The sequence below is a fragment of the Schistocerca gregaria genome, chromosome 2 (assembly GCF_023897955.1).
Source record: "Schistocerca gregaria isolate iqSchGreg1 chromosome 2, iqSchGreg1.2, whole genome shotgun sequence".
Classification (NCBI taxonomy): domain Eukaryota; kingdom Metazoa; phylum Arthropoda; class Insecta; order Orthoptera; family Acrididae; genus Schistocerca; species Schistocerca gregaria.
The window spans coordinates 621826078-621885167 of NC_064921.1; the positions used below are offsets into that span (position 1 = coordinate 621826078).

General features: G+C 48.4%; 1 protein-coding gene across 1 annotated transcript; it reads right to left on the minus strand.

Annotated features, from left to right (window-relative positions):
* Positions 1-5857: 5857 nt before the first annotated feature.
* Positions 5858-40938, minus strand: LOC126335902 (mucin-2-like). The gene is made up of 4 exons (XM_049999374.1): positions 40458-40938; positions 13054-14862; positions 11483-12983; positions 5858-11390 (listed from the first exon to the last, which is right to left on the minus strand). The coding sequence occupies exons 1-4, from the start codon at positions 40936-40938 to the stop codon at positions 5858-5860; spliced, it is 9324 nt and encodes a 3107-aa protein (XP_049855331.1).
* Between the last annotated feature and the right edge of the window lie 18152 nt (positions 40939-59090).

Below are 59090 nucleotides of genomic sequence, written 5' to 3' on the forward strand. Positions count from 1 at the left end.
TACTCAGAGTAACAACACCTCATCAGTCACAAGTACCTCAAAATTGTAGCCGTAAACTGGTCACAGTCTACACATAGTGAATGTTACGGAAGAATCCCACAGCGGACAGACCCACACGGAAAATTAAAAGTGACCAATCCTTGCCTTCCAAGGCTGGTCACAGAGAATGAAGGAGCTGATGATGGAAACCAAGTACTAATGTTACCACATAATGAGAGAATGAAATTACAGGATGAATTTACCAAAGAACCCAAAACGTGTAAATTAGGGAAAGATAATATGGTACAAGCTATGATTAAGACAACGGTCAATGATGTAGCTGCAGATATAATTAGATACCAGAGCTACTATTTCTGTGATGAGCTATTATTTGTACAAGCAGCTAAAATTAAAAGTAAGATTCTGGTTTTCCCAATTCAGAAATAAAATGTTATTGGAGATTTTTTTTTTTTTTGGGGGGGGGGGGGGGGGGGGTGGCAGTCACAGACTGTAAAGCTTCAAATAAATGTCGTTATTGTCATTCAGAAGGAAATACTGAAATTATCAGTCTCTTGAATTTGGCATCAGGACTTCCTGTGTGAGAGGAAAACTAATAATGCTCCTCGAGGCAGGACTATTAGTTTTACAAAGTAAAGTTAGACCTTGTGAAAAAGCTGGAATCTCATAGTAAAGACTACCAGCAATTTGACATAAAATGCATCAGTCCAGTGGTACTGAACATTGAACCTGGATATAATTTGTATGACACCCATAATCACAAGGAGGTAGAGATTTCAGAACTTTACACAGTATTAAAGTGACTGAATCCCCGTATCTGAAAGAGGAACAACAAAAAGAACATGGTAATCTGTTGAATATTTATATTAAGGAATTTGACGATAAACCTGGAATTATAAAAGGTTCTGTGTGTATCATATGGAAGTTTATCCCAACATAACTTTCTGTCTATCCTCTTACTCCATACCTTGGTCCAAAAAAGTAGCAGTGACTAGAGGGATTCGTAAAATGTTACATTGGCAGATCATTGAGTCATCAAATTCTTCATACAGCAAACTGTTACTCACCAAGACCAAGTCAGCGTGTAATATTCACTTGGTTTTGGACGCACTGGACATTAACAAAATAATTGTACCTGTCCAGACATGATTGGAAAACTTAGATAATCAGTGGCAGAAATTCTAAGAGTAAAATACTTAATCTCCATGGACTTAAAATTTTCATACTGGCAGGTCAAAATAGATAAAGGATCTAGAAGTAGACAGCCTTCTTCTCTGGTAGGAGCTATCAGTTTCAAGTAATACTGTTTGGTCTAAATGTGAGAGTGAAGGCGTTTTTATCACAGAATTGGATACTGCATTGGGACCAGAGCTGCTTCATAAAGTTACTCTCTATGTAGATGATCTGTTAATCATCACAGATATGTGGGAAGAACGCCTTGAATTACTAAAAAGAATATTTGAAAACTTCATGGAATATGGGGCTACTGTGAACCTGATGAAATCTAAATTTCATAAGAATCTGATTTAGTTTTTAGGCCATATTGTAACACCATTAGGAATAAAATCAGATCCTTATAAGTTAGATGGTAACAGGAATTTCCGACATCCCACTAACACGGAACAACTAATATAATTCCAGGGCCTCACTTCGTTCTTCCATAAATTTGTGCCCAATCAGTTGTTGAACAGTGATCATTAATTGAGTTTATTATGGGAGATTAAGCCACGGTATTGATCACTACAATGTGCAGACGCTTATAAACAAGTAATATTATGCAGCACCCAAATACGAATGCTTGGCTGCTGATGCGTCACTAACAGGATTATGTGCTTGCTTATTTCAAGTAACTAAGAATGACGATCAACAGGAAATCAGAATGATAGGTTTTGCCAGCCAAATTTTTGTCCGATTGCAAGAGAGGTTATACTGTAACAGATTTGAAAAAATTGAACTGTTTCATGTATGGCAAACTAATCAAAGTATCCTGTGACCACTAATCAGTAAGCTTTTTATTATTGTGTTGCCTACTCCATTCAAGGCTTACCAGATGGGCACTGGTATTGCATAGTTACAACTTAGTAATAATCTGTGTAAAAGAAAAGGGCAATATTATGGCAGATGCTCTTTCAAGGCTACCACAAGGTTTGACTAAACTACATGAAATGATAGTGCAGTCATCCAGTTTCGGAGGCTTACTAGTTAAAAATTCCCCATTTTGGCACCAATACCTAAACATGAGTAGGAACATAGCAAATTTACATGCTGACCCTCAGTGAAGTAAAATCAAGAAAACTTTACTTCAAGACAGTGATCCAGTTGTTGCAAGCAAATTAAAACTTATGCTAGTCTAGTGTTCTACAGGAGCACTCTCTGTTAATATTTACTCATTGTGTGTGGCAACATTTCGGGTGTGAAAACTGTACAGGCAAAATGCTTTGGCACTGTTAATATTCAGACGTGAAGAGAACTTGCATAACATGTCAAAACGGCTAAACCTAGCAATAAATGTAGTAGAATGCAGCTTAATCCTATCGTTCTTATAAAACCATAACAGCTGGTATCCTGTGATGTTGCTGGTACAATGTCATCGGCCAGAGGTGGCATTAAATATATTGTAGCACTGTGCTACATACGTTATGTTGTATCCAATAGGAGTTCCAACAGCTATGGCCATTAGGAAGAGGATCACTCAAGGTTATATCCCACTGGGAAGAAGCAAAATAAATTTACCTGATAATGTGTATATTTTACTGCACATAAATGGAAAGCCTGTATGCAAGAAAATAATATTAAGCATATTTGATACCCAGATTCAGTTGAATGGATCTTTAGAGAATTGAATAGGTTTATAAGAACTTATGCTTCAAAACAACAGTCTAAGTGGATCGATTACAAAATAGTACTTGAAAGTGTTTTTAACTATTTACCTCATTCATCCACAAAACATACGCTGTTTGAGGTAATGTTTGATAAGCTGGAAAAGAATGAGTGATCAAACCCACTACCTTGAGTACCATAGCTAGCTGGCAACAAGGATGAACAAATACGCTGTGTTTTATAAGAACTGTGACACAGTGCCAGTAAGGGAAAATTGTAATATAGTAAAGAAACTAGGTTGCACCATACAGTGCTGTATAGGGGAGAAAATTCTTCTGAAAACCCATTCTAAAGCATCACTCTCAAAAAAAAAAGTTAAGTAAAAAATTGCAAGCTCTCTATTCTGGACCATATTTCATTCTAGATATTTCTCATGAAGGAAGCTATCTGCTCACTTACCAAGAAATGAGGGAGATAAAATGCCTCTTTCCCCATAAAGACAATAAAAGATTTTGTGAATAAAGTTAGCTGTGTCATGTCCTGTACGAAGTGTAAATAGTAATGTTGTAGTTTTAAGTAGAAAGGTTTTTTGTGACAGTTATTGTTAGATTGCATATCTGTTCCTTGAAAAAGATTTTATAATGTATAGTAGTTTTAAGTAATTAATTGGTTTTGATGTTTAAGAGCTCTATAAACTGTAGAGAAACTGAGTTTCATATGAAATTTTGAGAAGATTCCTTAATTAATGTTTTGATGCTTATGAAGTGCTATCTCACAGATGGAATATTTAGGTGCTATTACTTAAGTGAATTTGCAGCTGTGATCAAGGTGCTTGCAATGATGACTAAATGTTCAATTAAGTGACATTTTCATTTTGAAATAATAGTGATAGAATTTTAATGAGCCTTCAGCTTGATAATTCAACATAACAATAAAATTGTTTTAATGATTATAGGAAACTGATAAACACGGATTATAATAGCTTTGATCTCTTTTTTTTTTATCAAATGTTAATTAATGTTCCTCCAAATCATGTGAGACTAATTATTTACTATGTCCAATTTGCACAATGTGTTCTTCAAACAAAGGTAGGTGTGTGTGATTTATGTCCATTTTTGAGTTAATGTAAACTGCCTATTTACTTATCAAGAGTGAAGTTCAATTTAAAGTTAAAAAAGATCATTTGGACCAAATGTGTAAATGAAATTAATATTTTCACTCAGTTATATTGAGATTAGCTGCTTTGCTTGCGGTACACGTTTGTATAAAGGCTAACTGCGAATAACTGCTAAGCTCTCAATTAAACATGTTAACCTGTCACTGCTGATGTGTACTTGACTTTTTGTATACAGGACCTTGTAACTTCAATTGAGTGTAATTAACTGTGACTAATTCTGCTGTGAAACTATGAGAGGACTCGTTGATACACACCAAAGCATAAATTGTGAAAGAAACTGTTCTTATGGTCATCACAGCAAGGCACAAGTTTTTTAACTCGCAGTTGTACATGACACAAACACAATAAATCTCGGTGACATAAAGTGAAAGAACTATAATCAGTGATCACGAAAAAAGTAGAAGACATATGTTTATAAAAAAATGCGAGATACTGTGTAAATCATGGAGTGCACATCTGGAATAACAGAAGCTAATACATCACTTTGTGTGCTTCCAGGTGATATTAGTATTAACAATAGTCTCATAATGTGTACAAATATTTCATGTTCACATTGCTGGAGTGCTGAAAGCTGCCCAGGGTCAACTGCCAACAACTGTTTGCTGCCTGTGGGAAGAAGACCTCAGAAAATCCTGTTTGTTTCAGTTCTTGAGCAGCTAGCCACAGTCCCAATGGGTTCATACATCTACTCCCTGAATGTTCTAGATCGTCAGTCTCTAGCCAATCAGAAGGAAGATCAAGAAAGAACCAATATAGAAAATTATAAACCAATACATTAAAATAAAACTTGTAGAATGACTTGAAATATTTAAGGAGCATTTGTTAAGCTGATATAGTATTAGAATTGATATTCAATGAGCATTTTTTAAGCTCATATAGTATTAGAAGGGAATATTTAAGACCTAATTATAACTGGAATGTTATAGTGAGTGATTACCGGTAGTCTCAAGTATTTGTTAAACGAGATATTTGTGTAGGAATAAGAAACTGACCTTTGAAAATATGATGATGTCATGGCACCTTCAGGACTGAGGCCAGTGATGGAGTCATTCACTACCCCCAGTCTGGGGACCAATGTAGCCACGTGTTGATGATCTTAAGCCATAATTTTAATAATAAATAAACTTTAATAAGTTTAACTGATATATTTAAGTATTAGTTATAAAAAGGAATACAATTTAATATTAAGAGAGTAAAGTAGTAAGAATACTCAAGATTAGAATCCGTTCATTTGTGTTAATCCATAAGTAACAGAGACAATAGTGCTCGCTCTCACTATGTTCAGATCTTTTCTGTAAGCCCATTCACACTAACTGCTTCAATATGATGTGTAATTGTGGATTGGAAATTGAAATAACATATCAGCATTGTTAAAACTGGGTTTTACCCAACTATTCCAAAAGTGAATTCACTGTGAGGGTGGCTTGATTCCAAAGATCACTAGTTTTTCCTAAGTGTGATAAATCACTTAAGGAAGTAGAAAGCCTTATTTTCGGAGATAGTGGAAGAGACTGAAATTATTAACAGATATAGAAAATGGACAGCAAACACCATTGAAGTAACAGTACTTGATTTTCATTGATCTGAACTTTTAACATAACAAACATCACACTAAATGACAGTCCATTGTTCAATAATCGGCCAATATTAACTGTCAGCCTAGCATCCCTGGTTGCTGTAGAGAGCAAACTTTGAAATCATTTTTGCTACGAAAAAGTAGTTTTAAATTATAACCAAAATGCATCTCATTTCGCTAGTACCAATAATGTAAAACCAGATAATGAAAGATATTTTTTATCTGTAATTAATTTCTATCTGTGAAGTAAATCAATGACGTTTAGTTCACGATAAAGTAAACTGTATTTAATTTGGATCCTGGATAATTTTGTCTTCTTCGACATCCCTGTGGGTGGCAGAGGGTGGTGGGGGGCAGAGTGTGGTGGGGGGCAGAGGGTGGTGCGGGGCAGAGGGTGGTGGGGGGCAGAGTGTGGCGGGGGGCAGAGTGTGGTGGTGGGGCAGAGGGTGGTGGGGGGCAGAGTGTGGCGGGGGGCAGAGTGTGGTGGTGGGGCAGAGGGTGGTGGGGGGCAGAGGGTGGTGGGGGGCAGAGGGTCGTGGGGGGCAGAGGGTCGTGGGGGGCAGAGTGTGGCGGGGGGCAGAGGGTCGTGGGGGGCAGAGGGTCGTGGGGGGCAGAGTGTGGCGGTGGGGCAGAGTGTGGCGGTGGGGCAGAGTGTGGCGGTAGGGCAGAGTGTGGCGGGGGGGCAGAGGGTGGCGGGGGGGCAGAGGGTGGTGGGGGGCAGAGGGTGGTGGGGGGCAGAGGGTGGTGGGGGGCAGAGGGTGGTGGGGGGCAGAGTGTGGTGGGGGGCAGAGGGTGGTGGGGGGCAGAGGGTGGTGGGGGGCAGAGGGTGGTGGGGGGCAGAGGGTGGTGGGGGGCAGAGGGTGGTGGGGGGCAGAGTGTGGCGGGGGGCAGAGGGTCGTGGGGGGCAGAGGGTCGTGGGGACAGAGGGTCGTGGGGGGCAGAGTGTGGCGGTGGGGCAGAGTGTGGCGGTGGGGCAGAGTGTGGCGGTGGGGCAGAGTGTGGCGGTGGGGCAGAGTGTGGCGGTGGGGCAGAGGGTGGCGGGGGGGCAGAGGGTGGCGGGGGGGCAGAGGGTGGTGGGGGGCAGAGGGTGGTGGGGGGCAGAGGGTGGTGGGGGGCAGAGTGTGGTGGGGGGCAGAGTGTGGTGGGGGGCAGAGGGTGGTGGGGGGCAGAGGGTGGTGGGGGGCAGAGGGTGGTGGGGGGCAGAGGGTGGTGCGGGGCAGAGGGTGGTGGGGGGCAGAGGGTGGTGGGGGGCAGAGGGTGGTGGGGGGCAGAGTGTGGCGGGGGGCAGAGTGTGGCGGGGGGCAGAGTGTGGCGGGGGGCAGAGTGTGGTGGGGGGCAGAGGGTGGTGGGGGGCAGAGGGTGGTGGGGGGCAGAGGGTGGTGGGGGGCAGAGGGTGGTGGGGGGCAGAGGGTGGTGGGGGGCAGAGGGTGGTGGGGGGCAGAGTGTGGCGGGGGGCAGAGGGTCGTGGGGGGCAGAGGGTCGTGGGGGGCAGAGGGTCGTGGGGACAGAGGGTCGTGGGGGGCAGAGTGTGGCGGTGGGGCAGAGTGTGGCGGTGGGGCAGAGTGTGGCGGTGGGGCAGAGGGTGGCGGGGGGGCAGAGGGTGGCGGGGGGGCAGAGGGTGGCGGGGGGGCAGAGGGTGGTGGGGGGCAGAGGGTGGTGGGGGGCAGAGGGTGGTGGGGGGCAGAGGGTGGTGGGGGGCAGAGGGTGGTGGGGGGCAGAGGGTGGTGGGGGGCAGAGGGTGGTGCGGCGCAGAGGGTGGTGGGGGGCAGAGGGTGGTGGGGGGCAGAGGGTGGCGGGGGGCAGAGTGTGGCAGGGGGCAGAGTGTGGTGGTAGGGCAGAGTGTGGTGGTGGGGCAGAGTGTGGTGGTGGGGCAGAGGGTGGTGGGGGGCAGAGGGTGGTGGGGGGCAGAGTGTGGTGGCGGGGCAGAGTGTGGTGGCGGGGCAGAGTGTGGTGGCGGGGCAGAGTGTGGTGGCGGGGCAGAGTGTGGTGGCGGGGCAGAGTGTGGTGGCGGGGCAGAGTGTGGTGGCGGGGCAGAGTGTGGTGGCGGGGCAGAGTGTGGTGGCGGGGCAGAGTGTGGTGGGGGGCAGAGTGTGGTGGGGGGCAGAGTGTGGTGGTGGGGCAGAGGGTCGTGGGGGGCAGAGGGTGGTGGGGGGCAGAGTGTGGCGGGGGGGCAGAGGGTGGTGGGGGGCAGAGGGTGGTGGGGGGCAGAGGGTGGTGGGGGGCAGAGTGTGGTGGGGGGCAGAGTGTGGTGGGGGGCAGAGGGTGGTGGGGGGCAGAGGGTGGTGGGGGGCAGAGGGTGGCGGGGGGCAGAGGGTCGTGGGGGGCAGAGGGTCGTGGGGGGCAGAGGGTCGTGGGGGGCAGAGGGTCGTGGGGGGCAGAGTGTGGCGGTGGGGCAGAGTGTGGCGGTGGGGCAGAGTGTGGCGGTGGGGCAGAGTGTGGCGGTAGGGCAGAGTGTGGCGGTGGGGCAGAGGGTGGCGGGGGGGCAGAGGGTGGTGGGGGGCAGAGTGTGGTGGGGGGCAGAGTGTGGTGGCGGGGCAGAGTGTGGTGGCGGGGCAGAGTGTGGTGGCGGGGCAGAGTGTGGTGGCGGGGCAGAGTGTGGTGGCGGGGCAGAGTGTGGTGGGGGGCAGAGTGTGGTGGTGGGGCAGAGGGTCGTGGGGGGCAGAGGGTGGTGGGGGGCAGAGTGTGGCGGGGGGGCAGAGGGTGGTGGGGGGCAGAGGGTGGTGGGGGGCAGAGGGTGGTGGGGGGCAGAGTGTGGCGGGGGGCAGAGGGTCGTGGGGGGCAGAGGGTCGTGGGGGGCAGAGGGTCGTGGGGACAGAGGGTCGTGGGGGGCAGAGTGTGGCGGTGGGGCAGAGTGTGGCGGTGGGGCAGAGTGTGGCGGTAGGGCAGAGTGTGGCGGTGGGGCAGAGGGTGGCGGGGGGGCAGAGGGTGGTGGGGGGCAGAGGGTGGTGGGGGGCAGAGGGTGGTGGGGGGCAGAGGGTGGTGGGGGGCAGAGTGTGGTGGGGGGCAGAGTGTGGTGGGGGGCAGAGGGTGGTGGGGGGCAGAGGGTGGTGGGGGGCAGAGGGTGGTGCGGGGCAGAGGGTGGTGCGGGGCAGAGTGTGGCAGGGGGCAGAGTGTGGTGGTAGGGCAGAGTGTGGTGGTGGGGCAGAGGGTGGTGGGGGGCAGAGGGTGGTGGGGGGCAGAGGGTGGTGGGGGGCAGAGTGTGGTGGTGGGGCAGAGTGTGGTGGCGGGGCAGAGTGTGGTGGCGGGGCAGAGTGTGGTGGCGGGGCAGAGTGTGGTGGGGGGGCAGAGGGTGGTGGGGGGCAGAGGGTGGTGGGGGGCAGAGGGTGGTGGGGGGCAGAGGGTGGTGGGGGGCAGAGGGTGGTGCGGGGCAGAGGGTGGTGCGGGGCAGAGGGTGGTGGGGGGCAGAGGGTGGTGCGGGGCAGAGGGTGGCGGGGGGCAGAGGGTGGTGGGGGGCAGAGGGTGGTGGGGGGCAGAGTGTGGCAGGGGGCAGAGTGTGGTGGTAGGGCAGAGTGTGGTGGTGGGGCAGAGGGTGGTGGGGGGCAGAGTGTGGTGCGGGGCAGAGGGTGGTGGGGGGCAGAGGGTGGTGGGGGGCAGAGGGTGGTGGGGGGCAGAGTGTGGCAGGGGGCAGAGTGTGGTGGTAGGGCAGAGTGTGGTGGTGGGGCAGAGGGTGGTGGGGGGCAGAGGGTGGTGGGGGGCAGAGGGTGGTGGGGGGCAGAGTGTGGTGGTGGGGCAGAGTGTGGTGGCGGGGCAGAGTGTGGTGGCGGGGCAGAGTGTGGTGGCGGGGCAGAGTGTGGTGGCGGGGCAGAGTGTGGTGGGGGGCAGAGTGTGGTGGGGGGCAGAGTGTGGTGGTGGGCAGAGGGTGGTGGGGGGGCAGAGGGTGGCGGGGGGCACAGGGTGGTGGGGGGCAGAGTGTGGCAGGGGGCAGAGTGTGGTGGCGGGGCAGAGTGTGGTGGCGGGGCAGAGTGTGGTGGCGGGGCAGAGTGTGGTGGCGGGGCAGAGGGTGGTGGGGGGCAGAGGGTGGTGGGGGGCAGAGGGTGGTGGGGGGCAGAGGGTGGTGGGGGGCAGAGGGTGGTGGGGGGCAGAGGGTCGTGGGGACAGAGGGTCGTGGGGGGCAGAGTGTGGCGGTGGGGCAGAGTGTGGTGGCGGGGCAGAGTGTGGTGGCGGGGCAGAGTGTGGTGGGGGGTCAGATTGTGGTGGGGGGTCAGATTGTGGTGGGGGGTCAGATTGTGGTGGGGGGGCAGAGGGGGGTGGGGGCAGAGGCTGGTGGTGGTGCGGTGGGATGGGGGGCAGAGGCTGGTGGTGTGGGGGGCAGAGGCTGTTGGTGGTGCGGTGGGGTGGAGGGACAGAGGCTGGTGGTGGTGCGGTGGGGTGGGGTGGGGGAGGACTGAGGCTGGTGGTGGTGCGGTGGGGTGGGGTGGGGGAGGACTGAGGCTGGTGGTGGTGCGGTGGGTGGCAGAGGGTGGTGGGGGGCAGAGGGTGGTGGGGGGCAGAGTGTGGTGGGGGGCAGAGTGTGGTGTGGGGCAGAGTGTGGTGTGGGGCAGAGGGTCGTGGGGGGCAGAGGGTCGTGGGGGGCAGAGGGTCGTGGGGGGCAGAGGGTCGTGGGGGGCAGAGGGTCGTGGGGGGCAGAGGGTCGTGGGGGGCAGAGTGTGGCAGGGGGCAGAGTGTGGCAGGGGGCAGAGTGTGGCAGGGGGCAGAGTGTGGCAGGGGGCAGAGTGTGGCAGGGGGCAGAGTGTGGCAGGGGGCAGAGTGTGGCAGGGGGCAGAGTGTGGCGGCGGGGCAGAGTGTGGCGGCGGGGCAGAGTGTGGTGGCGGGGCAGAGTGTGGTGGCGGGGCAGAGTGTGGTGGCGGGGCAGAGTGTGGTGGCGGGGCAGAGTGTGGTGGCGGGGCAGAGTGTGGTGGCGGGGCAGAGTGTGGTGGCGGGGCAGAGTGTGGTGGCGGGGCAGAGTGTGGTGGCGGGGCAGAGTGTGGTGGGGGGCAGAGGGTGGTGGGGGGCAGAGGGTGGTGGGGGGCAGAGTGTGGTGGCGGGGCAGAGTGTGGTGGCGGGGCAGAGTGTGGTGGCGGGGCAGAGTGTGGTGGCGGGGCAGAGTGTGGTGGCGGGGCAGAGTGTGGTGGCGGGGCAGAGTGTGGTGGCGGGGCAGAGTGTGGTGGCGGGGCAGAGTGTGGTGGCGGGGCAGAGTGTGGTGGCGGGGCAGAGTGTGGTGGCGGGGCAGAGTGTGGTGGCGGGGCAGAGTGTGGTGGCGGGGCAGATTGTGGTGGGGGGTCAGATTGTGGTGGGGGGTCAGATTGTGGTGGGGGGTCAGAGGGGGGTGGGGGCAGAGGCTGGTGATGGTGCGGTGGGATGGGGGGCAGAGGCTGGTGGTGTGGGGGGCAGAGGCTGGTGGTGGTGCGGTGGGGTGGGGTGGGGGAGGACTGAGGCTGGTGGTGGTGCGGTGGGGTGGGGTGGGGGAGGACTGAGGCTGGTGGTGGTGCGGTGGTGTGGTGGGTGGCAGAGGGTGGTGGGGGGCAGAGTGTGGTGGGGGGCAGAGGGTGGTGGGGGACAGAGGGTCGTGGGGACAGAGGGTCGTGGGGGGCAGAGTGTGGTGGCGGGGCAGAGTGTGGTGGCGGGGCAGAGTGTGGTGGCGGGGCAGAGTGTGGTGGCGGGGCAGAGTGTGGTGGCGGGGCAGAGTGTGGTGGCGGGGCAGAGTGTGGTGGCGGGGCAGAGTGTGGTGGGGGGCAGAGGGTGTTGGGGGTCAGATTGTGGTGGGGGGTCAGATTGTGGTGGGGGGGCAGAGGGGGGTGGGGGCAGAGGCTGGTGGTGGTGCGGTGGGATGGGGGGCAGAGGCTGGTGGTGTGGGGGGCAGAGGCTGTTGGTGGTGCGGTGGGGTGGGGGGACAGAGGCTGGTGGTGGTGCGGTGGGGTGGGGTGGGGGAGGACTGAGGCTGGTGGTGGTGCGGTGGGGTGGGGTGGGGGAGGACTGAGGCTGGTGGTGGTGCGGTGGTGTGGTGGGTGGCAGAGGGTGGTGGGGGGCAGAGTGTGGTGTGGGGCAGAGGGTCGTGTGGGGCAGAGGGTCGTGTGGGGCAGAGGGTCGTGGGGGGCAGAGTGTGGCAGGGGGCAGAGTGTGGCAGGGGGCAGAGTGTGGCAGGGGGCAGAGTGTGGCAGGGGGCAGAGTGTGGCAGGGGGCAGAGTGTGGCAGGGGGCAGAGTGTGGTGGCGGGGCAGAGTGTGGTGGGGGGCAGAGGGTGGTGGGGGGCAGAGGGTGGTGGGGGGCAGAGTGTGGCGGGGGGCAGAGTGTGGCAGGGGGCAGAGTGTGGTGGCGGGGCAGAGTGTGGTGGCGGGGCAGAGTGTGGTGGCGGGGCAGAGTGTGGTGGGGGGCAGAGTGTGGTGGGGGGCAGAGGGTGGTGGGGGGCAGAGGGTCGTGGGGACAGAGGGTCGTGGGGACAGAGGGTCGTGGGGGGCAGAGTGTGGTGGCGGGGCAGAGTGTGGTGGCGGGGCAGAGTGTGGTGGCGGGGCAGAGTGTGGTGGCGGGGCAGAGTGTGGTGGCGGGGCAGAGGGTGGTGGCGGGGCAGAGGGTGGTGGGGGGCAGAGGGTGGTGGGGGGCAGAGGGTGGTGGGGGGCAGAGGGTGGTGGGGGGCAGAGGGTGGTGGGGGGCAGAGGGTGGTGGGGGACAGAGGGTCGTGGGGGGCAGAGTGTGGTGGCGGGGCAGAGTGTGGTGGCGGGGCAGAGTGTGGTGGCGGGGCAGAGTGTGGTGGCGGGGCAGAGTGTGGTGGCGGGGCAGAGTGTGGTGGCGGGGCAGAGTGTGGTGGCGGGGCAGAGTGTGGTGGCGGGGCAGAGTGTGGTGGCGGGGCAGAGTGTGGTGGCGGGGCAGAGTGTGGTGGCGGGGCAGAGTGTGGTGGCGGGGCAGAGTGTGGTGGCGGGGCAGAGTGTGGTGGCGGGGCAGAGTGTGGTGGCGGGGCAGAGTGTGGTGGCGGGGCAGAGTGTGGTGGCGGGGCAGAGTGTGGTGGCGGGGCAGAGTGTGGTGGCGGGGCAGAGTGTGGTGGCGGGGCAGAGTGTGGTGGCGGGGCAGAGTGTGGTGGGGGGCAGAGGGTGGTGGGGGGCAGAGGGTCGTGGGGGGCAGAGGGTCGTGGGGGGCAGAGGGTCGTGGGGGGCAGAGTGTGGCAGGGGGCAGAGTGTGGTGGCGGGGCAGAGTGTGGTGGCGGGGCAGAGTGTGGTGGCGGGGCAGAGTGTGGCGGCGGGGCAGAGTGTGGCGGCGGGGCAGAGTGTGGTGGCGGGGCAGAGTGTGGTGGCGGGGCAGAGTGTGGTGGGGGGCAGAGGGTGTTGGGGGTCAGATTGTGGTGGGGGTGTCAGATTGTGGTGGGGGGGCAGAGGGGGGTGGGGGCAGAGGCTGGTGGTGGTGCGGTGGGATGGGGGGCAGAGGCTGGTGGTGTGGGGGGCAGAGGCTGTTGGTGGTGCGGTGGGGTGGGGGGACAGAGGCTGGTGGTGGTGCGGTGGGGTGGGGTGGGGGAGGACTGAGGCTGGTGGTGGTGCGGTGGGGTGGGGTGGGGGAGGACTGAGGCTGGTGGTGGTGTGGTGGGTGGCAGAGGGTGGTGGGGGGCAGAGGGTGGTGGGGGGCAGAGTGTGGTGGGGGGCAGAGTGTGGTGTGGGGCAGAGGGTGGTGGGGGGCAGAGGGTGGCGGGGGGCAGAGGGTGGCGGGGGGCAGAGGGTGGCGGGGGGCAGAGGGTGGCGGGGGGCAGAGTGTGGCGGGGGGCAGAGTGTGGCGGGGGGCAGAGTGTGGCGGGGGGCAGAGTGTGGCAGGGGGCAGAGTGTGGCAGGGGGCAGAGTGTGGCAGGGGGCAGAGTGTGGCAGGGGGCAGAGTGTGGCAGGGGGCAGAGTGTGGCAGGGGGCAGAGTGTGGCAGGGGGCAGAGTGTGACAGGGGGCAGAGTGTGGCAGGGGGCAGAGTGTGACAGGGGGCAGAGTGTGACAGGGGGCAGAGTGTGGTGGCGGGGCAGAGTGTGGTGGCGGGGCAGAGTGTGGTGGCGGGGCAGAGTGTGGTGGCGGGGCAGAGTGTGGTGGCGGGGCAGAGTGTGGTGGCGGGGCAGAGTGTGGTGGCGGGGCAGAGTGTGGTGGGGGGCAGAGGGTGTTGGGGGTCAGATTGTGGTGGGGGGTCAGATTGTTGGGGGGGCAGAGGGGGGTGGGGGGGCAGAGAGGGGTGGGGGCAGAGGCTGGTGGTGGTGGTGTGGGGGACAGAGGCTGGTGGAGGTGCGGTGGGATGGGGGGGCAGAGGCTGGTGGTGGTGGGGTTTGGGGGGGAGAGGCTGGTGGTGGTGGGGCCGAGGCTGGTGGTGGTGGGGCCGAGGCTGGTGGTGGTGGGGCCGAGGCTGGTGGTGGTGGGGCCGAGGCTGGTGGTGGTGGGGCCGAGGCTGGTGGTGGTGGGGCCGAGGCTGGTGGTGGTGGGGCCGAGGCTGGTGGTGGTGGGGCCGAGGCTGGTGGTGGTGGTGGGGCCGAGGCTGGTGGTGGTGGGGCCGAGGCTGGTGGTGGTGGGGTAGTGGGGCAGAGGCTGGTGGTGGTGGGGTAGTGGGGCAGAGGCTGGTGGTGGTGGGGTAGTGGGGCAGAGGCTGGTGGTGGTGGGGTGAGGGGGCAGAGGCTGGTGGTGGTGGGGTGAGGGGGCAGAGGCTGGTGGTGGTGGGTGAGGGGGCAGAGGCTGTTGGTGGTGGGGTTTGGGGGGGCAGAGGGTGGTGTTGGTGGGGTTTGGGGGGCAGAGGGTGGTGTTGGTGGGGTTTGGGGGGCAGAGGGTGGTGTTGGTGGGGTTTGGGGGGCAGAGGGTGGTGTTGGTGGGGTTTGGGGGGCAGAGGGTGGTGTTGGTGGGGTTTGGGGGGCAGAGGGTGGTGTTGGTGGGGTTTGGGGGGCAGAGGGTGGTGTTGGTGGGGTTTGGGGGGCAGAGGGTGGTGTTGGTGGGGTTTGGGGGGCAGAGGGTGGTGTTGGTGGGGTTTGGGGGGCAGAGGCTGGTGTTGGTGGGGTTTGGGGGGCAGAGGCTGGTGTTGGTGGGGTTTGGGGGGCAGAGGCTGGTGTTGGTGGGGTGGGGAGGCAGAGGCTGGTGGTGGTGGGGTGGGGAGGCAGAGGCTGGTGATGGTGGGTGGGGAGGCAGAGGCTGGTGATGGTGGTTGGGGAGGCAGAGGCTGGTGATGGTGGGTGGGGGGCAGAGGCTGGTGATGGTGGGTGGGGGGCAGAGGCTGGTGATGGTGGGTGGGGGGCAGAGGCTGGTGATGGTGGGTGGGGGGCAGAGGCTGGTGATGGTGGGTGGGGGGCAGAGGCTGGTGGTGTTGGGGGGTGGGGCAGAGGCTGGTGGTGTTGGGGGGTGGGGCAGATGCCGGTGGTGGTGGGGGGGGGGCAGATGCCGGTGGTGGTGGGGGGGGGCAGATGCCGGTGGTGGTGGGGGGGGCAGATGCCGGTGGTGGTGGGGGGGGGCAGATGCCGGTGGTGGTGGGGGGGGCAGATGCCGGTGGTGGTGGGGGGGGCAGATGCCGGTGGTGGTGGGGGGGGCAGATGCCGATGGTGGTGGGGGGGGCAGGTGCCGATGGTGGTGGGGGGGTGCAGATGCCGGTGGTGGTGGTGGGGGGGCAGATGCCGGTGGTGGTGGTGGGGGGGGGCAGATGCCGGTGGTGGTGGTGGGGGGGCAGATGCCGGTGGTGGTGGTGGGGGGGCAGATGCCGGTGGTGGTGGGGGGGGGGCAGATGCCGGTGGTGGTGGGGGGGGCAGATGCCGGTGGTGGTGGGGGGGGGGCAGATGCCGGTGGTGGTGGTGGGGGGGCAGATGCCGGTGGTGGTGGTGGGGGGGGGGCAGATGCCGGTGGTGGTGGGGGGGCAGAGGCCGGTGGTGGTGGGGGGGCAGAGGCCGGTGGTGGTGGGGGGGCAGAGGCCGGTGGTGGTGGGGGGGCAGAGGCCGGTGGTGGTGGGGGGGCAGAGGCCGGTGGTGGTGGGGGGGGCAGAGGCCGGTGGTGGTGGTGGGGGGGCAGAGGCCGGTGGTGGTGGTGGGGGGGCAGAGGCCGGTGGTGGTGGTGGGGGGGCAGAGGCCGGTGGTGGTGGTGGGGGGGCAGAGGCCGGTGGTGGTGGGGGGGGCAGAGGCCGGTGGTGGTGGGGGGGGGGGCAGAGGCCGGTGGTGGTGGGGGGGGGGCAGAGGCCGGTGGTGGTGGGGGGGCAGAGGCCGGTGGTGGGGGGGGGCAGAGGCCGGTGGTGGGGGGGGCAGAGGCCGGTGGTGGGGGGGGCAGAGGCCGGTGGTGGGGGGCAGAGGCTGGTAGTGGGGGGGGCAGAGGGGGGAGACCGTTCAAAAATATGTAATTTATTGCACACTGTAATTAATCTAATTTGTCCTCGTATGGGGTTGTAATATATTTCTAGACTCATCATTTAAAGCTGGTTCTCGGAACTTTGTAAGCAGTCTGTCTCTGGATGCTTTGTGTGTATCTTCAATTGTCTAACATTTCAGTCTCTTCAACACCACTGTAACTCTCAGAAGTGGTTAATAAATGTAAACATTGTCCATAGTAGGCTGTAATGTAACTCTTATTTAGTTGTGTGATTAGCTAATTTCCCTTAAGTGTCATTGTCAAACACCCTTAAAACCAACATGGAGAAGTACTACATTGTCTGCATACATCACCATTCATAAATAACACATTACACACCTCACCTTAAGATAAGGCATTGCTGCACAAATTTCCTGCAACTACATGGTAACTGAAAGCAGCTGTTACTTTGTTATCACAGATTCACATCCGTTCAAATTATGTATAAAAATTGTCAGTAACCAAATAATACATTAACGGCAAGCAAATTTACACAAAATTATATACAGCACATTGCATGTCACACACAGTCTCTGGCAGCTGGAGCCAGCCAGAGGGTGAGCAGCAGAGCATTATAGGTGAAGCAACTGGGTGTCGTAAAGAAGAGGCTGTGGGTGGGGGTGGGTGAGTGAGAGAGATGGCAAGGTAGGGATGGGGGATGGTATAGTGCTGCTGGGAGCATGTAGGGATGAGGTAGAGAGTGTGGCAGCTGGTGCAGTTGGGAAGTTAGACAGAGTTAGACGGAGGGTGGAGGAGATAGTGGTTGGGTTAGTGGAAAGGAAGGACAGAAGTAAAAAGACTGTATGCATGGGTAGAACAGATGGCTGTGTAGTGCTGGAATGGGACCAGGGACGGGGCTAGATGGGTAAGGACAATGAATAACAAAGGTTGAGACCAGGAGGGTTATGGGAATATATTACAGGGAGAGTTCCCATCTGTGCAATTCAGAAAATCTGGTGTTGGTGGGAAGAACCCTGATCGTACAGGCTGTGAAGCAGTCACTGAAATGAAGGATGTCATGTCGTGCTTAGCAACAGGGTGGTCCACTTGTTTCTTGGCCACAGCTTATTGCTGGCCATTCATGCGGACAGACAGCTTTACGGTCGTCATGTCCACGTGTAATGCAGTACAGCAGTTGCAGTTTAATAATAGATCACGACTGGTTTCACAGGTAGCCCTGCCTTTGATGGGATAGGTGATAGTTGTGGCAGGACTGGAGTATGCAGTGGTGGGAGGATGTATGGGACAGGTCTTGCATCTATGTCTATTACAGGGATATGAGCCATGAGGCAAGGGGTTAGGAACAGATGTTGTGTAGAGATGGACGAGAATATTGTGTAGGTTCTATTGGTGGAGGAATACCACTGTGGGAGGAGCAGGAACAATAGTGAGCGGAAGATTTTTCATTTTAGGGCACGATGAGAGGTAGTCTAAACCCTAGCGGCAAATGTAATTCAGTTGCTCCAGTCCTGGGTGGTACTGAGTCACAAGGGGAATGCTCCTCTGTGGCTGGATGGTGGGGTTTTGGGAGGTGTTGAATGACTGTTTATGTGCAACTTTGAGAGGGTAATTACAATCTGTAAAGGCCTCAGTAAGACCCTCGGTATATTTCGAGAGGGACTGCTCATCACTGCAGATGCTATGGCCACATGTGGCTAGGCTATATGGAAGGGACTTCTTGATATGGAATGGGTGACAGCTGTTTAAGTGAAGGTATTGCTGGTTGTTGTTAGGTTTGATATGGACAGAGGTACTGATATAGTCATCTTTGAGATGGAAACCAACATCAAGGAAGGTTGCTTGATGAGTTGAGTAGAACCAGGTGAAGCGAATGGGAGAGATGTCGAGGTTCTGGAGGAATGCAGGTAGGGTGCCCTTACCCTCAATCTGGATCATGAAGATACCATAAATGAATCTGAACAAGATGATGGGTTTCGGATTCTGGGTGTTGAGGAAGGATTCCTCTACATGACCCATGAATAGGTTGGCATAGGATGGTGCCATGCGGGTGCCCATAGCCACACCTCAGATTTGTTTGTAGGTAATGCCTTCAAAGGAGAAATAATTGTGGGTGAGGATATAGTTGGTCATGGCGACTAGGAAAGAGATTGTTGGTTTGGGATCTGTTGGGCATTTCAAAAGGTAGTGTTCAATAGCAGTAAGGCCATGGGTATTAGGAATGTTAGTGTAAAGAGAGGTGGCATCAATAGTGATGGACAGGGTATGGTGTGGTGTGGTGTGGTAAAGGGACAGGAACTGTGAGGAGTCTGTGTGGACAAGGAGCCATAATGATGCGTCTTGGGTTGTTGGGTTTATGGACTTTAGGAAGCACGTAGAAGACAAGAGTGCAGGGAATGGTAAAGGTGACTAGAGAGATGGACTCAGAGGAGAGGTTCTGGGATGGGCCTAAGGATTTGAGTAGATACTGGAGATCCTGCTGGATTTCTGAAATGGGGTCACTGTGGCAGGGTTTGTAGGTGGATGATTCTGACAGCTGGTGGAGCCCTTCAGCCAGGTAATCCTTGTGGTTCAAAACAACAGTGGTGGACATTTTATCAGCAGGTAGAACTGTAAGGTTAGAAAAAGTTTTCAGTAGGTGGACTGCGGATATCTCTGCATATGTAAGGTTGGTTTGCATTTTGAGGAATTTGGGGAATGATGGTGTGGCAAGGTTTGAGGTTAAGAAGTTTTGGAAAGTTAACAAGTGAGGTTTTCAGGGCAGTGGAGACGGATCACGGTTGGCTGAAGGAGTGAACTGAGTTAGACAGGGTTCAACATTGGTATTTGATTGAGTCTCATTGGTAGGATTGGTGGAGGAAAAAATATTTCCACTGTAGGGACCAGGAGAAAGCCTTTAACGAGTCCTGCATGACTGGATTTGGGTGTGGGGCAAAAGGTGAGGCATTTGGAAAGGACTGATACTTCTGCAGGGCTTAGGCTTTTGGATGAAAGGTTCATAACTGTTTAGGTTGTAGATCCTGTATGGTGGTGGGAGGAAGTTTTGGAATGTGGGGTAAATGTAGAACATCTGAGAGACAGTGTTTATGAGCTATAAGTGGACGTGAGGGAGGTTTGGAGGTGGTTGTAGAGGTTATGGAGAGTGGTAGTCCAAGGTGGGAGTAGGAAGTGAGTAGTTTTGTCAGGTGGCATTAATCATTGTCCTTACCCATCTAGCCACTTCCTATCCCTATTTCAGCACTACACAGCACCAATGCACCCAGTCTTTTTACTTCCCTCCTTTTCCACGACCCCCCCCTACCAACTGTAACTAAGTGCCACACTCTCTCGTCCCTGCATACTCCCAGCGACACTTTACTGCCCCCATCCCTACCCTGCTATCACTCCCCCTCCCCACCCCAGCCCCACTCAGATGCCTCTCTCATAATGCCCTGTTGCACACTCTTGCTCCAGATTTTTGAAATTTTAAAATCTTTATTTTATTTTATTTTGTAAAGTTTGGGGCTAATTACACAATGACGGAAAAACTTTTTTGCTGAAAATACCTTATTCTTATGTTTTTTAGGGTGGGACATCCAAATATGATAGTTAAAAAACTGTATCATCCACCATTTTTTCATATTTTACAGTTAAATTTATTAAATTAAGCGATTTTTTAAAAACTTTAACAGCTTTTATATAGTTAAAACAATTTAAAAAGGAGGTGTAATGAATGTAGATGACATTGGTAGCACTGCTGAAAAACATTTGCTGGCATATAAAGGTAAATTCTATTTTTGTGTTAACATATGGTGTTTTGTTTACTGTCAACCTAACATCACTTTCCCGTTTCCTGTACATGTGCTCAGTACCATGTCTATTTATGGTTGTAAAAACTCTGTTGACAGTTTTTGTTATGTTTGTGGTGAAATTGTGATTAAGAACACCAAAGAAACATTACAGACTCTGCAAAAAAGGTTTATTTATCCTACTTTGGATCTAAACTTGGTGATCAAGATAAATCTTGGGCACCACCCCAAAAAGGTACGTTATGTGCATGCTGAAGATCTGAGAAAATGGTCCAAAAAGGAAAAAAAAAGCCTTTAGATTTGCTGTTCCTATGATATGGAGGGAGCCAAGAAATCATTCTGATGATTGCTACTTTTGCATTGTTGATATTACTGATCACAATTCGAAAAACAAGAAGGTAATAAGCTACCCTAACCTTCCGTCCCCAGTAGGGCATGGTGTAGAGTTGCCGGTCCCTGAACCACCAGATTATTTAAATTATATTCCAACAGAAGTATTTTCTGATGTGCAATATGATTTACATGAACCAGATGATGATTAATTCCATTATAATACAAAAAGTCTAGAGCCCAAACTGTTTACTCACACTGAGCTTAATGATTTGTTTAGGGATCTGGGTTTAATGAAAGAGAAAGCTGAATTGCTTGGCTCTAGATTAAAAGAAAAGAGCTCATTGGCAGTTGGAACCAGCATATACTTGTATAGAAAGAAAGAGAGAGAGAGAGAGAGAGAGAGAGAGAGAGAGAGAGAGAGAGAGAGAGAGAGAGAGAGAGAGCAGCAGCAATTTTCCAAGTTTTTTCAACAAGAAGGTGATTTAGTGCACTGCTCAGACATTCCCGGTCTGATGAATGAGTTTGGTATCGAATGCAAGAAGAAAGACTGGAGGCTGTTTATTGATTCATCCAAAACTAGTTTAAAGGCTTTTTTATTACACAATGGTAACATGTATGCATCTATATCTGTTGGACATTTTGGATATATGAAAGAAAGCTATGAAAACGTAGAAATAGTGCTAAATAAAATAGGCTATTCTGCTCGTGCTTGGATGATATGTGACGATCTAAAAGCAACATGCATGCTTCTTGGTCAGCAAGGTGGCTTTACCAAATTTCCATGCTTCTTGTGTGAATGGACAGTAGGGCTAGGGATCAACATTGGTACAGAAATAACTGGCCTGTGAGGGAGTCTTTAAAACTTGGTTAGAAGAACATTCTATGCAAAAACCTTGTAGATCCAAATCACGGACTCCTACCACCTCTACATTTAATGTTAGGCCTAATAAAACAGTTTGTAAAGGCTTTGCCTAAATATGGACCATGTTTTAAGTAACTCTGCCTAAAGTTACCACACCTTTCTGAAGCTAAACTAAAATAAGGCGTCATTGTCAGACCTGACATTAGAAAATTGATGTTCGAAGTTAACTTTGAATCAACAATTACCTTAAATGAGAAAGAAGTGTTGGTATCATTCAAGCAAGTTGTTACGAAGTTCTTAGGGCATGAAAAAGACCCATAATATGTTTTTATTATAACTACAATGTTAAAGAAGTTTAAAACTTTAGTATATTTAACGAGCCTGGAAGTTCACTTTTTGAACAGTCACCTTGATTACTTCCTGGACAATATGGGAGATGTTAGTGGGGAGCAAGGGGAGTGTTTTCACTAGGACATTAAAGTGATGGAAAACACTACCAAGGCCACTGGAACACCAACATGATGGTAGACTACTGTTGCTCACTTCACTGAGAAGTTCAGCAGGAGACTCATCATAGAAAAAGCTACACAAGAAGCTTGAAAGAAAAAAAAGAGAAAGAAAATAGAAACCAATTCTAGCTGACAAGTGAAACTTTTACTAACACATGTCATTGTTTTAAGTAGTTTCCTGTAAATACAAGCTATGCTTATGTAGTAACAAAGCATTTCATTAATTTCCCCATTTACTGTATAGCATAAAATTTTTATACTATATAATAAAAAACATATTGCTCAAAAACTATGGGTGATACAAAAAAACTAAGGGTAGATTTGGATTCAGCCCATAGAAATCTATAAATATCAACTATCAAAATAAAAAAAAGCATTTTTTTTTTAAATTTCTTTGGCCTGTGTTGTGTGTGGTGATACTGAGTGTAAAATTTGATTTTTGCACATTTTGTGCATCAATATAAAGCAAGGTACTGTAAAAATTTCAACATTGGTAACTGATTGAACAAAGATATGAATTTTTGAAAATGGGTAAATAATTCACATTACAATAAAACTGATCTCATAGCTGTTGCCTAATTCATGTGTGGTATTTGCCAGATGTAACCAATTATTACAGAAGTTAAGGTGTTGAATGATACACAGAAACCAAGGAGGGAAAAAAAAAGGCTGAACTGAACATTTATCTCGATAAATTTAAAATAAACATTTTGAGTTAACATTATTTCAAGATGCGGTGCTCCCTAAGCCTAGTGATGATTGTTAAGAACACCTATTTCTTCAGACAGCTTTCATTATATAGAGTAAGAACTCCCAGTTGCTGTGTAAGTTCAGGCACTGAAAGCTTCCTTAATACGATTTTCATTGGTGTCCAACCTTTTTCACAATTAGATTTCTTGAATGACGTTCTTTGGCCAACAGGGTGGTAAAAATGCACAAAAACATCATTGTCTTCCAAACTTGGTTTCAACCTGTGCAAACCACCATTGTTCATCACACACACATGCCACTACGTCAATCAGTGTTAAAGGCAGAGATGTAGTTATACAGACACAGTGATAATTGTAAATTTTGGTTTCTGATGTCATGTAGCATCGAACTGAGTTTTCTGCAATAGCAAGGAATTTGTGGAATTGCCTTATCCTATTATTGCTATACTGTTTTCAAATCTGGTTTGAAGTGTTGTTTGATATGACAAGGGGTACAAGCTGTTGGTGTGATTATATATCTGTAAATGGGGTCACAATCTCTTGTAAGCTCGGGGGTTATAGTGAACTGTAGCAACAGCCCAACATTCAAACTCAACAAAATGCTCTTCAAAATTCTCAAAGAAGCACACACATTTAATAATGAGACAACACTTAAAAACACAACAGAATTCACACGACATGTCAAAAACATAGAAGTACCTGACGGAGCCACACTTGCCTCATTTGACATACAAAAACCTTTATTCCTCTATGCCTATAGATCCCACACTACAGATGGTCAATGACAACCTACAAAAGCACAAAAGAATCCCTTCAACTCACATTACTGAACTAATGGACCTGCTTGAGTTAACACTTTCAAACAACTATTTTAAATTTAACCATAAAATCAACAAACAAACAAATGATCTGGCAGTGGGCTTGGCGGACTGCTAGCTGAAATATTTATAAGTAATTTTGAGGAAAAAATCCTGAATTCCAATCACCACCACCTCAAAAATATCGTCTACTACTATAGATGTGTAGATGATACCATCATTTTAATCAAAGACACCAAAGATGACATCAGTGAGTTGAACCAGTTATTCAACAACCCCTACCACAACACATAATACAGTCCACAACCCCTCTTGTCACCCCACAGCCCACAAAATGACAGCATTCCAGTATGTGATCAATAGAGCTATCCAACTACCACTCTCTGAAGACACAAAATCCCCTTTCTAGGTAACATTTCACATCAGATTGCCAATGTCTTTGAACGAAAAGGCATAATCATATCCTTTAACATAGACAACAAGATCGGGCAGAAGTTACCCCACAACATCAGCACATGAAACCCACTTTATCACCCAAGTGTGTACGAAATTGAATGTTTGGGCTGACTGCTTCTACATAGGCCAGACAGGCAGATTATTTGAGATTAGATTCACAAAACACATGACAGCACTAAAAAACAAAAAATATCACATCAGCAATAGCCACCCACCTGCACGACACAAAACACCATGTTAACAACAAAAGTATCAACATCCTACATATCCAACCAAAAAACAGAAAACTAGAATCCTTTAAACGCACCGATTATACAAACACCAAACGAAACCTGAATCCATCTTAAATGACAAAAATGACAATATTTACAATAGTATCTCTGTTTTCAGCAACTGCCTACGTCATTAAAAATTGAAAAGCACAGGGACGCGCCACTCCCCCCCCTCTCCCCCCCCACACAACTAGATACTTATGGTAAATATTAGTATGTTAACCAAGACTGCCCCCGAGTTTGCAAGAGATTGACCTCATTTACTGATATATCATCATACCAGCAGCTTGTACCCCATGTCAGCTTTAAACTATATGTACATCAACTACTGGCACAAATTGCCCATCCATATTTTCAAGCATTAATCAATGTACTACCATAACCTTTATGCAGTTATTACATGTAACAGATACCTTAAGACCCCTTGCCTTGTAAAGTTTGCTCTCACACAATCACTCTTTTCACCCTCTCCCTCTCTAGCCTAAATTGTTATTTGTGTATAATTTTACCACTGTAGCCAATACGATTCTTGTTCATAAATTTTGTAACGCTTCACCTGATTGTACAAATGAGAATGAAGTTTAAGCTATTTTAACTTGTCAACCACCTGAAGTGTTTATTTCAATGACTGTATTCAACACCTCCAAATCCCTTAAAACATTTATTCTGTAATAATGTTGTTAGGGTGTATATTCTTTTACTTTGTGATAATGTTTTCTCTTCTGCTAAACAAAACATGCACCCAATAATCCGACAGCATATTTGTTTACAAAATATGACAGTGTACATGTGACATGTTACAACAGTGAAAGGAACTTGTAACCATTGGAGGTACTTATTTTTATGTTTACCGTTAGATACATATATTTAATTTTTTGTCAAAAGAAACCCAAAACCATGTTCTGAAATAGTGTTTTGTTTCTCCACTAGACAGTGCCACAAGTTCCTACAACACAACACAACACAACACAACACAACACAACACAACACAACAACACACACCACTGTTATTTCAGCCCTGTCAGCTGCGAACCACTATTTGAAGGTAACATTGTCAGGCATTTGCTCTTGAGATTTGTTAAACAATTCAAGAGCAGTTTCTTTACCGGGGCATTTAGCGCACAAACTCATCATGCAGACATAATTGTTAGTGTCACAGGACATTAAATCTAGTAACCCTTTGTAATTAACGTCATTGAGTTTTGCACCCAAATCATCAGTTTGATATTTTGATGATATAAACAAACATATGTACAGAGAGTGTTCCTGAGGAGGTGGCCAAAATACACCAATTAGGGCAAAGGACACAAAATTTTGAGCTTCCAATTTTGCATTCAGGATGGCATTTTTGAAAGCCACATAAAGTTCATTTAAAATTGACAGTGCTAGTTGTTTCTGCTTTGTTCTTTACCTCCACTTATAAGAACTCTTTTGCTATCTTGGCACATTCTGTTTTCGTCGTCTTCAAAAAAACTGCTGGATTTTTTTCAGTTTTTCATCACTTATATCTGCTCCTTTATTGTTTCCTAAAACTGGTAGAATGCCTTCCCCTTTCAGTAATTTTCAGGTTAGTTTAACCAAACAATCAGAAATGTTGGATTTGTGAACTATTTTTCTCTTTAGGTGTCACTGAACACGTACTTCTTAATTTCTCGATTAAGCTCAAATATATTCAGTTTCAGATGATTCTGGAATATACACTCCTGGAAATTGAAATAGGAACACAGTGAATTCATTGTCCCGGGAAGGGGAAACTTTATTGACACATTCCTGGGGTCAGATACATCACACGATCACATTGACAGAACCACAGGCACATAGACACAGGCAACAGAGCATGCACAATGTCGGCATTAGTACAGTGTATATCCACCTTTCGCAGCAATGCAGGCTGCTATTCTCCCATGGAGATGGTCGTAGAGATGCTGGATGTAGTCCTGTGGAACGGCTTGCCATGCCATTTCCACCTGGCACCTCAGTTGGACCAGCGTTCGTACTGGATGTGCAGACCGCATGAGATGACGCTTCATCCAGTCCCAAACATGCTCAATGGGGGACAGATCCGGAGATCTTGCTGGCCAGGGTAGTTGACTTACACCTTCTAGAGTACGTTGGGTGGCACGGGATACATGTGGACGTGCACTGTCCTGTTGGAACAGCAAGTTCCCTTGCCAGTCTAGGAATGGTAGAACGATGGGTTCGATGACGGTTTGGATGTACCGTGCACTATTCAGTGTCCCCTCGACGATCACCAGAGGTGTACGGCCAGTGTAGGAGATCGCTCCCCACACCATGATGCCGGGTGTTGGCCACGTGTGCCTCGGTCGTATGCAGTCCTGATTGTGGCGCTCACCTGCACAGCGTCAAACACGCATACGACCATCATTGGCACCAAGGCAGAAGCGACTCTCATCGCTGAAGATGACACGTCTCCATTCATCCCTCCATTCACGCCTGTCGCGACACCACTGGAGGCGGGCTGCACGATGTTGGGGCGTCAGCGGAAGACGGCCTAACGGTGTGCGGGACCGTAGCCCAGCTTCATGGAGACGGTTGCGAATGGTCCTCGCCGATACCCCAGGAGCAACAGGTGAGGTATGAGCGGCGGCTACTTGAAATTAGCGGAGGTTGAGGCCTGGTGGGTAACAGGAAGAGAGGATATATTGAAGGGCAAGTTCCCATCTCCAGAGTTCTGATAGGTTGGTGTTAGTGGGAAGTATCCAGATAACCCGGACGGTGTAACTCTGTGCCAAGATGTGCTGGCCATGAACCAAGGCATGTTTAGCCACAGGGTAATCCTCATTACCAACAAACACTGTCTGCCTGTGTCCATTCATGCGAATGGACAGTTTGTTGCTGGTCATTCCCACATAGAAAGCTTGACAGTGTAGGCAGGTCAGATGGTAAATCACGTGGGTGCTTTCACACGTGGCTCTGCCTTTGATAGTGTACACCTTCTGGGTTACAGGACTGGAGTAGGTGGTGGTGGGAGGATGCATGGGACAGGTTTTACACTGGGGGGCGGTTACAAGGGTAGGAGCCAGAGGGTAGGGAAGGTGGTTTGGGGATTTCATGGGAATGAACCAAGCTCTCTTCCCATTACCCACCAGGCCTAAACCTCTGCTAATTTCAAGGTGCCGCCGCTCATACCTCACCTGTCATTGCCTCTGTACTTCTGCCTTGACTGTGCCTGTGCCTGTGCGTGTGTGTGTGTGTGTGTGTGTGTGTGTGTGTGTGTGTGTGTGTGTGTGTGTGTGTGTGTGTGTGTGTATAACATACCAACACTTTCGTTTGGCAAGTTATATCATCTTTGTTTTTAGATATATTTTTCCCACTTGGAATGTTTCCCTTGCAGTTGGCATCTACAGTATTAATGCACGATTTCAAATTTTGTCTGAAATTTGTTGTACCTTGCTTTCAATAGCTGCTTTTCTTTTCCGCTACTCAATTTTTTATTTATTTTTGCAGCAGTAGGTACCTCTAACTTAGAACACACAAAACCCAATTTGCTAATTGCTTCCTCATTAGGAATACAAATATCATTAACAAGATTCATGACAAAAAATTTTGAGTAACTATTTGGGCACAGGGAATTTCCAGGAATCACATTAAGTTTCACTCGGTATGCTGTTTTATTCGCACTTAACAAGGACAAATGTTCAGGTTTTATTTGCCTCAAACCTTTAATAACTGGCTTCATATGAACATCAGGATGAAACAGCATTTTTTTCCCAAAAAATGTGATTGTACTTCAAAAAATATTTTTTCTTGTGAGATTCCCAAACTGATGATACAGAAGAACTTACTCATAATTTAAACAAAGTTTGTCCATCTTCATCAAAGTCATTAACATTTTTAAGTTTTTGAAACTTATACATAAACTGTTTTGTGACACACTTCACTTATGGTCTGTTCAATAATGCAATGTTCATCCATTTTACTGCATTCCAATTAATATTTCATATTTATTTATTACTAAATTTTAAAATTATTTTAGTTGATTAAAAACTGCAGTCACAACAAAAGCAAATAAAATATTCTATACCCTCAATGAAGTATGTACATCCACTCTGGCACAGGTTTCTGAACAGCCTGACTAGAACAATGTCACACCCAGCAAATGTGGTGGGAGTACACAGTTCACGTACAGACTTGTCACCCTATTTATTGAGTTCCTGTACACACTTATCTTGAGGAGTAAACTGGTGCACAAAACTGTAGCCTATTCAACAATGGAGAAATTTCACATGTTTATTACTCTACTTTTATCATTTTCAACTTGTAATAATGTGCTACTTAACTGAGAGTAAACCTAGATGTAAATGGACAAACTTTTTAACATAGAACTAAAGCAAAAGCTACTATGTTAAAATATTTTATTATTGAAATAAATAATATTAACTGAATATAGGGTGATAGTGTTAACTACAAACATGTTACAACTAAATTTTATTATGATGAAGCAAACTATTTAAATAGGCAACAACCATAAGATCAATTTGAGTGTAATGTGAATTATTTCCTCATTTTCAAAAACTCATTGTTCACAGTCGAATATAAATGTTGAAATTTTTACACTACTTTACTATCTTATAGGTGTACAAAATGTGCAAAAATAACATTTATATATTCAGCTTCACTAGAGATAACTAGTCCAAAACTTGACAAAAGATTTTTGAATTTCAAAAATTTATAAAAAATTAATGTAATATTTGTCAGTTTTCTTGCTCTAAATAAGGACAGTAGTTTATGATATCTAACCAGGGGAAAAAAATGCCCTATGATAAATCACTCCTTGGCTGTTATGTTTGGGTCTAAAAAACAGATTTGGTAAATTTTCAGTACCAACCTTTGGAGGTCATTTTTACTGTTTTTTTTGTTTTTTTTGTGTACCTTGGGTAATAAACAGTGTTGTAGATAAGACTTTTCTAAAAACAATCATATCAGATGCAATATTGTAGCTTAACCCATTGCAGACATATTCAAATTAATACTAGTGCAGCCAAAGTGAAAAACAGTCATGCGCTTACAAATAAAAATGGCTGCCATTCAGTAAAGGTGCAAGGTAATTAAAAAAAAAAACTGATTCAAACATCTCAATAATACGAAAATCACATATAAAAATCAAAAGATTTAAAAATGGTCAAGCAACCCTCTTGGATCACTTCGTATGGCATTCTTTACCATCTCTATCGCATTTTCAGATTTTTAGTCACTAGCAACCAGTTTCAGCTCTTTTCTCAGACCATCTTCAGGCTTTTCCCTGCCATTATTGCTGCTGGTGGTAGCAGACGAAGTGAGAGTCTTACTTCTACAGATCTCGCTCCATCTGCCACTACAACCAGCAGCCATAACGACAGAAGAGCCTGAAGATGGTCTGAGTAAAGGACTGAAACCGGTTGCTGGTTGGTTGGGTGTGGGATTGAAGAGACCAGACTGCTAAGGTCATCGGTCCCTTGTTCCACGATAAAATCACACGAAATAAAAACTGTCAGTCGTTAAAAACGGAGAACTGAGACAAGGGACGACAAAATACAAGAAAGACAGACAAAGACCAGACAAACGGAACTAAAATCACCCCGAGTGTGAAGGTGGTTGGCCGACCATGAAAATAAGGAAAAGCCAACCACCAAATGACATTAAAACCCACAGTTTAAAACCACAGGCCAAAGGCCCAAGTCAATACAGGAAATAAAAGGACAAACACTCAAATCATACGATAAAAACCCCCTGCCCGAATAAAACTCAACACGAGGTCCGCCATAGCAACGTCATCACATAAAAGGGCAGGGAGGGTAGCAGGCAGCGCAAACGTCTGCCTGAGTCCTGTTAAAAGCGGGCAGTCCACCAAAATGTGGACCACCGTCAGAGCTGCCCCGCAGCGACATAGCGGTGGGTCCTCCCGGCGCAACAGATGGCCGTGCGTCAGCCACGTGTGGCCAACGCGCAGCCGGCAGAGGACGACAGAGTCCTTCCGAGAGGCCCGCATGGAGGAGCGCCACACACCTGTCGTCTCCTTCACCGCCCGAAGTTTGTTGGGCGTGGGCAGGGTGCGCCACTCGTCACCCCAGGCACCAAGCACTTTCTGGCGCAAAAGCGACAGGAGATCACACTCCATAAGGCCGAGTTCCAGAGCCGGTGAACTCACTGCCTGTTTAGCCAGCGTGTCAACCCGCTCATTGCCCGGGATGCCGACATGACCTGGGGTCCAAACAAAGACCACGGAGCGGCCGCAAAGGGCAAGAGCATGGAGCGACTCGTGGATGGCCATCACCAGACGGGAACGAGGAAAGCACTGGTCAAGAGTTCGTAAACCACTCAGGGAGTCACTACAGATGGCAAAGGACTCACCTGAGCGGGAGCGGATATACTCTAGGGCGCGATAGATGGCAACCAACTCGGCAGTGTATACACCGTTCCCGGGTGCCAGCGACCGTTGCTCACAATGATCCTCTAGAGTAAGAGCGTAACCAGTGCGACCAGAGACCATCGAACCGTCGGTATAGGCCACGGCAGATCCGGGAAACTCGGCAAGGAGAGAAACAAAGCGGCGGCGGAGGGCCGGAGGAGGGACCGAGTCTTTCGGACCCTGTGCCAAATCCAGCCGAATGCATGGTCGGCGCACACACCAAGGGGGCAGACGGAGATTGGCCCGGAAAACAGGCGGGAGAGGAAAAAACTCAATCCCACACAGTAGAGCCCGGATGCGAACCGCGATCGTACACCCTGACCGGGGCCGCCTGTCTGGAAGATGGACGATCGAGTGCGGGAACAGGAGACGGTAGTTGGGATGCCCTGGCAAGCTACAAACGTGGGCAGCATAAGCGGCCAGAAGTCGGTCGCGACGGATCCCGCAATGGAAGAACACCAGAATCCACAAGTAAGCTGTCAACAGGGCTTGTCCGAAATGCTCCTGTGGCGAGTCAGATCCCGCAGTGATGGATGGGATCCAGCAATTGCAACGCTGATGGCGATGCCGAACCATAAGCCACACACCCATAATCAAGGCGGGACTGGATCAGCGCTTGATACAGCCGGAGAAGGGTGGACCGATCGGCACCCCATCCGGTGTGGCTAAGGCAACGGAGAGAGTTTAAATGCCGCCAGCATGTTTGTTTAAGCTGCCTAATATGAGGCAGCCAAGTCAACCAGGCATCAAATACCAGTCCCAAGAACCGATGCATCTCTACCACAGCAAGAGGTTCACCGTCAAGGTAAAGGCGTGGCTCAGGGTGAACCGTGCGACGCCGGCAGAAATGCATAATGCAGGTCTTAGCGGCCGAAAACTGGAAGCCGTGCGCTACAGCCCATGACTGCGCCTTGCGGATAGTGCCCTGCAGCTGGCGCTCAGCAACTGCAATGCCAGCGGAGCTGTAGTAGAGGCAGAAGTCGTCTGCATACAACGAAGCTGCGACGGACGATCCCACCGCCTCAGCGAGCCCATTGATCGCAATTAAAAACAGGGAGACACTGAGGACAGACCCCTGTGGGACCCCGTTCTCCTGGACCCGGGAGGAACTACGGGACACAGCAACTTGCACGCGGAAGGAACGAGACGACAGAAAATTCTGAATAAAAATCGGGAGCGGGCCCCTAAGACCCCACCCATGAAGTGTGGCCAGGATGTGATATCGCCAAGTCGTATCGTACGCCTTCCGCATGTCGAAGAAGACGGCAACCAGATGTTGGCGGCGTGCAAAGGCTGTACGGACGGCAGACTCTAGGGAGACCAGATTATCGACGGCAGAGCGGCCTTTACGGAACCCACCCTGAGATGGAGCCAAAAGGCCTCGAGACTCGAGGAGCCAACTCAACCTCCGGCTCACCATACGTTCTAGCAACTTGCAAAGAATGTTGGTGAGGCTTATGGGGCGGTAGCTGTCCACCTCCAGCGGGTTCTTGCCAGGTTTCAACACAGGGAGGACGATGCTTTCTCGCCATTGACACGGGAACACACCCTCAACCCAGATGTGGTTGAAAACATCTAGGAGGCGTCGCTGGCAATTCACTGAGAGGTGTTTCAGCATCTGGCTGTGGATGCGGTCTGGCTAAGGAGCCGTATCAGGGCAAGCAGATAGGGCACTCTGGAATTCCCAGTCACTGAAAGGAGCATTGTACGACTCCGCGTGGCGCGTGTGAAAGGAAAGCCTCCAACTTTCCAACCGCTCTTTCCGGGAGCGGAAGGCCAGTGGGTAATTCGTAGATGCGGAACACTGAGTAAAATGCGCTGCTAACCGGTCCGCAATCGTGTCGGAGTCAGTACACACCACTCCATTCAGCGAAAGCCCAGGGACAGAGACAGGCGGCCGATAGCCATGGAGTCGCCTAATCTTAGCCCAAACCTGCGATGCAGAGGTACGGACGCCAATGGTGGAAACATACCGTTCCCAGCACTCCTGCTTCCGTTGGCGAATAAGGTGTCGGGCACGGGCACAGAGCTGTTTAAAAACGATGAGGTTCTCCAAGGACGGGTGCCGCTTATGGCGTTGAAGAGCCCGCCGGCGATCTCTAATCGCCTCTGCGATCTCGGGCGCCCACCAAGGCACAGTCCTCCGCCGAGGGGACCCGGATGAACAGGGAATCGCAGATGCCGCCGCAGAAACGATGCCGGTGGTGACCGACTGAACCACCGCATCAATGGTGTCGGGGGAAGGAGGTGCGATAGTGGCGAGAGAGGAGAACAAGCCCCAATCAGCCTTATTCAGAGCCCATCTGGAGGGGCGTTCAGAAGAGTGATGCTGTGGTAGCGACAGAAAGATGGGGAAATGGTCACTACCACATAAGTCGTCATGGACACTCCAGTGGATGGCTGGTGAAAGTCCAGGGCTGCAGATAGAAAGGTCGATGGCCGAAAATGTGCCATGGACGACGCTGAAATGTGTCGGCTCTCCCGTGTTTAAGAGGCAGAGGTCAAGCTGCGAGAGAAGAGTCTCGACATCTCTACCCCGGCCAGTAACCGCGGCACTACCCCACAGGGGGTTATGGGCGTTAAAGTCGCCCAGTAACACAAAAGGAGAAGGCAGTCTGCTATCAATGCAGCCAACACATGACGCGAGACATCACCATCTGGCGGAAGATACAAACTGCAGACAGTAATAGGCTGAGGCGTCCACATCCTTACAGCGACAGCCTCTAAAGGTGTATGAAGAGGTACACATTCGCTGTAGACAGAGTTAAGGATGTAGACGCAGACTCCACCAGATACCCTCTCATAAGCTGCCCGATTCTTGTAATAACCCCGATACCCACGTAGGGCAGGGGTCCGCATTGCCGGAAACCAAGTTTCCTGTAGGGCAATGCAGAGGAAAGGGTGACTGCTGATGAGTTGGCGAAGCTCAGCAAGGTGGTGGAAAAAAGCGCTGCAGTTCCACTGGAGTATTGCTTTGTCCATGTCCGAAAAAGGCGTGAAGGGGCCGAGGAGGCAGATCACGCCATTGGGTCACCTGCTGCCACCGATGGAGGACCAGTACAATCTGCTTCCATGGTGTCTGAGGGTCCGGCGAGATCCGGGTCCTCAGCGGACGCCCGGATCTCCACCTTATCCTCGGACGCAGAGCCTGTAGGGAGCAGTGGGGTGGATGCCACAGCGTGGTCCTTGGCCTTAGAGGTCTTCTTCTTCGTCTTGTCTGTCTGGTCCTTGGGTTTCATTGGCTGGGAGGGCTCCAGCGAGTCAGTCTCCGGGACGGAGGAGGAGCGGGAAGCCCTGCGACCAGCCGCTGGTCTGCTTTTCTTCCATTGGCTGACGTCACCCTTCCCAGAGGCGGAAACCTGGGAAGGAAGGGACCCAAGGGACCCTTTCCGTGCTATTCGAGCCGGGGAAATTTGAGGCTTCCCCAGCTTAGAAGTGGGGACTGATGTCCCCAATGGTTGGGGGGTTGCTGCTCCTGAGGCAGGTAGTGCAGGAGCAGCAGGGAGTGAAGTGCCCCCCACCATCAAGGGGGCAGGTGTAGCATTCCGGCTCTGAGAGGTGGCAGTCTGAGGGAGAGCTAATGGGGCCATAACAGTAGTAGCCGCGGCGTAAGAGGCAGTCATTCGAACAGGATGGAGGCGTTCGAACTTCTGCCTGGCCTCAGTGTATGTCAGGCGGTCCAGGGTCTTATACTCCATGATCTTGCGCTCTTTCCGGAAGATCCTGCAGTCCAGCGAGCAAGGCGAGTGGTGCTCTCCGCAGTTTACACAGATGGGAGGCAGAGCACATGGAGTATCGGGATGTGATGGGCGTCCACAATCTCGACATGTGAGGCCGGAAGTACAGCGGGAAGACATATGCCCGAACTTCCAGCACTTAAAGCACCGCATCGGGGGAGGGATATATGGCCTGACGTCACAACGATAGACCATCACCTTGACCTTCTCAGGTAAAGTATCACCCTCGAAGGCCAAGATGAAGGCACCGGTGGCAACCTGCTTATCCCTTGGACCACGATGTACGCGCCGGACGAAGTGAACACCTCGCCGCTCTAAATTGGCGCGAAGCTCGTCATCGGACTGCAATAGAAGGTCCCGATGGAATATTATGCCCTGGACCATATTAAGACTCTTATGGGGCGTGATTGTAACCGGAACATCCCTCAGCTTGTTACAATCGAGTAACCGGCGGGACTGGGCGGAGGACGCCGATTTGATCAAAACCGAGCCCGAGCGCATTTTGGACAAGCCCTCCACTTCCCCGAACTTGTCCTCTAAGTGCTCGACGAAGAACTGAGGCTTCATGGATGTAAAGGATTCACCATCAGCTCTCGTACACACCAGGTAGCGGGGCGAGTATGGTGCGCTGGCATCCTTAGTCTTTCGTTCCTCCCATGGTGTAGCCAGGGAGGGGAACGATTTGGGGTCATATGTAGATGCGTTGTATTGAGCCCTGGAACGCTTAGAGACTGCTGGCGGCTGGTCGCCAGCAAGAGATATTGTACCACGCTTCATTGCAGGTCATCCGCCCTGATGCCACCTACTCCGACCAAGGGCCCTCCCCACGGGCGCCACCCAGCCTCAGCAACGACCACCTGGCAGGATGGCCATTGCCGGGAGTCCCAATGCCCCAAGGAGATAGGCATCTACTCCTTGGCATACGTGGGGAGTTAACGGCACTGGCATCAGCAGAGCGATCCCTGTGTAGTCAGGGGGCTACAACCAACACAACGGACTGGCTACCGTGCTGTCCAATATCGTCATTGGCGCCAAAAGCGACACAGCATAGCAGACTGCAATAAACTGCACCCAAGAACAAATCCACGCCCAAGAGATGGTAGGTGAGCGGGACTGCTAAGCGATGACGACAAACCTGGCTAGAGATGGTAATGCATGATGGACACATCGCTCCTTGTAAGGCACCCTTCCCCAATCGGCTCGCTCTTCGGAAAATTTAGAAGGATGGAGGTCAAACCCGTTAGGGAACCATCTCACAAGGCCAAAACGTTTGAGACTCCTTTTAGTCGCCTCTTACGACAGGCAGGAATACCGTGGGCCTATTCTTACCCCCGAACCCACAGGGGGGTGAAACCGGTTGCTAATGAATAAAAATCTGAAAAGGTAATCAAGATTGTTTTTATTTGATTTTTAGCATTTTATACCAATCACTGCTTTGCTCCAATTACAGAATGCTTTCTAAAAATTCCCCTTCGTATGGATTGACCTTTCTGCAATTCAAGCTGTGCTCTTAGGATCCTGCGTAACTACTTCTTTCGAGAAAAAAATGATGACCAATATTACATGCAAAAGCTTAGCTTTTGTTTTTGCTATACCGTATGTACATTAATTTATACCATAACTTTTCCTATTTGAGTTTGTGCTATTTAACAGTGATATTGATATTGGCTGACTACATCATGTGTGTCAGGCTGTGAATATCTGCTGTTATTAGCTCGCAAGATCATGTGATACGAGCTGTGACTGGCTGACAAAAGGTGCACTTCAATCTCAATTTCAGTGGTTCAGGAGTTAATGTGCTGCATTTGGTGAAATTCCTGATTATACTTTCATAATATGAAAAAAATGTGGTGTTATTGTTGCCACCCATCACGGCAACATCATGAGAAGTAAAATACCAGTGGTTAGAGATGTCAGAGCAATACCCTTTTTTATGATATGGAGGACAGAAAGAAGTTTCAAGAGAGGATAGGATTGAAACAAATCATCTGTTTCAGAAAGAAACTGAACAGCACAGTGTTAACAGGTGTTGAAAATTTTCAGAGATAACCAGAAATATTATATCCAGTTACATCTCAGATAGTGTGAAATGCCAGCTACCAGTATATTTGGTGGATCAGAATATTCTACAGCTGAGGGGCAAAATGGAAATGGTTGGCTGAAGAAAGTGCTAACCCACAAGAGCAGTTTTGAGCTATTGCTTGCTATATATTTGGTTACCTCTATAAATCTTAAATTGCAACAGAGTTACCTGTACATTCCTACAAATTGTTCTATCATTTGTTTAGTTATTCAATATGGTATATGCATTAGAAATTGTTGGACAATCCCAAAAATGTTTGTATTTGTAACATTGTTCCTACTTTTGTTGGTTAGCACTGTTTTCACCAAATTGAAGCTGCAAAACTTATGAGGGCAGATATGTGACTTCTTATGATGCATCTGAGAAGAACATACCTGAGTTGCTAAACCCAAAAATGAAAATGAAACTGTTACTGTAATAACCCCAAAACATTCATAAATTGGGTGAAAGAAAAGTGTAGCCATGTATCAGAAAATAAGGTTCAGTTTCTTCAGGAAGAAGTGTAAAAATGAGGTAAGATAATCATATTGTAATTTTTATTTTGGCCACCATTGTTTTCCAAAAATATGACCTACTTCTTAATTTTTACCTTCATATTACAGACATACATCAATAAACATGTACCTATATTGTCACTTCCTCTAGCATAAAACTGGTAGCCAACCCGCCACCCAGTCAGTATGTTCACTCCCTGATATCCTAATATGTCCATGGGAACAAAGACAACTGGCTGTCCAGCTTGATGGAGGTCAGAAAGAAGATACTGGATAGTCATGACTAATGGGTGAAGAGAGTAGCACAGGTCTACAGCCTGAAGGCTGCTCAGGGTGTCGCTGCAGATTAGAAGCATCTTTTTGGTGCTCGAACAAGCGTGGCTAAGGGATTGTTTGATGGCCACGAATTCAGCAGTGACGACACTGCATCCATTCGGCAGGGAGCATAGTGAACTGAACCTTGCATATGTATATGCAAAACCACTTTGTCCATCAACCTTTTAACCATCTGTGTATACCACTTCCAAACATGGAAACACATTGATGACAGCCAGGAACAGGTGGCGTAACAGTATGGGGTCAACTGAATCTTTTGGTCCAAAGGATAAATCAACAGATCCAAGGTAGGGTTTTACGCCATGGGGGCGTATGTGATTGCTCCCTGAAAAAAGGTGACAGTGGGTGAAGTTGGAGTTCAAAGCAGAGACACTTTACGTGAGCTGCAGTTGTGACCACAGTTCGGGGTCTCTAGGAAAATGGATACCGTAGTTTCGATGTTTGGGGAGCAACAAATGTGTATAGCATAACTCAATAGCTGTTGCTGGCAGCAGATCAGTAATGGAGGGACCCCAGCCCCTGCGAGTAGGCTGTTCCTCTTGCAAGTCAGACCCCACAGTGATGCACAACTGCCTGCAATACTGAGAGTGATCCTGAATCATACGCCACACTCCCATAATTGAGGCAGGACAAGATCTGGGCTTTGTACAACTGCAGAAAGATATTGCGGTTTGCACCCCAGGTGGCGTTACTGTGGCAGCGAAATGTATTTCAGTGTCGCCAGCACCTTTGCTTAAGTTGCCGGAAGTGGAGAAGCCAGACATCAAAGACATCAAGACCAGTTCCAGAAAACAATAATCTCCACCACATAGATCATCAAGATAAATTTCTGCTTGTGGATGAACAGTATGACATCAAGAGAAGTGCACAACACGAGTCTTGGCAGCTAAAAACTCAAAGCCAAGGAGAATGAAACTAAAGACACTTTGGTTGCTCCAAGATTGCTTATTACCACTCAAAAGAGAGGGACACTTCTAATACTGAGCCGTGAGGGACCGCATTCTCTTGGACATAGGTACTATGGGGAGCGCCAACTCTAACCCGGAAAGTACAGTGTGACAAGAAGTTTTTGACAAAAGTCATGTAAGGTAGCAAGGATGTGGTGTTGCCACATGGTGTCATAAGCCTTTAGTAGATCAAAGAAGACAGCAATAAGGTGTTGACATCATTTGAAAGCTGTCCAGATGTGCAGACTTCAGGCAAACTAAATTATTAGCCATGGAACAGCCTTGGCAAAAACTGCCCTGGGAAAGATCGAGAAGGTCCCCAGACACAAGGAGCCAATAAAGCTACCAGCTCACATTGCAAGGACAAACGTAAAAGTGCAACGAATAAAGAAGATGACAAAAACGATTTTATGGTAATAGGTGATTCTACAAGGGTCAGTCGAAAAGTAATGCCTCCTATTTTTGTTTCTACGTTTAATTGTCAGGAAATTTAAATGCAATTACATAGGTTGAAAACCACAACATTGAGGATCATTTTGTCATTTTTCAATGTAATCTCCGCCCATCTCTACAGTTTTGGTCCATCTTTGAACAAGGGCATGTATCCCAGCACGGTAAAAATCACAGCTCTGCTTCCTAAGCCATTGACGCACGGATGTTTTGACGGCCTCCTCATCTTCAAAATGAATCCCACAATGAGCTTCTTTTAGTGGCCCGAACAGATGGAAGTCTGATGGTGCCAGGTCAGGGCTGTATGGGGGATGAGGCAAAACTTCCCATCCAATGTTGACAATCTCGTCAGAGGTGTGACGACTGGTGTGTGGTCTTGCATTGTCATGCAAAAGAAGAACATCTGCCATTGATTTTGTTGGGCGAACTCGTTGAAGACGTGCTTTAAGTTTTTTGAGGGTTGTGACGTATTGAACAGAATTTATTGTGCATCCCTGCTCCAAAAAATCAACCAGAATCACACCCTCTGTATCCCAGAAAACTGTTGCCATAACTTTCCCTGCCGATCGCACAGTTTTGAATTTTTTCTTCCTCGGCGAGCTTGTGTGACGCCACTCCATTGACTGCCTCTTTGATTCGGGTTCAAAAAAATGCACCCATGTTTCGTCCCCGGTCACAATTTTTTTCAGAAACTCATCTCCCTCCAAACGGAAGTGCTGCAAGTGTTGGGAGGCTATTGTTTTCCTTGCCTCTTTATTCTGATCGGATAACGTTCTTGGAACCCACCGTGCACAAACTTTTGAGTACCCCAATTGTTTAATAATCATGATCACACTGCCTTTACTAAGAGAAATATTGCGACACACTTCATCTGCAGTCACCCGACGGTCACCACGAATGATGTCATCAACTTGCTGAATGTTGTGTGGAGTCACTGCACTTACCGGCCTGCCGCTCCGCTTTTCGTCAGTCAACGGTGTTTGCCCTTCAGCTTCCTTATAACGACGAACCCATCGTCTAACAGTGCTGACATCCACTGTCACAACACCATACACCTTCTTCAGTCTTTCATGAATGCGTGTGGGCGTTTCACCTTCTGCATTCAAGAATTCAATCACACAACGCTGTCTCAAACGAACATCGATGTCGGCCATCTTACAAACTTCTGCTGTGCTGCCACCTGTTGACACAGAAAGTTACTACTGCAGTGGATTGCAGAAGAAGGTTTGAGGAATGGCGCCAAATTCAAATTTTTCACTTAACTTAATTTTTTTAAGTAGAAAAAAAATGGGAGGCATTACTTTTTGACCGACCCTCGTATATTTAAAAATGTCATTGTGCGAGACTGCAAAATCGATGTTCGACCTGGAATTCGATCACATCATCTCAACAAACATTTTAAGAATGTAATGTATATGAAGAGAAGCATGGGCGAAACTGGTAACAAAACTTTAAGTTCTGACGATTACAGAGGTGTCTTAATCCACGTGGGCACAAACTCCATCCGCAATAACAGTGAGGAAGAAATCCTGAATGAAACACGAAATCTGATTAGATCAGCGAAAATTGTATACCCAACATCCAGGCTGGTAATTAGTGGAATTACTCACTGAAGATCGGTAAGTGATACATCAACAGGATAAATACTAGCACTAGGGAACAGTGCAACAGACTCGGTGCACTATTCATTGACCCAAACAAGTTCTTACACTACAAGTGTCTGGAAAAAGACGGCCTGCACTTAAATAGATTAGGCTCTGTGAACCTTAGTAAAATGTTCATAGATGTGTGTAAAATCCTAAGAAGCAAGGGAAACTAATTCATTCTGATAGGGGTGACAAAGAAAAAACTCAAACTGAAAATAAAAAGTTTAGGTACCAAACAAACGATGCACGTGAAATAACCAAAAGCAAAAATGATCTATTCATGCACTGGAATATAAATGGCTTAGGGACAGAATTACACAAATCGTAAATACACAAAAATCGACAAACTAAAAATTCTGCTTTCAGAATCTGTAAATATTTAAATAATCTGCCTAAACAAACAGAAGATAGTACAAAAGTATTAAATGGTATGAATTATTTTAAGGTAGCTGCTAGCTTTTGTAGAATAAGCAAATCTCGTGGATGCTCCTGCATTCATGTCAATTCTTCTGCAAGTTATACAGTAAGAGATAGTTTTAATTATTTAAATGAAGAGAGCATGTTTGAAAGTTGCTCTGTAGAACTAAGTGATCTCAACACACTGGTTATAGCAATCTACAGAATTCCTGGATGTGTGGTAACAAAAGTGTTTTCAGCCAAATTTGAATGCCTCCTACAAAAACTCCAGAAAGAAATTAAGAAAAAAGTTGACATGTGGAAAAATCGGGTCTACTGCCGGATGTGTGTCGCTCTGGCACAATATTTCGGACACATAACTCGTTGCCTTCTTCAGGTGCTACCTGAGACTGCCGTGTTGGAGGATCTTGTCCAGTATTTATGCCCAGAGGGCGCTGGGTGCTCTCTTTGCCGTCCGCACCCACCTGGCGCTGCTTATAATGTGTTGTCTCTTCCCCGGTGTTCCGTCGGATGTCTGCGCCCGACTTGGGCACCATCTCTGGCAGCTCTCTGAGGCCTGTCCTGTGACGGGTGTTTCGTACGTGATCCGTGCCCGCTTGGCACTGCTCCCAAGGTGTTGGCACATCCCTGGTGCTCCGACGGACGTCCGCGCCACCTAGTCCACCATCTGCAGTTGTGGCAGCTGTCTGAGGCCCGTCTTGCGTCGGGGGCTCTGTTCGCGGTTCGCGCCCACCTGGCGCTGCTTGTAAGTTTTTGTTTCTTTCCCAGTGCTCCCTCATACGTCCGCGCCCGAATTGGTCTCCATCGGTGGCAGCTCTCTGAAGCCTGTCCTTTGTTGGGCACTCCATTCGCGGTCCGCGCCCGCCTAGCACTGATCCTGCAGTGTTGGCACTTTCCTGGTGCTATGACAGTCGTCCATGCTCGGCTCGTCCATCATCTGCGGTTGTGGCGGCTGTCAGAGGCCCGTCCTGCGTCGAGAGTTGAGTTCGCGGTCCGCACCCGCCTGGCGCTACTCCTGCAGTGTTACTACTTCTTGAGGAGTTTGTTGGTTCATTTCGTTGAGCCCTAATAAGCTCCAGAGCCGGACTCCACGCCGAGCTGAGCTGATAACTGCTGTCTCGGTTTATTAGGTTGTCAGTGACCTTGATCTTGATGGCCTCCTTTATGACACTGTCCCAAAATCATGGTGTCTGTGTCACAATTTTGGTGTTGTTGTTGTCCATTGAGTGGCCGAGCTCCAGTCAGTGCTCCGCTATGGCAGATTTTGTTGCCTGTCCGAGTCTGGTGTGCCTCTGGTGTTCTTTGCACCTGACATCCACCGTCCTGGTTGTCTGGCCAATGTATGACTTTCCACACTGGCACAGGATGTTGTTTGCCTGGTTTATGTAGCCCAGGTCATCCTTCACACTCCCTAGCATGGTCCAAATTTTGGAAGGTGGACAGAAGATACTCTTTATATCATATTTTGAAAGAATTCTGCTGATATTTGCAGAAATAGGTCCATCATATGGCAGGTATGCCACCTCCTTCACCGCCTCTTGTGTACCCTGTGGTTGACTGGTAGTACAAAGTGCCCTTTGGATGTCTGTGGAGGAGTATCCATTTCTGCTGAACACCAGCTGTAGATGTTCTATCTCTGTGGCCAGACTTTCCTTATCTGACAGAGCTCGTGCCCTGTGAACTAATGTTTTCAAGACTCCATTCTTCTGTGCCGGATGGTGGCAGCTACTGGTTTGAAGATGAAGTCAGTGTGGGTGGGCTTACGATACACACTGTGCCCCAAAGTGCCATCTGCCTTACTCTTATCCAGGACAACCAAGAATGGGAGTTGTCCATCCTTCTCTAGCTCCATAGTAAATTGTATACTTGGGGGGGGGGGGGGGGGCGTGAATTTAGATGTTCCAAAAAGTCATCTAGCTTCTCCCTACAATGAGGCCGCACTTGCAGATGGTGGATTAGGCGGGCGCGGACGTCCGTCGGAGCTCCAGGGAAGTGCCAACACCTTGGGAGCAGCGCAAAGCGGGTGTGGACAATGAACGGAACGCCACATGCAGGTCTGGCTCCAGACAACGGCCACAGATGGTGGACGAGCCGGGCGCAGACGTCCGTGGGAGCACCAGGGAGGGGTAAAAACCTCAGGAGCAGCACCTGGCAGGCGCGGACCATGTACGGAACGCCCGACACAGGACAGGCCTCAGAGAGCTGCCACAGATGGCGCCCAAGTCAGGCGCGGACATGCGAGGGAACACTGGGGAAGAGACAACACATTACAAGCAGCACCAGGCAGGTGCGGACGGCAAAGAGAGCACCCAGCGCCCTCTGGGCATAAATACTGGACAAGATCGTCCAACACGGCAGTCTCAGGTAGCACCTGAAGAAGGCAATGAGTTACGTGGCCGAAATATTGTGCCAGAGCAACACAAACATCCGGCAGTAGACCCGATTTTTCCACATGTCAAGATCTCGCTGGGAAAGCCTGAAAAGTTACATCAGAAGACTCTACGGGGAACCACATGTACCTTAATATCAAGAAGCTGAATAAGCTTCGACAGAGGAAGGGGAGGATGCCGAGTTCTCTCGGTTTCCTTCCAAGATGCCAAGAGGGGAAAGTAGTTCCTGTCTTCGCCAGGTTCAAGCATCATGTTAACACCAGAATGGCAAACAGAATCAAACACCGAGCCAGCCTCGCGCTGCTAAGAGAAAGAATGCGTGACATGCGCCACCGCCTCGATGTCACGTCCAGGGATTTGCTGTATCTCCACCTTTCCATAGCACCCACCCTGACCCGTGAAGACTGGGACCAGGTTGATGGTGCCTCCTCGTCCTTGGCGAAATGCACCATGAGGAAATCAACAGCATGTCAACTCGCCAAGTTTGAGCGCCTTAACAAGAAGGTGCAACAGGATGGGGACACACAGACAGTGGTCAACCTGAGTGACAAGCAGCTCGATGAGGCCACCTCAAAAGCACTCAGCAAGGGCCCCAACTTTGCAGTGACTCCCAGAAGCGTACCTGTTGCAGCCTCCATTAGTTTGGTTGAGCAAGTCGTCAACACGCTACCTTCCACAGGGTGTATATGAGGACAAGGAAAATAAATTTCCGGATTTTTCCCGGATTTCCCAGTTAAAAATACACTTTCTTCCGGATGAAAACACACTTTTTCCGTGTTATTAAGTAACAATATATTTTCCCTCAGAACTGTAAAATTTATCAATCCTTTGAATGGTTATGTTTTTACACATGGGCGTAGAATTTCCCGGCACTTTAGAAAACAAAGCTCAGGGAAGAAAACCCCTTTTGGAAAGATTTTTGATGTGCAGCCACATGTACACTGCATATTTTTGTATTACGAAAGTATAAATTCGAATTCTACCAAACACCGCATGTTACTTTCCGAACCATTGTAATCGAGATTGCGATGAGCTTTTGTAAGGCAGTCATAACTCATGTCACGTGATCCCGCCACCTGATGACAGCGGATATTCAGACCACAGGACACGTGATGTCAGCTAATAGTGACATCATTGTTAGGTAGCACAGATACACATACTGGAAAGGTAATGTTTTTTATTAATATACGTTGTGTTGCTACAAGAAAAGCAAAGCTTTCACACACAATATTGGTCTCTAAGGTTAATAAGCTACAAGAGAAGCTAAGCTTTCACATGTAATGTTGATCTTGTTTTGCGTGTTACACTTTAAGATACAGCACAAAAATGTGCCAGAGAAAATTTTTGGCCGAGCCCAGTGACTTGCCCTGGAAGTTTTCCACAAATAAATTAGCTACCGCAGAAGAGAGAGAGCTTCCCGTAGCACTACAGCAATTTGCTCATGATAACCACATGAGTGTCAGCGCAAAAAATATTTCTAAATGGTTCATCATCAAATGCTCTGCGATTTAAGAAGTACATCGTACATTGTCGCACATAGTTCAACTTGTGTAAAAGGAAAATTACTTTGAAAGTAACTATTTTCAAACCACTATTCGCAATATTTTCCCGTGACCTGTTAGAAATAGGTTTCTTTCAGTAGTTGTCAGAGACCACCAGATGACAGGTGCCGCCGCATTTTGGTAGCTACTGTGACGCAGGAAGCCCGTACGTTTGTACGTGTAAAACATTAAAAGATCTTACATTATGTCAAAAGAAAAAAGACATAAGAGGATACCCCAAGAGCATCGGAATTTCGTGAATTTTACTAAAATGGCACATTTAAAGGCACATTTAAAGTGCATACTTAAAGAGGGCATTCGTAGTTCCAGATTCCCAATGAAGTAGGCCTCGACCTTATATTAAACTTTCTAGTGTGGGTTCCGGCATGTTAATTTTCTTGGAATACCAGTACTGTATTAACTCATTTTTGATTCTATATTATCGCATAATGCCATACTTGTTAGAAGATAAAATCGTGCACTTGAAATGCAGCGAGCTGTTGAAATTAGCCGAATGTGTGGAACTAAACACTTTGTTTCAAACACATTGACCGCCTCAGGGTAAAAGATTAATAAAAACCAAATTTCTTTAGCAAACCGACAAAAATAACTTCATTCTTCTACAAGGCGATTAATGCATGACTGTCAGAAAAGTGGAAATAAAATAAAATCTGAAACTAATAACGTATATTAGCCTTCCGTGGTTATGTGAATGTCTTAATTCACTTGATAGCTCCCGGCCACAGAAATCCGTTTTGTTTTCATTTGATGTGAGCAGAAAACGAAGAGGAAACAGCAAACTTACTAAAGTGTAAACATGGGTCACGTGGAGACTACACACTTCCCCACTACAACTGAGACTGCTCTGCGCACCATCCCTGGATCTACGATAATTCTGAACCGGGGCAATACTGCGATAATGGCGCCCCACGCCCCCCTCCCCCTCCCCCTCCCTCGAGCGTTTGAGATACGAAGTCAAAATTTTTAAAAAATTTAATTTTCAAAAATGTGTTCATTTTGTACGCACATCTATCTGAAAATTCTGATACATAAAACATATATGTTCAAGGAAATGTAAGAAATGTTATTTGGTCTTAAGTGTGCCAGAGTGCAAAACCACCCCTCTCCCCACAGCATTCTTCTATCGCACGTCACTGTATTTCGCTCCGTGGAATTGTAAAGTGTATATTTCGTACTGAATGCCATAAAACTATATTCAGGACAGTGAAAATTAAAATGTCCTGTGGTGCCTCTCCTGCTACCAGTCGGCCGGTTTGACATCCTGCTCCCTCCTCTTTCCTTTTTTTTTTTGTTTTTTTTAACTCGCAGTTAATACCGGATGGGATTATGGGATTATTTGTAATTGGGAGAACAAGAACTCTTCAGAAAATTTGCACTCTGTATTGCTTGTTACCTAATAACGTCCTGTTTTGAATTAAATATGGGATACATGAAACCAGTAAAGACAAGAGGCAAACAAGACAGTACACATTTCTTCAATCCTTAGCTCCTAGCATTTTTTCTCTAATCTGCTACAGCTTTACATGGCACGCTTTCCTTTCTGCGAAAGAATCTATTACCTCATCAAAGTTCATGAAACGTTTTGCTACACGAAAAATCAAAATACTGTTGTCTAACACTGCTTAAGCTATTAATACAAACAGTACCCAAGATTGGTGTGGTTTCTTGATCTGATTACGTCTATTTTCTCACTGTCTGCTAGATAAAACAAAATAGGCCTTTCTAACACTGCAGAAGTTGTAACACACACGAAATAAACGAGACTGTTTTGGTACAAATGGTCATTTTTATAACACGACAGAATATAATTCACAAAGACCAACATAAAATGCCTTTTAGGCCTACTACAAGCAAAAAGGTTTATGTTAGAGAACAGTTTCACATTTCATTCATACGCTCCTGTTTTTCGAGCATGAGATCGAAAAGTAGTAGCACGAGATTTTTATACAAATCTGGAATCATCACATTCTTTCCTAATTTGTTTGATGTCCCCGTTTCTTCTCCTTCCTCGTTATAACAATCAATATTCCAGCCTTTGTCAAAACTTATTCATCGGTTAACTTCACTAACCCTGCCAGAATCACCTGTTTAGTTATCCCTGATTATTCTCCGGTTAGGTGTTATGTTCGTACAAACAATTTTCCGCGCTACTTCCAGAATAGAACTTCAGCGGTTACTAGACGGGGACTGTACAAGTGGCCCTTACTAGTGTAGTGATCTGGCCAAAAATTTTCTGACACAGTTTCATTTTCCTGAATACACCGAGAAGATAACACGTAACCTTTCTTACCTGTTGTTCCTGTTAGTCATTTATTTCCACTCTACAAGTCTGATTCTACGGAATTCCATAGTAAGTATAAAAACGCTGATCATTCGCAAACGCGATCAAGAACATAACAGACAGCGATTGCGTTCACTCGTCTGCTTTACTCCGCTCAGCTCGTATAGCCAGGTCCCCTTTTGCCTGCAGGAAAGTTTATTTCTAAATGCAACGTGAGCCGGCCGGGGTGGCCGAGCGGTTCTAGGTGCTACAGTCTGGAATCGCGCGACCGCTACGGTCGCAGGTTCGAATCCTGCCTCGGGCATCGTTGTGTGTGATGTCCTTAGGTTAGTTAGGTTTAAGTAGTTCTAAGTTCTAGGGGACTGATGACCTCAGAAGTTAAGTCCCATAGTGCTCAGAGCCATTTGAAACAGATGCAACGAGGATCCCTCAGGCAGGAACATGACGTACACTGTGCACGCATTCAAAAATCAACTTATGACTCATTCAGAAATCAACTTACAGAGTGTGTCGAAAAACTATCAGGGATTCGTTTCAAAATCATATGAGTAATCGATAGACCAACGTGCGCTAGATGCTAGGCGCTTTGTGAAACAAGATTTTTTCCTCCTCAAGAATATGAATTTGGGACCCCTCTCCCTCCCTCATAGATCCGGGCCTGCTGCACATGTGTGAATCTGGCAGCTTGGGGCGCGGCAGTAAAATTTTTCCCGGTTGCATCTAGCAGCTTGCTGTGACTGTTTACACAGCCAATAGCCACATTTCTGTAGCAAGAAGCGGGAGAAGGTACTACTCATATGCCACTCAACTGCGCATGCGCATGAGCCCGCTCGTGACTGCTAAAACGAATCTAATGTACAGTTGTGACGTCACGCTCATCGGAGGCAATTTGTTGTTATGAAGCATTACATAGTCTTCCTAAAGCCTTTCACGCAATATGCTGTTGGCAAACGCTTGTATGTGCACTGTGTTTTGTTGTATATGGCACATTTCCTTTGCAATTAATGTTTTATTTTCGGGTTTTTTCTCGTTCAAGTTTTATTGTTGGAGTATTATTATGCAATAGCGCGATACAGTAATAACCTTTGTTAGAGTATCGATTCTTACCAGTCAAAATTACAAAAATTTAACAGACAACTAACACAACGAAAAATTCCCGGAATTCTAAAAAATTCCCGGGTTTTTCCTGGTTTTCTCCCAGATGAAACAATTCCCGGGTTTTTCCCGGATCTCCCAGTTGTCCCGGGTCGTATACACCCTGCTTCCAATGTGTCTGAAGAGATCCGCAGGGACACCTGCAGGGCACTCACCAGGACGAAGCCCCCCAAATCAAACATCTCGAGCGAGGAGAGGGTGGCACTCAGGCAGCTACGGGAGGATGAAAGCATTGTAGTTCTGCCAGCTGATAAAGGTAACCCCACGGTCATCTTAAACAATTTGGAGTATGATAGGAAGGTGCAACAACTTCTGGAAGACACTGCTTACAATCCCCTAGATGGTGACCTCACTGACAAGGTGGACAAGAAGACCCGGAAGTTGCTGAAGGAGACAGGTCTACCTAAACAGGTCACAAAGAAGCTTCATCCGAAGGCACCTGTACCACCCAGACACTATGGACTCCCCAAGGTCCACAAGGAGGGGGTCCCTCTTCGACCTATTGTCAGTAACATCGGCGCAGCGACATAACTCACTGCACAATACCTGAAGAAGATATTGGCACCATATGTGTGCAAATGTGCACACCACATACGGAACTCTGAGGACTTCTACAACGGCTAAGGCAGCTACACATCGTGGACTCTGACATTATGGTCAGTTTCGATGTGGTGTCACTCTTCACACGAGTGCCGCTCACCGATTCACTCAATATCATCGGAGAGAAGTTCGATGGTGCCCTGCTCAACCTGTTCAAGTATGTACTGACCTCAACATATTTTCTTTATGGGGGGTCAATTTTATGAGCAAACTGAAGGAGTGGCAATGGGCAGCCCTTTATCACCAGTGGTAGCCAATCCTTTCTTGTAAAGGTACGAAGAGGAGGCACTTGCATCAGCCACTTACCAACCCAAGTGCTTTCTTAGGTATGTCGATGACACTTTTGTCATTTGGCCCCATGGATGTCAGGTGCAAAGAACACCAGAGGCACACCAGACTCGACAGGCAACAAAATCTGCCATAGCGGAGCACTGTCTGGAGCTCGGCCACTCAATGGACTACAACAACACCAAAATTGTTACACAGATGCCATGATTTTGGGGCAGTGTCATAAAGGCGGCCATCGATATCAAGGTCACTGACAACCTAATAAACCGAGACAGCGGTTACTGGCTCAGCTCGGCTCAGAGACCGGCTCTGGAGCTTATTAGGGCTCAACAAAATGAACCAACAAACTCCTCAAGAAGTAGTAACACTGCAGGAGTAGCACCAGGCGGGTGCAGACCGTGAACAGAGCCCCCGATGCAAGACGGGCCTCAGACAGCTGCCACAACTGCCAGATGGTGGACAAGGCGGGCGCGGACGTCCGTCAGAGCTCCAGGGAAGTCCCAACACCTTGGGAGCAGTGCCAAGCGGGCGCGGACAACGAACGGAATGCCACATGCGGGTCCGGCCCCAGACAACTGCCACGACCACAGATGGTGGACGAGCCGAGCGCGGACGTCTGTGGGAGCACCAGGGAGGGGTAAAAACCTCAGGAGCAGCACCTGGCGGGTGTGGACCATGTACGGAACGCCCGACTCAGAACAGGCCTCAGAGAACTGCCAGAGATGGTGCCCAAGTCGGGCGCAGACGTCCGAGGGAACACCGGGGAAGAGACAACACATTACAAGCAGTGCCAGGCGGGCACGGACGGCAAAGAGAGCACCCAGCGCCCTCTGGGCATAAATACTGGACAAGATCCTCCAACATGACGGTCTCAGATAGCATCTGAAGAAGGCAACGAGTTACGTGGCCGAAATATTGTGCCAGAGGGACATAAACATCCGGCAGTAGACCCGATTTTTCCACATGTCAAGATCTCGCCGGGAAAGACTGAAGAGTTACAAGAAAAAGGTTTTTATAGCAGCAGACTTCAACTTAAATGTCTTAGTTGAAAGCAACGATTCCACAAAATTTCGTGACTTAATTCGGAAATTTGGTTTGAAGCTAAATTTTTCTGAAGGCACTAGGGAAAACAGCAGATCAGTGACCTGCATTGATGATATTATTACTGACTACAAATTTGACAGTGGAAATAAGCATAAATACTGCTTAGACTTGGGTATTTCAGATCACTCAGCTCTGTTTATTGAGCTGCCAAAAGCAAATAACCTAAAGCCTCCAGAAGTGTACATAAAAAGGGATCTCAGTAAAAGTAAAATGGATTTATTCCGCAGTAAACTAAGTACAATAAGCTGGCCTGCAGACCACAATAGTTCAAGCTCGATAAACTATGACAAATTCTTAAACTGTTTCTTAGAGGTATTTAATGAATCATTTCCTCTTAGATATAAGCAGAAGAAAGTACATGGTGAACTCAAATGGATTACAACAAGTATAAAAATTTCTAGTGCCAGAAAGAGAGAGCTCCGCAACGAGTTAAAATCAAACAGAAATCCGGATTTTGTTACTTAAGTCAAACAGTATAAAGCTGTATTTAGGAAAGTTGTAATGGCAGCTAAAAAAATGGCAAATAACAAATTCATATGAGAACACAGAAATAAGACAAAAGCGGTGTGGCCAGTTGTTCACTCTGAATTAGGAGCCAAAGTAAAAATTCATGAGAATTTGAAAATTAGACATGAAAATGAAATTATTTAGTTGTCAAGTTGTTTCAATGAATTCTTCCTAAATGTAATGAGATCGGATGTAGATATGACATTCTACCAGGGCATCACGAATTTGGAAAACAGCCAGAACACATCTTTTAAACAACTTGAAAAATCTCTTAAAGGGATGTGGAAAAGGAAATGTTGTCTCTAAAAAACAAAACCTCACATGGGTGGGATGAAATAACAACATCTGTAATCAAGTGTGTGTACGATATTATTTCTCAACCAATGTCAATTATTATAAACCAATCTTTTAAACAGGGATGCTTTCCAAATGTATTTAAAGATGCTGAGATCAAACCCCTATTCAAGAAAGGATCGACAGAAGATATCGGGAATTACCGCCCTCTCTCTCTCTCTTGCCGGTCTTCTCTAAAGTGTTTGAAAAGATTGCAGAAAAACAAATTAATAAATTTCTTACTGTAAATGATACAATTTTTAAAAACCAGTTCGGATTCCAACAGTGTAAAAGCACTGTGAATACTATAAATGAGTTTATCCAAAAAATATGCTACACATTCGATAAAGGTAGAAAGATCACAGGAATATTCTGTGATCTAACTAAAGCCTTCGATTCAGTGAACCATGCATTACTCCTCCACAAATTACAGATGTATGGTATCAGGGACACTGCTTTAAAATGGTTTAGCTCTTACCTGTCAGGTAGGAAATAAAGAGCAATTTTAACTTCAAATGGAACCAATTATTCCTCAGGCTGGAAAACAGTTCCCCAAGGACTCTCACAAGGTTCAATATTGGGTCCCTATCTGTTTCTTTTTTACGTAAATGACATAACACTTGCTATTGATGTTCATTCAGTCTATTTACTGATGATACATCAGTTCTAATTGAAAATGAGGTATCTGAAAATATTCCAGAAAAAGCCAAAAATACTTTAGAAAAACTTGAATCTTGGTTCTATCAAAATGGACTAAAACTAAATGTAACTAAAACCAAAATGATGCAATTTGAAGCTAAATCAGTAAAAAGAACTGAAATAAAGATATCTTGCAGTGATCAGGATATCACAGAAGCAAACCATGTGAAGTTCTTAGGCAAAAATTTAAATTGGAAGGTACACGTAGATTACTTGGCTAATAAACTGAACAACTTGGTATTTGCAATGCGTATTTTATCAGTTGCCACAAACATGGATGCCAGAAACATAGTTTATCACTGCTACTTTGAGTCAGCTATTCATTATGACATAATCTTCTGGGAAAATTCAGCAAATGCCACTAGGCTCCTAGTATTACCAAAGGAAGTAATTAGAAACATGTGTGCTGCAAAAAAACGGGAATCCTGTCGACCACTGTTAAAAAATTTAAAAATACTATCTATCCCCTCACTTTACATATATGAGAAAATATATATAAATATATATAAAAATCAACATACACTAGACACTCACTCACCACAGAGATAACTTCAAACTTCCAACACATCGTTTAAAACTTTATGCCCAAACACCAGAGTATATGGGGTTAAAAATTTTCAATAAAATAAAAGGCAGTTATATATTTAAAATGGAGCTTGGTTCACTGAAAATATTGCTCTTTATTCTTCTGGTGGAAAAATGTTGTTATTCTGTTGATGAATTCATTGAGGACAGCTTCAAAGTCTAAACACAGGGATTGTATTACATGTATTATTTTATGTACATGTGTAGCTGTAACTTAGAAAAGTAAAATATAATGTAAACTTTTGTATTTCTCTTTAAAAAGTGAAAAATTTTCTTTTGTAAATCTTGACATGTCTCCTGCACATCAAATCAAATGATTCGAAAATTGTACATAATGAGATGAATAAATCACATATCACATTCGAGCAACTTACAGAAAACATTGAAGAGACTAACTGGACAATAGCTGCCCATCTCTATGGGATGGGACAATGATGCTTTCCTGCCATTGAGATGGTAACTCGTCCTCACTCCGGGTACGGTTGGCTATAGTAAGGAAATGATGCCAACAATCTACTGATAGGTGTTTGAGCATTTGAAGATGTGGACTGGCCCTGGGGCTGTATCAGGGCAAATGGCTAGGGCACTATAGAATTCCCATTCACTGAATGGTGCATTAAAGGGCTCCAGGTGGCATGTAGTGAGATGTTAGTTCAATAACTCCACCAGCTGTTTAAGGACACAAATGGCAGGTTGATAATTCTCTGACACAGAGGCCCAAGCATAATGCAGAGCAAAATGTTTGGTGACATTTTCTGAGTCAGCAAACCCAGCACCGTCCAACAAAATACCAGGTACACCTGCACAGGACTGGTATCCGTAGAGGCATCTGACCTTCGCCCCAATTTGCAAAGTAAGGGTACGAGGTCAAATTGTAGAAACATACCATTCCTAGCATTCTTGCTTCTGTCATTTTATTAGGTGGCGGACCGTGGAGCCATTTAAAGTCAATGAGATGCTCCATCAATGGACGTCGCTTATGGCATTGTAGAGCATGTCTACAATTACTAACAGCCTCGGTGATTTCTGAGGACTGCCCAGATGATATCTTCTGATGGGGGATCCCAAAGATTAGGGGATCACAAAGTCAGCTGCTGACTGAATGGCTGCTGTTACACTCTGGACAGCAACATCAATGCCTCAAGGTAGGAGGGAGATAATTGTGACAGTGGAGGTGAAAGCATCTCAAGTCAGCATTGTGGAGAGCCCATCTGGGTGGGCACCCAGGGTAGTGATGCTGAAGGAGTGACAGTGAGATCAGGAAATGGTCACAACCACACAATGAATGCATGGGAGAAGACCAGGGCTGCAAACACGAAGGTGAATGGGCGAGTAGGTTTCATGTGTCACAATGAAGTGTGTGAGGGCACCAGTATTCAAGAGACTGAAGTCAAGACCTGCTACGAACTTTTCAATGTCTTTACCATTGCCAGTAATGGCAATTCCACCCCAGAAATGATCCTCGAGACGGAGGAGGTAACCATGCATTGGCCACATATGGACAATGCGGAGCCGCAGAGAACAACTGATTCCCCACGAGAGGACCGCATGGAAGACTTCCACACTGGTTGCCAGCTTGAAGGCTGCTCAGCAAGTCAGTACACAGGAGAAATGACTCACCAGGGCTTGAGCGGATGTGCTCAAGAGCACGAGATATGGCTGCCAACTCTGCAGTGAAAACATTGCAGCCATCTGGCACGGAGTGCTGTTCAATACGTCCTCCATGAACATATGCAAAGTCTACGTGACCATCAGCCATCAAGTCCTCTATGTAAACCTCTTCATGGCCACTGTACATGTCGAGAAACGAGAGGAAGTGATAAGAGCTGCAGGGTTAACGGAGTCCTCAGGACCATGAGAAAGGTCCAGAAGAATCTGCAGCCCAGGTGTACACCACGGAGGTATCTGTACATGGACCTAGAGGACAGGTGGTGACAGGAAGGACTCCAGTTCAGACAGAAGGGATTGGACGCAAACTACAATCTTAAGCCCTGACCTGGGCCGCTGATGTGGGAGATTAACTGCCATGGTTGGGAAAAGCAGACGGTAATTTGGACGCGCAGGAGAACTACAAACGCATGCAATGTAACTGGTGAGCAGTTGTGCACGCTTAACTTTCATTAGTCTCTCCGGCCTCCACCAGGACACTGGTCACCGGACTCATTCCAAAAGCTCCTGTCTCTAGGCGAACGCCACAGTGGCGCACTGGGTTGAGCAAATGCAACGATGAGGGCTCCATTGAACTGTAAACCAGACTCCCATAGTCAATTGGGATTGAACAAGGGCTCTGTAGAGCTGCAGCCATATAGAGCGATCTGCACCCCAGTTGGTGTTGCTCACGCAGGTGAAGTGAGGTAGCCACGTCAATCGGGTGTCGAAAACCAGTCCTAAGAATCGATATTTCTCCACTACAGTGATTGGATCGTCATGAAGGTAAAGTTCTGGTTCTGGATGAACGATACGACACCAACAGAAGTGCATAACACACGACTTTGCAGCTGAAAACTGGAAGCCTTGGGCTAGAGCCCATGACTGCGCCTTGTGAATGGCTCCTTGTAGGCACCGCTCAGCAATGCCAGTACTGGAGGAGCAGTACAAAATGCAGGAGTCATCCGCATACAGAGAAAGTGAGAGCAATGGCCCTACAGCTGCTGCTAGACTGTCAATAGCCACTAAAAATAGAGAGAGACTATACGAACCCCGCAGAACACCATTCTCCTGAATACAGGGGGAACTATGGGAACACCAACTTGGACACGGAAATAATGGAGAGACCGGGCGTTTTGGATAAAAAATGGGAGCAGGCCCTGGAGACCCTACTCCTACAATGTGGCAAGGATATGATGTCATCAGGTCGTGTCAAATGCTTTACGTAAGTAAAAAAGGACGGCAACTAGGTATTGACATCTGCAAAAGACTGTTCGGATGGCAGACTCAAGGGACACATGATTATCAGTGGTAGAGCGACCCTGACAGAAGCTGCCCTGACGGAGCCACTAGGCCACATCATTCCAGGACCCAATCCAACTGATAACACATCATACATTCCACCAGCTTACAAAGAAAGTTGGCGAGGCTGATGGGCTGGTAGCTATCCACAGCAAGTGGGTTTTGACCAGGTTTGAGCACTGGAATGATGGTGCTCTCGCACTATTGCGATGGAAAGAGAACACCAGATCCAGTTGAAGATGAGGTTTGTAGTCAGATGAGAGGTGTTTAATCATCTGACTGTGGATCCGATCCAGCCCAGGAGCTGGGTCGGTGCAATGTGAAAGGGTGCTGAGGAGCTCCCACTCTGTAAATGAGACGTAATAGGGTTTACTGTGGCGTGGGGGGAACGAGAGGACTTTCCTTCCCACCCACCGTTTGAGGGTGCGAAAAGCTGGGAGTTGGTTCTCCGACACAGAGGCTCAAGCATAGTGCTCAGCAAACTGCTCGGCAATCACATTTGCGTCGGTAGATAACACATCATTGATGTTAATGCCAGGGACTACTGTTTGGGTCTGGTACCCAAAAAGTCATCTGATCTTCGTCCAGACTTGAGAAGGTGACATATGGTACCCAATGGTCGACACGTACCTCTCCCAACACTCCTCTTTCCGTCATTTTATAAGCTGACGAACATGGGCACAGAGGCACTTAAAGGTTATTAAGTGCTCTAGGGAAGGGTGCTGCTTATGTTGCTGTAGAGATCGCCAATGCTTTATAATTGTCTCAGTGACTTCCAGCGACCACCAAGGAATTGTCTTTCACCTGGAGCATCCTAAAGAATGGGAGATCACGTTTTCCACCACAGAAACGATTGTTGTAGTGACCTGCTCAACGACAACTTCTACGGCACCAAGTGGGGGAGATTCAGCAGTGACAGCAGAGGTGAAGGCTTTCCAGTCTGCCTTGTTTGAAGCCCATCTGGGTAGGCAACCGTGAGCATGACACCGTGCGCGTGAAAGGAAGATGGGGAAGTGGTCACTACCATGCAGCTCCTCATGTGCTCTCCAGTGGATAGACAGGAGAAGGCCAAGACTGCAAACTAAGAGATCAATGGCCCAATATGTGCCATGTGCCACACTGAAATGTGTGGGGGCACTTGTATTTAAGAGAGTAGAGGTCGAGTTGTGACAGTAAGTTTTCGACCTTCCTACGTCAGCCAGTAAGCATGGTGCCACCCCACAAGTGGTTATGAGTGTTAAAATCACCCAAATGTAGGAAAGGTTCAGGGAGTTGGTCAATCACTGTAGCTAATACAATCAGGGGTATTGCACCACATGGAGAAAGATACATGTTGCAGACAGTTATTTCCTGCTTCGTCTTTATTCTGACAGTCATTGCTTCAAGAGGGGGTTTGAAGGGGCACAGTTTCACCTATAGACTGAGTTTAGGACAAACACTAATTCCACCTGACACACTATTATAGTCACTATGGTTCCTGTAATATCCCTTATAGTCGCAGAAGGCAGGGATACACATTGCCAGGAATCAGGTTTCCTGGAGGGCAATGCGAAAGTAGGTGTGAAGTTTAACAGATGCTGTACCTCAGCGAGGCAGTGGAAGAAACCGCCGCAATTCCACTGGAGGATGATGTCATTGTGAGACCGGGAAGGCATGGAACATTTAATGAGGCAGTTTTCATCTCAGGGTCACCTGCTGCTTGAGCAGACTAGATCCACATTATCTGAGGGTCCGGTGAGATCTAGGTCCTCAATGGATGCCAGAATCTCCACCACTTCTTCAGACGCCGAGCTTGTAGGTAGCGGTGGTGTGGGTGCCACCGCAATTCCCTTGGTCTTGGGTATCTTCTATTTGGATTTCTCTCACTGTTCCTTGGGTTTCCCTGGCTGGGAGGACTTCACTGATTCAGTCTCCGGGACTGAGGATGAGTGTGAAGCTGTATGACCAGCTGCTTTTTGGCTCTTCAGCCATTGGCAGGTGTCATCTTTCCTACTAGCAGAAACCTGGGAATGGGATGACATAAGGGATTGCACCCTCTGGCCCCTCACCATCAAAAGGCCAGTTGTATTCTTCTGGCTCTGAGAGGTAAATGGGTTTGGAGGAGCTGATGGGGCTAGAACTGTTGTAGCGCCAGCTAAGATAACATCATGTGTATAGAATGTAGGCTTTCAAATTTTCGTTTAGCCTTAGTCTAGGTCAGTCAGTCCAGGGACTTTTACTCCATAGTTTTCCTTTCTTTCTGGAGAATCCTGCAGTCTGGCGAGCAAGGCAAATGGTGCTCTCCGCAGTTGACATAGTTAGGAGGGGTGGCACAAGGAGTATTGGGATGTGATTGGCATCCAAAATCTCGACAGTGACACTGGAAGTACAGTGGGAAGACATATGGCCGAACTTCCAGCACTTAAAGCACAGCATTGGGGGAGGAATATAGGGCTTTACATCACAGCAGTAGACCATCACCTTGACCTTCTTGGATAATCTATCACCCTCTAAGGCCAAGATGAAGGCACCGGTGGCAACCTGATTATCTCTCGGACCCCGATGGACACACCAGACTAAATGGACACCTCACCGCTCTAAATTGACTTGCAGCTCAGATAGCAAAAGAAGTTCCCTATGAAATAAGATACCCAGGACCATATTTATATTTAAGCTCTTACAGAGAGTGACGGTTACAGAAACATACTCAGCTTGTCACATGCGAGTGATCCAATGACTCGGCAGAGGATGCTGTTTTGATGAAGACTGACCCACATCTCATTTTGGACAATCCCTCCGCCTCCCCAAACTTGTCCTCTAAATGCTCAACAAAAATCTGAGGCTTCATGGTCATGAGATTCCCCATCAGCTCTCGAACATTCAAGGTACTGGGGCGAATAAGAGCCGCTGCCATTCTTAGGCTGACATTCCTCCGATGGTGTGGCCAGGGAGGGGAACGAGTTGAGGTTGTACTTCTGTGCGTTGAATTGAGCCCGTGAACACTCAGACCGGTGGTGTTGGACCACCAGCAAGAGATTATGTACTATGCTTCATCATGTGTCATCCGCCCGATGCCACCCATTCCGACCAGGGGCCCTCCCCACAGGCACCACCCAGCTGCAAAGGGAGTTCTCATCGCTACAGATGTGTCTACCATGGGTGGCCAGGCTGTATGGGAGAGATGTTTTGGTGTGGAAAGGGTGACAGCTATCGAAGTGCAGGTACTGTTGATAATAGGTGGGTTTGATGTGGACCAAGGTGTGAGTGGAGCCAACTGAGTGAAGGAAACCAACATCTAGGGAGGTGGCATGATGGATGGATGGATGAGGATGAGGTGTAGTGGATGGAAGAGAAGGTTCTGAGGTTGTGGAGGAATGGGGATAATGTGTCCTGGCCTTTGGTCCAGATTATAAAGATGTCATCAGTAAACCTATGCCTGACCAGGGGTTTGAGGTTTAGGGAAGCTAGGGCTGTTTCCTCTAGGTGGCCCATGAAGAGGTTTGCATAGCAGGGTGTCACACAGGTGTCTATGGCACAAATTTATTTGTACAACTTCCCTTCAAAGGTGAAGTAATAATAGGTTAGGATGTAGTTGGTTAGGTGTACAAGTAATGAAGTGGTATGTTGAAGAGGGTTGGGAGAAGTAATGTTACATTGTGACATGGTCATGGGAGGGGGGGGGGGGGGGGGGGTGAAGGGTGTTGGTTTACAGGAAGGTTGCATCAACAGTGATTAATAGGGATCCATGAGGTAAGGATGTGGGGATGGTGGAGAGCCGTGCAGGTGCATGTGCAGGTGCAGGTGCAGGAAGTGGTGGTATCTTTGATATGGGAGGCTATGTTTTGGAAAATTGATTGGAGACACTAATCAACAAGGGCCGGAATTCTCTCATTGGAAACACTGACCAGCCACAATGGGGTGCCCACCGTTGTTAGATTTGTGGATTTTTGGGAAGCATGTAGAAGGTCTGGGTGTGGGCTGTTGTTGGGGTGAGTAGGGATATGGATTCAGGGGAGAGATTCTGGGAAGGGCCTGAGGATTTCAGCTGGGACTGGAGTTTATGTTGAACTTCTGGGATGGGGTCACTGTGGCAGAACTTGTAGGGGGAGGAGTCTGACAACTGGCAGAGGCCCTCTGCCAAGTAGTCACCTTGGTTCATCACAACAATGATGGAACCTTTGCAGATGGCAGAAGTATTACTTATAAGATGTAATAAATATAGCATTGGGCAATATTGCTCATGGCTTGTGATGCACAGACTGGCACTTAACTGCAACAATACATTGTGTGTGTGGTTTCTCAAACCTCTTGGAATTTGCAACTATTGATATAGACTTGTACAACAATATTTGTCAAGATGATGGCCGAGTGATAAGAATGATAATACTGCTCATCAAAACATAAGTTTTAATTGTGATTTTGTTCTTTTCTGGCAGTTGCACTTTTTTACAGTATAGTATAAGTTATTATGTTGTTGGACTGTCTTTACATTGAATTGTGATAGTTATCTATTCCTGACTTGTTTACATACTGGACTCGACACTCTTAAGCTTATATTGACAATCTCT

Excerpts from the sequence above, each read along its gene's own strand:
- LOC126335902 (XM_049999374.1), bottom strand. The coding sequence starts at position 40,938 with ATGGAGTGCCCAACAAAGGACAGGCTTCAGAGAGCTGCCACCGATGGA. Across the intron at positions 14,863-40,457 it reads TCAGGTAGCACCTGAAGAAG|CCTCTGCCCCACCCCCCAAC; the intron begins GCAACGAGTTAT and ends CAACACCACCAG. Across the intron at positions 12,984-13,053 it reads CCGCACCACCACCAGCCTCA|CCTCTGCCCCCCACACCACC; the intron begins GTCCTCCCCCAC and ends CACCACCAACAG.